General features: G+C 38.3%; 1 pseudogene; it reads left to right on the plus strand.

The window, feature by feature from the left end:
- The first annotated feature begins 36,193 nt into the window (after nucleotides 1-36,193).
- On the plus strand, nucleotides 36,194-36,401 carry LOC123629016 (annotated as a pseudogene).
- The last annotated feature ends 35,688 nt before the right edge of the window (nucleotides 36,402-72,089 follow it).

Here is a 72,089-nt window from a genome sequence, read left to right on the forward strand (position 1 = left end):
GGAATATACCCAAGAAAATTAAAAGCAGGTGTTCTCACAAAAATTGTACACAAATCTTCATAGTATCAATAACAGCTATCATAGTCACAATAAAAGGCCACCTGAGATATGAGCTATTAAAGTATTTGCTAGGGTCTACAAGAGGGTAAAATAAATATCCCCTCTTCCTTTCCACATCCCAGGAAGTTTTGACTATTTGAGAAAAGATATAAAAGAATGGTCGAGAGGCCAAATTACTAACTTTATTACCAATAAAGGCTAAATTGGAGGGTATGGCTGACTAGTTAGGCAGACTGACTCACTCTGTCACAGGCAAAGTGGGTAGAAACTCTGGCACTGAGTTTCAGGCGAGAACTTCTGCTCCCTGAAAGCAAGATTCCTCTCAAGGAAAAAAAAAAAATAAAGAGCTAAGCTGAATATGCCCAGTTTATTTTCCCCAAACTTACCAACCACGAAGACTTCTCTTCCATGAAGAGTAAATCTGGGAGAGAGTCCAGGGAGAAGGGAAAAAAGCAATCCTCTCTAATAGTCCATCAGCAAACTTTTTTGGTAATATAAGGTAAGGAGGGCTTAATTCTGAACAATAAAGATACAGGATATCTTCTTGGAAATGGCATTTTCTCTTTGGCTCAGTTTAAATGTTGGTGGGAATGAAAGAGCTTTCCAAGCAAAAGCTTGGAAACAAAAGCTCACAGATTTCTTTTGCACCTGGTCCATATGTGACCTAGCTAATTGTCAAATCTTAAATGATTACTCATATCAGCTAAGGTTTAGGTAAAAAAAAAAAAATGAACCAATCCCTGGAATCACTCCTTTTCTCAAAATAATATCACAATAATTTGGGGTCAATTACCAGAAAGAGGGTGGTACAAGTCATAAGACAATAAACTTCATATCGACAACATTATATAATTCTGCTAAATTCACTAACAATCCAGAATTAAGAGCTAATTTTCAGAGACTACTAGAAGAAGGACAAAATACAGCACTGGCAACTGCTTTGAGCTTTGTTTGATTTTTCATGGTGAATGATGTTCACACACATCTGAGTATTATTAAATTCTATTCCGAATGACTGAGAATACACCTGGTTATCTAGAAACTCACCAGTATAGATTTGTAACTGAAGAAATTCGATCCACAGTACTGAAGAATACCTGGAAAACTTACCAGGTATCCTTAACTGGACATGAGCATAAATATGCTTTCCCTATTTGTTCATATACTGTTGGGTCCTACAGTACCGCCTCAGCTGAGTTTTGGCTCCATGATCCCATTTAGCTCATGCGAACCCACTCATTCATATAGTACTAAATATATGAAAGGAGAAAGAATGATAGAATGGGAAACTTGTGCTACATTGGACGCACAACACATTAATATCCTAATTAGAGATTAAATTGTATTACCAGGTGGCAGGACTTCCAGAATGCAGTGAAGAGCTCAGTAAATCCTCTCCATCAAAAGCAATGATAAAACTGGATACAATTAACAAAAACAACACTATCAGGGCTTTGGAAACTGACTAAAGCCAGGCATAAAATTGAAAAGCATTTATTCAAGAGAAACAATTGAACCTTGATAAGAACAGCGATAGTCTGTGGCATTTTAGCCTGGGGCTGCTCCTATGTCTTCTCAGCTCCAGGAGGAAATTGTACCTAATTTGAATCAGGGCACAGAAAAACCCATGCTGATGGGCATTTAGACAAAGACAGCAATCTCAGTGGCAAATAATCAGGGAAAGGTAACATCACTGCTATCCTGAGGTCATGATACCAATTGAGACAAGCAACAGAACAGCACAATAGCAAGAAATTTAATGGTGAGATTCAAGGAACAAGACAACCATAGTGGGCCTTGATAAGCTGTCATATCCCTATGGGCTGGGAGACTGTGTGCCTGTATTGCACTGGGCTCATGCTCTGGAGAGACAGGAGAGAGCCATAGTGAGCTACTCATCCCTGGATGAATGCGACACTTTGCAAGTACAGAAAGGCAAGCTGTAACAGAACTGTAAACTGTCTGAATTTTGAATCCTTTCCCACAGCAACACACAGATCCATCAGCAAAGGGTAAAAATCTTACTTCGTCAGTGTGTTTAAGCACAACCTCTGAACAATAATTGGCTGATCACTAAGCTGTGCTGCTATGCTGACACAGGGGTGACTCCTAGGAAGCCAGGCTTAAAAATTAAAAACAAAACAAAACAAAAAAAAACAAGTTTGCAGAGAAATCAATAGCTACACACTGGGGAGAACAGACTTCACAGAACTAGTCCTTGCAAGAGACTAAACAAATAAACAACAGAACAGCAACAGCTACTCCTGAGTGGGAAAAAAAGGAGTCAGAATTCAGATTTGCTACAATATAATATTTAAAAATATGTATTTTTCAACAATAAATTATGAAACATGGAAAGAAACAGGAAAATGTGACCTTTCTTCACTTAACTAATTTATAACACTATTCAAAAACAATATTATAAAACAATATTTTTAGGCTTAGAACTGTTAAGAAAATAAACTTTGGCACATTAAAATTTTAAAGAGTTTATTTGAGTAGACAGTAATTCTACTAAAAATTCTACTAAAAATTTTTAATTTTTTTAATGTCAGCATATTATGGGGGTACAAATGTTTGGGTTATGTATATTGCCTTTGCACCCACCCGAGTCACAGCTTCAAGCATATCCATCCCCCAGATGATGCGCAATTCATATATTGGGCAGATCCGAACCAGAAGTGGTTCAAGGTTCTGTTGAAGAGGCATGAGGGAAAGGCTTGTATAGGGTGAACATGAAAGCAGAGCAAAGAAATTATTTGATTACTTAAAGTTTGAGCCTTATTTAGATAATCCCTGTGGGAAAGTTTAAGACAATTTAACTAATACCCAGTTATCTGCCTGTGATTGGGTTAGCTTAAGTTTTGTTTTCTTTTAAATTTTGAGTTAGGTTTTAGTTTGCTTATGTAGGAACAGAAGGCATTTAATGGCCTCCAAATTATTTTAACAAAGCATATGAAAGTATAATATGTGTATATATGTTGACAAAAGCACAGGGTAGGGGGAGTGAATGGATCTCTATTGGAGCAAAGTTTTTATATCTTATTTGAATTACCATTAATTGAAAGAAAGGCTGAGAAGTTAAGATCTATATTGTAATCGCTAGAGCAACCATTAAGAAAATACCTCAAAAATATAGTAAAAGAACCAACAAAGAAATTAAAATGGTATGCTAGAAAATATCTGCTTAACAACAAAGAAGGCATTAAAGGAAGTAAAAAGAAATCCAAAAACACATGAAACATGTTTTCATTTCTCTAAATACTGAAGAGTGGGATTATTGTGTCATATGGTAAATATATTCTTTAAAAATTAATAGTCTTTGTTTTTTAGAGCTGTTTAGGCTTACAGAAATATTGACCAAAAAATGCAGAGTTCCCATGTACCCCGGCTCCTCCCTTTTCCTCCTTAAAGTTTCCCCTATTATTAACATCTTTCAAAGGACATGAACAGTAACTTTTCAAAAGAAGATAGATTAATGGCCAAAAAACATATGAAAAAATGCTCAACACCTCTAGTCATCAGGGAAATGCAAATCAAAACCACAATGAGATATCACTTAACTCCAGTGAGGATGGCTTTTTATCAAAAAGTCCCAAAACAACAAATGCTGGCATGGATGGGGAGAGACAGGAACACTCATACACTGCTGGGGGGCCACAAACTAGTGCAACCTCTGTGGAAAGCAATATGGAGATACCTCAAAGAGCTACAGATAGAACTACCATTTGATCCAGCAATCCCATTACTGGGCATCTACCCAAAGGAAAAAAAGACATTCTATAAAAAAGACATCTGCACTAGAATGTTTATCACAACACAATTCACAATTGCAAAGATGTGGAAACAATCCAAGTGCCCATCAATACGAGTGGATTAATAAAATGTGCTATATGTATACCATGGAGTTCTACTCAGCCACAAAAAGCAATGGTGATCTAAGACCTCTTGTATTATCCTGGATAGAGCTGGAGCCCATTCTACTAAGTGAAGTATCCCAAGAATGGAAAAACAAGCACCACATGTACTCACCATCAAATTGGTATTAACTGATCAACACTTAAGTGTACATATAGTAATAACATTCATCAGGTGTCTGGCAGATGTGAGGGGGGAGGGGGGTGGTTATATACACACCGTCTGGGGGATGGACACGCTTGAAGCTCTGACTCAGATGGGGCAAAGGCAATATATGTAACATAAACATTTTTACCCCCGTAATATGCTGAAATAAAAATAAATAAACTTAAAAAAAATTTTCCAAAAATTTGGTACATTTGTTAGAATTGAAGAACCAGTACTGATACATTATTAACATAGTTTACACTAAGGTTCACTCCTTGTGTTGTACAGTTCTATGAATTTTGACAAATGCATGCTGTCATGTGTCCACCATTAGAATATCATACATAATAGTTATACTGACCTAAATATCCCTTGTGCTCCAGTTTCTCATCCCTCTTCCAACCCTGACCCCTGACAACCACTGATATATTTTACTGTCTCTATAGTTTTGCCTTTTCCATAATGTCATATAGTCAGGATCATACGGTATGTAGCTTTTCCAGGCTAGATTCTTTTATTTAGCAATATGTGTGTAAGGTTCCTCCATGCCTTTAGTAGCTTGACAGCTCATTTATTTTGATCACTAAATAGTATTCCATTGTACAGGTGTACCACAGTTTGTTTCTGTATTCACCTATTGAAGGACGTCTCAGTTGCTTCCAATTTTGGCAAGTATAAATAAAAATGCTGTAAACATTCATGTACAGGCTTTTGTGTTGACATAAGTTTTCAACTTATTTGGGTAAATAACTAGGAGCACAATTGTTGGATCATATGGTAAGGCTATTTAGCTTTGTAAGAAACTTCCAAACTATTCCAAAGTGACTGTATGATTTCACAAACATAACAGTTACAATGCCCTAACCTTTCCCTGTGCCCCACATACTCATCCCTCCCCACATGCCACTCCCCAAACCCCTGGCAACCACTGATCTTTTAACATCTCCATAATTTTGTCCTTTCCAGGATGTTACATAGGTAGAGTCATACAGTATATAGCCTTTTCAAATTGGCTTCTCTCACTTAGCAAGTGCATTTAAGATTCCTCCATGTCTTTTCATGGCTTGATAGCTCATTTTTTTTTAGTACTAAACAAAATTCCATTGTACCACAGTTTATCCACTCACCTACTGGAGGACATCTTGGTCACTTCCAAGTTCTGGTGATTATGAACAAAAGCTGCTATAAACATCCATATACAGGATTTTATGTGGACATACATTTTTAATTCATTTACGTAAATATCTAAAGAGTATGTTTAGTTTTGTAAGAAACTGCCAAACTGTCTTCCAATGTGGCTGTACCATTTTGCATTCCTACTAGCAATGAATGAGAGTTCCTGTTGCTCCACACCTTCACCAGCATTTAGTATTGTCAGTATTTTGGGTTTTCATCATTTTCATAGATGTGTAGTGGTATCTAATTGTTGTTTTAATTTCCAGTTCTCTAATGACATATGATGTTGAGCATATTTTTATATGGTTTGTTTTCCAGGTATATATCTTCTTTGGTCAGGTGTCTGCTATATACTGTATGATTCCAACTGTAGGACATTCTGGAAAAAGGCAAAACTTTGGGGACAGTAAAAACAGCAGTGTTTGCCAGGGTTTGGAGAGAGGGAGGGATGAATAGGTAGAGCACAGAGGATATTTAGGGTAGTGAAACTATTCTGTGCAATACTATAATGGTGGGCACTTGTCCCTATACCTTTGTCAAAATCCAAAGAATGTACAAAACCAAGAGTTTTGTACAAACCTACAAAGACTGTGGATGATAATGGTATATCAGCGTAGGTTCATCGATTGTAATTCTGGTGAGGGATGTTGATAGTGACAGAAGCTGTGAATGTGTGGTGGCAGGGGAGTATAGGGGAAATCTCTGTACTTTCTGTTCAATTTTCCTGTGAACTAAAAGCTGCTCTAAAAATGAAGTCTGAATTATTAGGAGGAGGGGCAAGATGGCCAACTAGAGATATTGGTTGCTACATTGTCCTAAAAAGAAGAAAAATTTCCAGTGAAAAAGTTAGAGGCCAAGTGAAATACTAGGGGAAAGGTGCCAGCACTTACCCTTATTGGAGATGCCACGGGAAGATGTCAAAGAGCAGAACAAGAAGGAGCAAGATTTTGGTGGAGACCAACCCACAAGGGATTTAGAGTTCAGCAGAAATGGTAGGTGGGGTCTTTACTTTTCCTCCTCTCACATCTGTGGCAGTGCCAGCTCCCTACAAAATCTGTCAGAGAGCCCTTCTACCCTGACAAATCCAGGTGCTGCTACCATCAGTGAACTGAGAGCTTCTTGGGATCAGAGCACCAAGCTGTGGTCCCATACAGGGTCACTTCCCCTCACCACAGACCCAAGCTGAGATGGCGGGTGCCATATTGCTTACACACGTGCTGAGTGCCTCTATCTTGCCAGGGAAGTCACAACCCCTCAGTCTCACTGTCAATGGATCCCACAAGAACATTCCCCAGCATCCCTTTGGACTGTGACAACCACAAAGGAACAGGGAGACACAGGAGAGTGACAGTATTCTCAGAGTTCTGATCTACATGGTAGGCTGCCCCAAGGGGAATGGGAAGTGCCATGAATACTTTTTAGGATAGAGGAAGGAAGAATGCACACTCTCCTGCACCTGAGAGCCCCTGGCTCATGATCCAAAGTGGCCTGCACCCTGCAAGTGGAGATGCCAGTGCAGAGAGGAGTCTGTAGGGTAGGAGAGGGTCCCAAAGCAGAAGTAGCAGTGAACTGGAGCCCAGGATGGGACGTGGAGATGGGGACCTCCCTTCCCTCACCCACCCAATGCTGTGGACATAGCCTCCTCTGCTCCCAAGTCTGAACTTTTGGTATGGGTGTGCTGAGGGATGGCCAGTTCTAGGCTTGCAGGGGGGATACACATCCAATAGTACTCTGTTCACTGCACCCAGGTTTTGTACAGAGGGTGTGGCTCATTTACCTCCCTTTATGGAGGTATTTTTGCAGCATTTATGCATTTTTGCAGCTGTCCTGACCCAGGAATCTCAACCCCTGGGGTTCTATGTCGCGTTGCTGCATCCACAGCCAATGCTCCCAAGCACCCACTTGGACCATAGCAGCCTTGGAGAACCTGTGGGTCCAAGGGGAACTCTGGGTCTCCTGGGGCTTGGGCATTCAGGGTGGGCTGCTTCCAGCTGAGAGGAGAGTATAGCATGCCAGAGGGCTCCTTAGGACAAACAGGATCAGGGCACCAGCTCCCTCCCATTTGGGGCCTTCTCCTCCTACTCCCCTCCCCACCCACTGCTGCCTGGGCAGCCTCAGCTATTTCCACTCAGGATCAATGAAGTTTCCACAGGGAACAATTAAGACAGGGCACTTGGGAATGGCTGTCCAGCCTCTCACAGAGCACCCATCATACCCAAGCTTCCACAGAGCTTGGGGCTCACTCCTTTCCCTTTCAAAAGCTGCACCAAGCACTTTTGTGTGCCCAGACAAAAATTACCACCTCTGTTGATAGAGGATAAGGCTATCTGTCCTCTCCCCAAATTGTCTGTCACTTCTGGAAGGAACCTACCCTTCCTGGAGGCAAATCCCTGGCACAACTGCCCCTCACCCATCAGAGCATTTCAGTGGCAGCCCCCAGCCATTCTGGGAGCCTGGCATACATACAAAGGCTCAAGCATCCTTCACCAAATATGCTGTGGCCAAGCCAGGAAGGCAGGGGGAATTTGGGTGCTTTTGTGTACCTCAAAGACAAAAACTACCACCTCCACTGAGGGAGAACATGGCCAGCAGTCCTCTCCCTGAGTTGCCTGTCTCTTCTGGGAGGAGCCTACTGTTCCTCAAGGCAGGTACTTAGCACAACTACACTTCCCCCACCAGAGCATTTCAGCCACAGCCCACAGCCAGTCTGGTAGCCCTGCACACAGTGGGATCAGCTGCCTCCACCATCTCTGCTGCAGCTGGGCCAGGGTAGAAGCTGGGAATCTGGGTGCTTTTGTGTCCCCAAAGGACAGAGACCACTGTCACTGCCAAGAGAAGGAGGTGTGAGTGGCTTGTGCACCCCACAGCTACCTGCCTCTGGTAATTTTGTCAAGAGAGGCCTGCTGGTCCTATTGCAGGCCGACCGTATATCTGCCCTTCTCCTGCCTGAGCATTCTTCTGGAGCAGGAGATCACCCCACCCCTCACTATCACAGCCAGCACCTGAACTCAGGGGGCCTTGAGGGCAAGTTTGCCAGCCGAGTTTCAATCTGATTGCCCCAGTACTCACACATGCTATCCAGGGGTGTGGGGACTGGGGATTATCTAACCTAATCACCACCACTAGCACCTGAACACTCTCCCGGGGGTCTGAGGTCCAACCAACCCAAATTGCCAGCAACACCACAGCGGGTGCCTACCTGAAAAAGCTGAAAGGCAGTGTACTCTCCGCCTCTACACTGAGCAGCAGAGTTCCTAGCAGAGTAGAACAGGTGAACCACAGAGCCATCTGTTTCGAGCTGAGGTAGGAGGTTCCAGATGAGAAGGAACCAGCACAAGAACTCTGACAATATGAAAAAAACAGGCTGTTTTGTTCTGACACCCCTAAACATTCACACTAGCCCTGTAGCAATGGACTCCAATCAAAGGGAAATTTTTTAAATGTCACATATGGAATTCAAAATATGTATTGCAAGTAAGTTAAATGGGGTTGATGGCAAAGTTGAAAACCAACACAAAGAAACCAAAAAAATAATTCAAGACATGAATGAAAAATTCATAAATAGATAGATTTTTTTAAATAACAGAACTTCTGGAAATGAAAGAGTCATTTAGGCAATTTCAAAATATAGTTGAAAGTTTTAACATCAGACCAGAACAAACAGAAGAAAGAATTTCAGAGCTTAAAGACAAGGCTTGTGAATTAACCCAGTCAGGCAAAAAATAAGTTAAAAAGAATCAAGAGAAATGAACAAAGTCTCTGAGAAATATGGGATTATGTAAAATGCCCCAAAATAAAAATCATAGGTATCACTGAGGGAGAAGATGAAAAAGCAAAAAGCATGGAAAACCCATTTGAGGGAATAATGGAGGAAAACTTCCCTGGCCTTGCTAGAGATTTAGACATCCAGATACAATAAGGTCATCAAACTCCTGGAAGATTCATTGCAAATAAGACATCAAAAAGGCACATGGGCATCAGACTGGCCAAAGTCAAAGTGAAGTAGAAAAACCTACAAGCTGCAAGATGAAAGCATCAAGTAACTTATAAAGGAAAATCCATAAGACAAACCTCAGACTTCTCAACAGAAACTTTACAAGCCAGAAGGGATCTGGGTCCCATCTTTAGTCTTCTTAAACAGTATCTGTCCAGCCAAGAACTTTGTATCCTGCAAAACTAAGTTTCATAAATGAAGGAGAAACAAAATCTTTCCCAGACAAGCAAACATTAAGGGAATTTGTCACTACTAGACTTGCCCTACAGGAAATGCTCAAAAGTGCTCTAAACACCAAAAAGAACAGTTGATACTCGCCAGTGTAAAAACAGTCGAAAGTAAAAACTCACAGCTGGTATAAAACAGTAACACAAGGGAAAATACAAAGCAACTAAGTAACAATCAACATGATGACTGGAACAGTATCTCACTTATCAATATTAACATTGAATATAAACCATCTAAATAACCCACTTAAAAGATATAGATCAAGAATCAACATTATTAAAATGTTTATACTACCGAAAGTGATCCACAGATTCAATGCAATCCCTATTAAAATACCAATATCATTTTTCACAGATCTAGAAAAAATAATTCTGTGCTTGGTATGGGACCAGAGAAGACCTTATATAGCCAAAGCAACCTTAAGCAAAAAGAACAAATCGGGAGGCATCAATTTACCAAACTTCAAGCTATACTACAAGGCTATAATAACCAAAACAGCATGGTACTGGCACAAGAACAGACACATAGACCAATGAAACAGGACTGAGAACCCAGATATAAAACCATCCTCATATAGCCATCTAATCTTTGACAAAGCAGACAAAAACATACACTGGGGAAGAGAATCCCTATTCAATAAATGGTGCTGGGAAAATTGGATAGCCACGTGTAGAAAACTGAAGCAGGATCCCTACTGCTTACCTCTCACATAATTCTACTCACAATGGATAACAGATTTAAACCTAAGGCATGAAACCATAAGAATTCTAGAAGAAAATGCTGAAAAAACTCTTGTAGACATCGGTCTAGGCAAAGAATTTATCAAAAAGATGCCATGGGCAATCACAACAACAACAGAAATAAATAAACGGGACCTGATCAAATTAAAAAGCTTCTGCGCAGCCAAGGAATCTATTGTCAGAGCGAATAGGCAACCTACAAAATGGAAGAATATATTTGCATGCTACACATCCAGTAAAGGGCTGATAACTAGAATCTATATAGAACTCAGGAAAATCAACAAGAAAAAATCAAACAACCCCATTAAGACATGGGCAAAGGGCATGAATAGAAACTTTACAGAAGAAGACACACTAATGGCTAACATACATATAAAAAAATGCTCAACATCTCTAATCATCAGGGAAATCCAAATCAAAACCACAACAAGATATCATTTAACTCCAGTGAGAATGGCTTTTATCAAAAAGTCCCAAAACAACAAAAGTAGGTGCGGATGCGGAGAGATAGGAACACTCATACAGTACTGGTGGGACTGCAAACTAGTGCAACCTCTATGGAAAGTGATATGGATATACCTCTAAGAACTGAAAATAGAACTACCATTTGATCCAGCAATCCCACTACTGGGCATTTACCCAAACGAAAAAAAGACATTCTATAAAAAAGACATTTGACTCGAATGTTTATCGCAGCACAATTCACAATTGCAAAGATGTGGAAACAATCCGAGTGCCCATCAATACATGAGTGGATTAATAAAATGTGATACATGTATACCATGGAGTACTACTAAGCCATAAAAAATGGTGAACTAATACCTCTTGTATTATCCTGGATGGAGCTGTGGCCCATTGTCCTAAGTGAAGTAGCACAAGAATGGAAAACCAAATACCACATGTACTCACCATTAAATTGGTACTAATTGATCAATACTTATGAGCACATATGGAAGCAACAATCATCGGGTGTTGGGTGGTTGGGAGCGGGCAGGAGGGGACAGGTAAACTCACACCTAACGGGTGCAGTGTGCACTGTCTGGGGGATAGACATACTTGTAGCTTTGACTTGAGTGGTGTGGTGCAAAGGCAATTTATGTAACCAAAGCATTTGTTACCCTGTAATATTCTAAAATAAATAAAAAATTCAAAAAAAGATGTCAACAAGTGAAAAAAAAAGATACAGATTGGTGGATAGACTTACCATTTGGCCCAGAAATTCCACTACTGGGTATCTACCCAGAGGAAAAGAAGTTATTTTATCAAAAAGACACATGCACTCATATGTTTATTGCAGCATAATTCACAATTGAAAAGATATGATATCAACCTAAGTGCCCACCAACTGAGTGGATAAAGAAAATGTAGTGGGTGTGCGTATAGGGTGTGTGTGTACATGCGTGCGCACACCATGGAGTACCACTCAGCTATAAAAAGAGGATGAAATAATGTCTTTTGCAGCAACTTGGATAAAACTGGAGGCCATTATCCTAAGTGAAGTATCTCAGGAATGGAAAAACAGATACTGCATGTACTCACTTATAAGTGGGAGCTAAATGATGGGTGTACAAGTCACACAGGGTGGAATGAATCTCCAGGGAACTATGCTAAGTGAAAGAAGCCAAACCCAAAGGCTACATAGTATATGACTTCATTTATATGTTCTTCTGAAATAGAGAAAACTATAAAGATGGAGAACATATCAGTGGTTGCCAGGAGTTAGGGGTGGGAAGGAGGAGGAGATGTGACTATAAAGGAATTGCAGGAGGGAACTGTAAAATTAAAACATTTTATTCCTAGTTCCACTCCTCCTCATCTACCACCTTCTCCTCCACCCTTCCTATGTGTTCCTTAAAGAAGAGCTATTTACCCAGTCTTCTCTAGACCTCCACCCCAGTTTGGCTCGGGAAAAGTATCAATTCTTCCCCAAGCTTATCTCTGGTTTATGGCAGGTAGCAGAAATGTGACATGAGTGTGCAATGCAAGAGGTAATCATTTGTTTTCATTCTATGCTGTGTTGAAAATTACTTTGCGGCCTCAAATATAAATGTGTGCTGGCCGGGCGCGGTGGCTCACGCCTGTAATCCTAGCACTCTGGGACGCCGAGGCGGGTGGATCGTTTGAGCTCTGGAGTTTGAGACCAGCCTGAGCAAGAGCCAGACCCCATCTCTACTAAAAATAGAAAGAAATTATATGGACAACTAAAAATATATATAGAAAAAATTAGCTGGGCGTGGTGGCGCATGCCTGTAGTCCCAGCTACTCGGGAGGCTGAGGCAGGAGGATCGCTTGAGCCCAGGAGTTTGAGGTTGCTGTGAGCTAGGCTGACGCCACAGCACTCTATCCTGGGCAACAGAGCGAGACTCTGTCTAAGAAAGAAAGAAGGAAAGAAAGAAGGAAGGAAGGAAGGAGGGAAGGAAGGAAGGAAGGAAAGAAAGAAAGAAAGAAAATTACTTTGCAATTCTACCTTTCTCTGCCTATTACTTTTGCATTAATACTAGCTTTTGATTTGAGGGTCTATCTTATTTTCTTCATTTGTTTTTGGCACTTGTTTTTACTATAGTGTGACTAGGGTCTTCTCCTGGAAAAGGAGTAAATCTCACAATGCAAACCTATTTCTTGCCTCCCAAATAAAATAGCTTAATTTTAATTCTGAGAACACTCGGTAAAATGACAAGTGGAATGTTTAGATTATTTGCTTGAATGTAAGTCTGATGGAAACTTGCAGTAATCACTGTTTCACAGACTGGAAGCCAAGGAATAAAATTTTAGAGGTATAATAGCACTCTTTTTTATTTTGTTAATGCCAGATGACAATACACCTTTCTTAGATAAAGAACATTTATTTCTGTTCATATTATTTTCAAAGGGAATATATTCATAAAGATATGGGGGGTTAACTAACTAAACAATTTAGTCCATTATAAATGTATGACTATTAAGAAAAAAATTTAAGTATTTTTATGTATCACTGTCTTAAAAAAATCTAAAGAGTGTTTTTCTCCAACTATATACTTTCAGTACAATTTTTATCACTTGAGTAACTACAATAAACAGTCTAATATGGGCTTACTGGGTTTTGTTATATTTGTTATATTTTCACTTACCCTTGAATGTAACACTAAAGAATATAAAAGAGATGCTGAGTATGACCTTTTCTGACCATTCACAGCATGTCAGGTACCACAGAGAAGTTAACAAGTGCACCATTAGCTAATTCAAGGACCCTATCTTTGAGGAGACAAGACTACCAAATAAGTGCATGTTTAATTGCTTTTTTTGGTTGAAAACACACATTTCTTACTTCACTGCCAAACTTGGCTCCCAGACCTCTTTGTCGCTCACTCCACCCTTACCTCTACCAGTCAAAGTGCTACCAGTTGTATTCAGCATAAGGAGAACTTAGTCTTAACCAATATCCAACTTGAGGTGGTAAAAATATATCTAGGTAGATGGTAAGAAATAGGGGGAAAATATTCAGAGAAAAAGGTGATAGATCGTCACCAAATTCCAGTCAATCAATAAAATCTCTCATCTGGTAAATGCACAAAGAATTTATGGCAACATTCTAGGGCATCCCTAAAGTGGAGTGAAGAAGACACAGAGGATTCCCCAAGAATATGCTAAAGCAGTAGTCAGGCATACGGCAGAGACTATAGCCAATCTTTACAGACGGGTTATCTTCTAAGGTGAGATGCTTTAAAATGGTCACAGTGCCGCTATGTGGAGTTAGATATTGCCTTAATTATTAATAAGAATCAGTATGGGAAGCAAACCAAATATCATGTTGGAATTTTAATGACACTCCAAAATCTTGCCAGAGAACTTGCAGGCTTTGACCAGGTCTTGGGGAAGAATAGAGGTCCATATATTTGTTCACATTTGGCATATGAAGAAGAGTCACAGAGACATTGACAAAGGTTCAAGAGAAAACTCCTAGGACATTTTCATTTTAAATACAGAAGTTATAAAGGGAGTTTCTCATAGGACCCAGGGGAGTGGTAATCTTTTTCAGTAAGCATAAAGCAAAGGAAATTTTTTCTTAGATAGGAGGAGAAAGGGAATCTGGAAACCCCATTCTTTTTTATTTTCCCCATTATATATGATACCAAAAGTCTACAACTTTTTTTTCTCTTCTTTTCTTTTTTTTTTTTTTTTTGGAGACAGAGTCTTGCTCTTTTTGCCCTGGCTGGAGTGCCATAGCGTCAGCCTAGCTCACAGCAACCTCAAACTCCTGGGCTTAAGCAATCCTTATGCCTCAGCCTCCCAAGTCGCTGGGACTACAGGCATATGCTACCATTCCCGGCTAATTTTTTTCTATATATATTTTTAGCTGTCCAGATAATTTCTTTCTATTTTTAGTAGAGACGGGGGCCTCACTCTTGCTCAGGCTGATCTCGAACTCCTGACTTCGAGTGATCCTCCTGCCTTGGCCTCCCAGAGTGCTAGGATTACAGGCGTGAGCCACCACACCCAGCTTAAAAGTCTACAACTTTTGAAACTGGAAAGAGGTCCTCAAGTTCAATATAATTAAATCATTAAATGTCCCTGGCATCTGTGATCACATGGTAACTGCTAAAAAGTGATGATGTCCTAACCCTTTTTATAGATTATTTTTCTCATTATTTTCAGCTCATACTCTACAAATATCACAAAAACCTGCAATTACAGTAGTGCCATAAAAATATAAAGTTGACAAAGTCTTCTGTTAGAACAGATGGGCCTCTAGAGTTCCAACCAATGCAGATTAAAAGCTATTATAAAGTATAAAATCAGGCCATTGTGAATTTCAGTCAGGCTTTTAACAAAAAACACTGCTTCGTGTGGTCATGTTGATCTGCAGGCCCTGCAGAATTGCATGGAGATTAAACTTTAGCTTGTTGATGTTTGAGTATTTATATGGTTTAGTACAGAAAGGAAGAAATACATGTGATGCTCAGATAGAGGATATCTCTTCACAGGTTTCCAGAGTATATGTTATAGTAGATAGTTATTTTGTTCGGCAGCCCTAAATCTGAATTCTGTTTCCCAGTTTGGGAAATCAACAAATTATGAGTTTTGGTGGGAAGCAGAGCTATCTATCCTTGTAGGAGCTGAAAATGTCAGATACTTTTTAGGCTCCCTTAAAGCTTTGATACAGGCACATGACCTGGGCTCAGACAATCATATGCAGCCACAATAGATATTAAAACTTTGGTAAATGATGAAAAGTATCAGAGTCACATGGACTTCCAGTTAACATTCCTTAGTGACTCATTGCTTTGAAAATCCTCGTTGATCCAAACACATAGCAATGATGCATAAGATATGAAAAGTAAAAATAAAAAAGATATAGTCGAGCTCAAATACAAGAGATATATATTTATGAACCAGAGATAGGCTGAGGCTTGCTGTTCTCAGGGCCCACAAACAGGCAGTGGTAGCCAGAAATGTAGTGCTTGCATGGCCAAGAAGACTGCAGTGATTCATATACAAGGCAGCAAAACAGAGGGAGATTCACATGTAAAGCCAGAGGCCAGTGGAGCCAGATCCCAACTCATCCCCTCTGAAAGGAGCCTACAGAAATTACCTCAAATGTTGACTGAGGCTAGAAGTAGAATCACGCTGCAGGTCCAGAAAGGTAAAATGACAGACACACATAGCCTTGGAACCTAGGGTTGAACTAAGCCACCTACTGGCTTTGACTGGACCTGTCAAGTGTCCAAGATCACCGTGAGACAATAACTCCAAAATGTCATTATTAGACCTAGTTTTGGACTGGAAGCACAGAGGGACAAGAATAGGCAACCACAAAACTGCCAAAATAAAATAGAGAAGGCAGAGGGAAGCAAGAGAAAGAAAAAAAACCGAGGCTACAAATCAATCCAAAATGCAAGAATAAGTCTAATACTGTGAAATACAACCAGTAAAGTGAACAGTTGAAGCAGAAATTTATCCCATAAGAAATTATTTTATATAATAGTCTGATGAGGATTTAAAAATAAGTGTGTTGAAAATGTTCAAAGACATAAGTGAAAACATAACTTTGACTAAAAGAATTAAGAAATGAAAATAGACATATTTTAAAAGAACTGGTATATTTGAAAATAAACTCATTTAGAATCTTAGAAATTTTATCTCTGGTCAAAAAATTTAAATATAATATAATAATCTAAAGGCTAGACCAAAAGAGCAAATTAATGAATTATGAAATAGTTTTGAGTAATGCAGGATGGATGAGAGAAATAAAAATAGATAAAAATATGAAAGAAGAGATAAAAGATGTAGAAGATAGATTGAGATGCTTGCATATTTGTTGAATAGGATTTTCAGAGGGTGGGAATGGATGGAATGGCAAGACACAATAATTTGAAGATATAATGAGTGAGCATTTTTTTAAATTAAGAAAAGCTTGAAGGTGTAGAATAAAAAGCACTCTAAGCACCCAATATAACAAATTAAAACAAATGCACAGCTATATATTTCATAGCAAAGATGCAGAATTTCAAAGATGAAGAGATCATAGTAAAAGATACAAAAGACAGATTATACACACATTAATAATAATTTGATTGAGAGAAGACTTCTTACCAGCAGCACTCCATGACAAAGAATAACGAATAACATCTTCAGAGGGGAAAAGTAGCTCTCAATGTATCATTTTTACCCAGCTAAACTTATAATTTAGGCTTAGTGCGGGGGTGAAGAAATTTAAGACAGAAAAAGACAAGAGAGCCTTCATATATACAAACACCAGTTACAAGACCTAATGGGAGATAAGAGCTTTTTAGCAATAGTAAAAAAATAAAATACTCAGACATAAACTTAACAAGAAATATACAAAATATGTATGAGCAAAACTGCAACAATCTTAAACACCAAACATAGCCAAACATATTCTTGTATTAAAGAATCAACATAATAAGGTGTCAGATCTCCCTAAATTCATTTAGAAATTTAACACAGTCCCAACCAACTGGAAAAAAAACCAACAGGTATTTTTCTGGAGCTTGACAAGTTGATTATAAATTCATTTAGAATCACAAATAAGTAAGAATAGCCAGGAAAACCTAAAAATGAAAAGTAATGGGGAAAGGTCTAGCAATACCAGACATTAAAACACACACTTTAAAATTACAACATTTTGATACTGGTTCATAGACACATCAATGCAAAAGAATAGAAAATCCAGAAATAGACCCTACTGTATATGAAGTTTAAGTAACAGGCTGGGCATGGTGGCTCACGCCTGTAATCCTAGTACTCTGGGAGGCCGAGGCGAGAGGATTGCTTGCGGTTAGTTCAAGACCAGCCTGAGCAAGAGCGAGACCCCATCTCTACCAAAAATAGAAAGAAAAAATAGCCAGTCAACTAAAAATAGAAACAAAAAATTAGCCGGGCGTGGTGGCTTGCGCCTGTAGTCCAAGCTACTGGGGACGCTGAAGCAGGAGGATCACTTGAGCCCAGGAGTTTGAGGTTGCTGTGAGCTAGGCTAACGCCAGGGCACTCACTCTAGCCCAGGCAACAAAGTGAGACACTGTCTCAAAAAAAAAAAGTAACAATAAAAGTGATATCTCAAGTCAGTGGTGGAAAAGATGGACTTTTATTTAGTCAGTGTGGGATAACTGGATAGCCTTCTTGAAAAAGAGAAAACTTCTCACACCATACAGTAGGTAAGTTTTAAATGGATCAGAGACTGAAATACAGAAAGTAAGCATGTAAGTACCAAAGGAAAACATGGGTGAATTCCTCTATAACCTGAGAGTTGGGTAAACTTTTTTTTTTTTTAGAAGAAGAGTCTCACTCTGTTGCCCAGGCTGGAGTGCAGTGGCCTGATCATAGTGCACTATACTTGAACTCATGCTCAAGTGATCCTCCCACCTCAGCCTCCTGAATAACTGAGATTACAGACATGCTCCACAAGCCTGGCTAATTTATTTTTCTTTTATTTTTTGTAGAGACAGGGTCTTGCTATGTTGCCCAGGCTGGTCTCAAACTCCTGGCCTCAATTGGTCCTCTTGCCTCAGCCTCCCAAAGTGCCACCACACTCATCTGTTTATTTTAAAATCCAGAAGTAATAAGGGAAAAGATTGATACATTTGATTACCTTTTAAAAAGTCATGAGTAAAGTATTAATAAAAAGATAGATAATAAACTGAGAAAGAATATAGGACTTCTAAAAACAGAAAAGAAAAAGACCATCAGTCCTAGAGAAAACTGGAATAGAGATATGAACAGACAGTTTACAGAAAAAATGCAAATGGACCTTAACCCTATGATGGTTAACTTAAGATGAAGAAATGCAAACTGTGTAGAAAGATCATTTCACACTTACCAGGTTGGCTGAGGCTATGAGACAATACTGGTGGTGGGAGTGGAAAATGGAAAGTCCCTATGAAGGGAAATTTGGCAATATCCTGCAAAATTACACATATAATTATCCTATGATCCAGCAATCTCACTTCTAAGTATCTATTTCAAAGATACATTGCCAAAAATGCAAAAAGATATATGTACAAGGTTATTCATTGAAACATTATTTATAACGATAGAAGAAGCAGGAAATAGTCCCAAATGTCTATCAATAGGGAACTGGTTAAATAAATTGTGGTATTGAAGAGTGAAGTGCTATGCAGGTGCAAAAAGAAATGAAAAATATCTGTGTAGTACTATGGAATAATCCTAGGATATTTTGTTTAAAGAAGAAAAGCAAAAAGGAGAAAACAGTACAGATGCTAATTTTTTAAATCTAGACACGGCAGAATATAAATTATAAATGTATATATAATTATGTCCATATGTCATTTAAAATGAAATTATGAATCATAACATTAAAAAATGGTTACTTATAGGGAGAGAAAGTAGTGTCAGAGAGACAGAAATGGAAGCTAGATTTCATTGAATACACCTGGTTTTGTGTATTTGACTTTGGAACTATAAAAATATTTTACACATTTATAGGGCAAAATTAAATTTAAAGAAACAATTCTTAAAATTGAAATTAAGAAGACATAAACGAACCTTTATATGTTTACAGTTGTTGGCATATACCACATAGAGAAGAATTATGCCCATTGACTTTAAAACACAGAAATTTGACCATACATCATTAGTAGGGACAAGACCTAAGGACAAAACAACAGCAACAGCAAAAATAAAATAAATGTAAAACTAGTTAGTAATTATATTGTTAGTGGTAGTGTTAATGGTGTTATTCTGAGACTGTTGCATGTTTATTGTTGGATAAAGCAAATGAGTAATTTGTTGGTATCATCAGGATTTTTGACATGGGAGAAAGGAAATACAGATGTAAATTCAGTGAGGTTAGGTAAAATTGATAACTCTGATTTTGAATTAAGAGTATCATTATGAACTCATGATGTATTTCCTTTAAAAAAAAAACACCCATATTTCTTAGCTTTGTTCATTAAAAAGGCCTAGAGACAAAAATGAACCAGAAATAATAAGCACCATTAAGAGCCCAGATTGTGGCCTCTAATTTCCCATTAGAAGGAACAGGGCAGGACATGTATGAGGTGAGGCTAGCTATCATGTGATATCATAAAGCAAGAAGTTGTCAAAGAATATTAGGATTGTGTCTTTAGGACTCAGGAATCAGTATGAATAGGTTCCCATTGACCAAAGATGGGTCTGTCTGAACATCATGAAAGATAAAAACATACAATGGATGGATTTAAATCCATGAGTTCATGAGGATATTTAAAAAACTATTCTTTGATCATGCTTGGAGGATGCTGGAGAACCAATTCACTATTTTGAACTAACAAATAAAGGGGGAAATCAGGTATTAATTATGCCTTTCCTATATGAACTTTACCTCAGGGTAAACAAATAGTTGATAAGTACAAGTTTCTATCTATAGACGTGTTCCCCTCCAACTAATAAATAAAGAAGGAATAATAGCATCAGATCCCACAGGTTGGGATAAAAATAAAACATCACCATTTTAGAACTATCTATTATAATTAATGGATATAGGTAATGATTGTCAGTGACTGTTAATAGCATAAAAAGAGAGACAGCCAGGTATCATGCTTTCTAATGGAAATACACTGTACCACCTACAATAAAATATATAAGTAACCTTAATTAACTATTACTTTAAAATAATTATAACAACTTTTTGTATTTAAAATGGGTAAAAAATTAAATCATTAAACAAAATCAAGATCATGAAAAGTGGGATAGTAAAAGCAGGCTAAGGACCTTGTCATGATTGAGATAAGGATACAGATATTGGATAACTTTGACCTTTGTTAGAAAATTTAAGAATATATATATTTAAAGTTTGAAAACAGCTATTATAATAAAGGAATAAAAAATATAATGTATAGCCTCTGAATCAACATGGAAAATTTTATCTATTGAACAGAATGCATGAAAAAAGGAACAAAGAATAATTATACAAAATAAGTCCAAATACATTAGTAATCAAAATAAATGAAACAGATTACACTCTTTAAAAAGAATATTTAAAAATTCAACTACATAAACACACATCAAAAAAAAAACCAACAGAAATGTTGAAAATAAAGGAATGAAAAATATGCTATGTAAATAACTATAAAAAAGATGCAAAAAGTATATTAATATAAGTCAAATTAGAATTTGAATCAAAAAAGCATGAACTGTAATAAAGACAGATAAATAGCAATAATATAATAAAATGAAATTTCTACCAGAAAGTTATTAGTTCTCAACTTGTATGCAACTGACAACATTGCCTCAAGGCAAATACAACAAAAATCCATAATCACAATGGGAGATTTCAAAACACCTCTATCATAAATTGATAGACCAAGCAGATAAAAAATACTAAGAATATAGAACCTGTGATATTGCAAAATATATATTTGGTCTTCATCCCAATTTCCTGACATACAGCACCTAAAACCCTTGGGATCTCCAGAGTGATTAGCATGTCTTTTGTATACTAATGAGATGACAGGTGGCTGGGGCCCCTAGATAGCTTCAAGATGGGGGCTGGTCACTGGAAAGACCAGGAAATTATTAGAGGATTGGTACTTTCGGCCCACCCCCTCTGGAGAGGGGAGGGGAGCTGAAGGATGAGTTGGTCACCAATGGCCAATGGTTTAATCAATCATGCCTATGTAATGAAGCCTCCATAAAAACCCAAAAGAACTGAGTTTGGAGAGCTTCCAGATAGCAGCACACCTGGAGATTCGTGGATGGTGGCATGCCTGGAGAGGACATGGAAGGTCCACACCACTTCCCACATGCCTTGCCCTATGCATCTCTACCATCCGGCTGCTTATCTGTGACCTTTGTACTGTCCTTTATAACAAAAGGGTAAACATAAGCAAATTGTTTCACCGAGTTCTATGAGCTACACTAGCAAATTAATAGAATCCAAGGAGGGGGTCTTGGGAACCTCTATTTATTGTTGGTAAGTCAGAAGTACAAGTCACAACCTGGGCCTTGTGACTGGCATCTGAAGTGGGGGACAGTCTTGTAGGACTGAGCCCTCAACCTGTGTGATCTGATGCTGTCTCCAGGCAGATAGTGTCAGAATTGAATTGAATTAGAGGACAACATGCAGCTGGTGTCTGTTGGAGGCTCTGGTTTGAATGTGCTATGTGTCAAATGTGACAGTAGAAAGGAAAAACAGTTTGTTTTTTCCTCTTACAGGAAAGAATTTTGTTCTTCAAAGGAATGACAAAATTAATTAGCATCTAATAAATGTAAAATATAATTTATTTCCAAATATACACGGAATATTTACCAAAACTAGTCACTTAATAGGACTTAAAGGAAGTTAAAAAAAGTGTAAAAGATCTGGCATCATGTTGACCATTAGAAATCAAGCACCAGAAAAATCTGTTTAAAAACACAATGTCTGGAAACTTAAAAATGTTCCTGGAACTAACTCATGGTTAACAAAAAATAATAGAAATCACAACATAGAAATTTAGAACTGAATGACAATGAAAGTAACACATTTCAAAACTTGTAATATACAGCTAAAGCATCATTTAGAGGGAAATTTATACTCTAAAATCTATTTATTTTAAAATGAACAAAGATTAAAAATAAAGAAGTTAAGTGCTCTCTTCCAGAAATTAGAAAAAGAAGGATAGATGTCCAGTTAATATGGAAGAAACAGATACTTTATGGGACTAGAAAACTTTAAAATTTTGTTTCCTTGAAACAAGAACAGGAAACTATAAAAATGCATATTCAGGAAACAACAAGATCAAAGAAATAAAAACATGGAAAAACTTCAATAAAATGGATGGATAATAATGTTGAGAAAAATCTCCCAGAATACAACAAAAAGAAAAATTTAAGAAAATAGGAGCTAAAAGATAATAAATTAGAGAACCTATTGAGCTCTCACATCTAAATAATAGGAATTCATATGGACAAAGAGATAAAGAGAGCAAGGAAAATAGAGAAGATATCATCAATGAAATGATTCAAGAATGTTTCCCATATCTGAAAGACTCAAGTTTCATGATTAAATGGATCCAACAATTGAAGGGCTCAAACCTACGTATGTCTTCATAAAATTTTAGAATACTGAAGACCCTATAGCTTCCAAAGAGGAGAAAAGGAAAAGGTTTAAAATAAATGTAAAAGAATTAGAATAGCATTTGGACTTCTAACCAGCAACAGTAAAAGCCGAAAAACAATGGAGCAGCATCATTCTTAGAAAATAATTACAACTGAGGATTTAACAAGCAGCTAAACTATAAAATAAGTGCAAGGTTAGAATAAAGATATTTTTTCCAGACATGCAGGATCTCAATCCTTTTTACCTCCCAGAAAGTGAGGGAGTAAAGCAAGAAAGAGGAAGACAGGGGATTCAGTCAATAGGGGCTGATATAAGAAAGAAGGAAGGAAAATTCCCAGTATGACTCGTGATGTGAAATATCAGGACAACTGCAGAGCAGGGAGAGAGCAATCACTGGTTTCCAGAAGGGATTTCTTCAAAAAGATAAAATTAATAAACCTTAATATTAAATTAATATATTGTGAGGCTATTTACACAATTTGAGGACCAGAATTTTAGAAGGGAACATTTGCAAACAAAACAAAAAGATATTAACTCCAGGAAAACAAAAGATTCCGCAGGAAAGAATGCTCTAAGTAAGTAGCATTTACATAGTCCGAATAATGATTCATGATTATGTAAGTAACTGTGATTCAACCAAAGTCACCATATAACTGCTCTGGAAGAATAGGACACAGGGAATATAGGTACATATGGTGGCAGTTGAGTAATAGTGAAAGATAACTAAACACAGATACCAATGCTCTGTGTTGGGAAATCAATAGATAATGTTTAAAACTTCATAAGCAAGGAGTAGCAATATAATCTATGTCTTTAAGACACATCAATTCTAAGAATTAGCTAAAAGAGTTGATCTATGTATGTGAAATATGAAACTGGTAAGAGGTAAATGAGTGAGAAAGAATTCAGTAAATGGTATTGTTAACGCCATCCTCCAGCCTTTTGTCTCTTTCTACTTATATGCATTTTTCTTAGAAATATAATCCACTCCTTTGAATTCAGCTGGTGGGTCCCAAATCTGTTCCTCCATCACAGCTCTCATCTTTGAGCTCTAGGCCTATCTATTGAATTGCTTGTTAGAGATATCCTCCTAGACTTAAAAACACGCAAACTAAACTTAATATCTTATCCCACAAATCTGCTCTTACTCATGTATTTGCTCACTCAGTTAGTAGAACCACCCTTTACGCTATTAAACAAGCCAGAACTCCCTGGAAGTCATCCTAGACCAATATTTCCCCAAGTGAGTTCCAGGCAAACCCAACAGAACAGGATATTAATATGTTTTATGCAAAAATTAAAGTTATTTGAAAGAATAAAATTTTGAACTGCTGGATTAAATAAAAATAAACAGATTTCCCATGTCAAATTAGTTAGAAGAGCTCTCTTACTATTCTAGTGTGCACATAAGAGGATGACACTGTTTCCCAAACCTGTGTGATGATAGAACCCTCTTTTTAAATAAAATATATTTCTGGGCTAAGTTTCTAAGGACTTTAGGATATGTTTTCCTCTCTTCACCTCCCCCAACCCCCAATTATTACTAATTTTTAAAATGTATTGCCTAAATACCATGAGATTTAACCATTTAATGGCCACTGGCCTTTGAACATTCAGTCTCACTCCCTTTATCCCAACCCTTTCCCCACACAGCTGCCAGTGACCCTAGTTACAAAAATGACTGTGTTAGCCCCCTGCTTAAGGAACTTCATTAGACCACCATTTCAGCATAACACGCAAAGCTCCTTAGCTTGGCAACACCGCTTACTTATTGGCCTCAATGTTCCTGCTCCTTCCCAGTGCTTCCCACCCTGGTGATAGTGAAGCACCCAGTGGGGTTCATTACCCCCAAATATGGTACCTTGGCATTTGAGAAGAACAGCAGAGCAGGAAGGTCACTCTTACCTTCTCCTGGCCCTTCTCCCCTACAGCAGGTCATAAAACCTCATTCAGTAAGTACCCTCCTGTATTAGTCAGGGTTCTCCAGAGAAACAGAGCCAACAGGAGACAGGTAGGTAGACAGATAGATAGATAATGGATAAATAGATTAGACGGAATTTATTATGGGAACTGGCTCACATAATTATGGAGGCAAGAAGTCCCATGATATGCTGTCTGCAAGCCAGAGAACCAGGGAAGCTGGTGGTATAATTCAGTCTAAGTCCAAAGAGCTGAGAACCAGGGGAGCCAGTGGTGTAATTCCCAGTCCAAGGCTGAAGATCTGAGGATCTGGGGGACCACTTGTGTAAGTCCAGGAGTCCAAAGGCCTGAGAACCTGGAGTTCTGATGACTGGAGGCAGAAGAAGATGGATGTCCCAGCTCCAAAAGAGAGCGAAAGTTTGTACTGTACTCTGCCTTTTTGTTCTATCTGGGCTGTCAATGAATCAGATGATGTCCACCCACATTGGTGAATGTGAATCTCCTTTACTCAGTCTACTGATTCAGATGCTAATCTCTTGTGCAAACACCCTCCCAGACATACCCAGAAATAATGTTTTATCAGCTTTCTGACTATCCGTTAGCCCAGTAAAGCTGACACCTAAAATTAACCATCATACTTTCTTATACCCAGAGGAAAGGAACATCCTTATGTCTGAAGACTTGGGGACACAGAAAAGAATTTGAACTTAGCCTTGCTAAGTTTCCCCTCCTTTATTACCATGAGAACAGATCCTTTTGTCCTCCGACCATATTTCTCCATGACTATTCACTTGTTCATCAAACCTACCATAAAAATATACAAGTTCAACCATTTCTTCAGGTCTTCATTTCCTTATGAAGGCTCCAGTGTTGCATAAAACTTACATTAAATAACTTTGTATACTTTTCTCTTGTTAATCTGTCCTTTATTATAGGGGCCTCGGTTATGAACCTAGAATGGGTAGAGAATAAGATATTTTCCCTCCCCTACACACCTATAGCTCACCAGGCATTATCCAGCATTCATTTTCTTTGTACTGTCCTCTGCCTGCAATTCTACATATTGTATGTTATGTCCAAGGATAATGTGTTCCATTTGCTGGACTGGACTTTAAAATCTAATTGAGAAACCAATAATAATAAGTTTGAAATAATTAGCAAGTAATATAGGGTTATTAGCCTGGTGGGTGAGTTTATTTCCAGATCTTGGTGCCTTGCACATCTGTATAATGAGTTCTGATAGGGGATTTTCATCAGAAATTTGTGTTATTCTCAGATTAAGAAACACATCAACATCATGTGTACTCTCTTTCTCTATAACTAACTACAAATCTGATTCATCTAGTCTTTGGCAAAATATCTCTTTATCTTTATGGCCATCTCCTTATTATAGTGAAGTCATATTGACATTAAAAACTCTAATCACATTAAAATTAAGAATTCTGTTCATTGAAAGATACCATTAAGAGAGTATAAAGGCAAGCCACAGAGTAGTGAGACATTTACTATATATATGTATATATCCAGAACAAAGAACTCCTACAAATCAACAGAAAAATCAACAGACAACTCAATAGAAAAGTGAGCAAAAATTCAAAGTACCACTTAACAAGAGGAAATTCAAATTGCCAACAAAATGAAAAAGCACTCAAAACCATTAGTAATCAGAAAACACAAATTAAAACTGTAATAAGGTGCCATTATATTTAAAATTTAGCCTACCAGAATGCCTAAAGCTAAAAAAGGCTGTCAACATCAAGCTTCAGTAAGAACATGGAACAAAAATAACTCTTAGACATTGCTTGTGGAACTGTAAATTTGTATAACCACTTTGGAAAACTGTTTGGCAGTATATGCTAAAGCTGAACATATAAATAAATGACCCAGTAATAGTACACCTGGGTACAAATCCATTAAAAATGTATATGTAAATACACCAAGACATGCACAAGAATGCTCATAAAAGCCCAAAACTGGAAGCAAGGCAAATGTTTGTCAATAGTAGAATGGCAGCCTGAGCAACAGAAAGACCCCATCTCTACAAAAAAAAAATAGAAAAAAATAGCTGGGCGTGGTGGTGTGTGCCTGTAATTCCGGCGACTCAGGAGGCTGAAGATTACTTGAGCCCAGGAGTTTGAGGTTGCAGTGAGCTATGATGATGCCACTGCACTCTAGCTGGGGTGACAGAGTGAGACCCTGTCTAAAAAAAATAGTAAAACAGATAAATGAACTGTGGAATAGTCATAATTTGGAATACTACACCGCAATGAAAATGAACAACATACAACAAATTAGATCAATCTCACAAACATAATACTGAGTGAAAAATCCAGACACCAAAGAATGCAAAGAATTCTATTTTAAATACATTTTAAAGAGAGACTAAACTGATATTTAATATGTTGGGGTGTGTGTGTGTGTGTGTGTGTGTGTGTGTGTTAAAACTATAAGGAAAAGTGAGGAAATGATGACCATAAAAATCAAGAGAGTAGTTACTCTTGGGAGAGGGAGGATTCTGATTGGGAGAGCACATGGAGTCATGGCAAGGAGACTCACTGAATGTGGCAAATGTTCTATTTCTTCGCCTGGATGCTGGCTACATTGGTACTTATTAAATAATAATTTCTTAAACTGTACATTCTCATCTTATGTACTTTTAAAATTTGTATTTTATTTCATAGTAAAGAAATTTCAAAACACTATTAATAATATCTGGGCTCTACCCCAATCCAATTGTAGCAAAATTTCTGGATTAGGGTAAGGTTTAGGCATCTGTATTTTGAAAAAGCCTCTTATATGACTATAATAAGCTGCCAAGGTTGAGAACTGCTTATCTAGAGGATGATTAAACTTTCTCAAATATTAATTTTTCATCTTTTGATGTGATCTTAACTCAAGATTTAGTTCTCTGGCAAGCTCCAAAATACAGGCATTCTACAATGTTAATGAAAATCCTTGTCATATTTATTACCAATATTTTCATGTTTGCTTACTTCCGTCTGCACATACCTTGAGGGCAGGGGCCAGTTTCATAACTTTTTATACACTCTGCAGTGCCCAGCACAGTGCTTATTGATGAGCTAACCTAATATTTATTTTGGATGTCCCCCAGAGCTGTACACCAAAAGTATGAATCAACTTAGAGAATTCAGCACAATGGGAAATACTGAGGAAGTGAGAAGCAGCATTTCAGGAAGTTGTACCCTCTGTTAGGTCTGGAGCCGAGAGGCAGACACACAAAGCCTCAGGCGTAGCAAAATGCCATTTATTTGGATATCTGGGTGTAGGTGGGTGAAGGCTGAAAAGAGCATCCACCACGAGGAAGGGGAGAACTTCGGGTATTATAGAGGGTTTTTGAGGGGAGTGAGCAACTGGGCCAAAGCAGTCACTGTAATAAATTCTTTTCAAACACCAAACTTCTGGGACCCCCCTGCTCAGTCACATCCTGCAGAGATGCAGAGCTTTGTCCTTATCAAGGGGAATAGGAATGCCGGCAGGCATCATGGCAACGTTTGTGGTCAGAGTTAGACTGACAACCTCCAAACTCTCCAGACTACTGCAGCTATTGTTTCATAGGCCTTATGATCACTATCTAAGTTTTCCATTAACTGCATTTTGTCTTATACATACTTTCTTTCGGGTTCCCACCCTGAGCAAACCTAACACTCTCCTCTGCCAATTCCTTTCTCCCTTTTGAAGAGCCACTTGGCAAAGAGACCCCACCCCTGAGAGGACAGCCTCTGCTAGCTCCTCCTGCTAAGCAGGGTTTCATGCTCCTAGATTTCTCCTTGCCTCTTCTGAGAGCCAATCAAAACAAAAATATGCCAGAGAAACAGAGAAATTCAAACGGACTCACAGAGGTATGATTTCAGGAGAAAGGCCTTAAGCTTCTAGCCAAGTCAGGTTTAATCCTATCCAAAAGATCATCATCAGAACCTTTAGAGCAAAGCTGCCCACCATTCACAGGTCTCTGCATGGGGGATACTTTGAAGAGACTCCTTCCCCATATCCCAAAGTATCTTGTGGCCCAGAACAAAACTGGCCAAAATCCAAAGTGTCATCTTGACTAGCGGGGCTCCCTCTAGGTGGAGTACTTCCTGTTCTGAGGAAACTGATCATCTAATAGGAGCTATGATGTTAATGACCAATCCGGCTATATATTAATAACTTATTCTTGGCCGGGTGCAGTGGCTCACACCTGTAATCCTAGCACTCTGGGAGGCCGAGGTGGGAGGATCGCTTGAGGTCAGGAGTTCGTGATCAGCCTGAGCAAGAGCGAGACCCCATCTCTGCTAAAAATAGAAAGAAATTAGCCAGACAATTAAAAATATATAGAAAAAATCAGCCAGGCATGGTGGCTCATGCCTGTAGTCCCAGCTACTCAGGAGGCTGAGGTAGGGGGATCACCTGATCCCAGGAGTCTGAGGTTTCTGTGAGGTAGGCTGACGCCATGACACTCTAGCCCGGGGAACAGAGTGAGGCTCTGTCTCAAAAAACAAACAAACAAACAAAAAACTATTCTTCCAAGATGAATGCCATTCATATTTGAACAGCTGCCTTCAATACTGTACAACCAGAGGAGTGACTAGAGTTGGGAAGTTCAGATACTAGGGCAGTCTGGTGAATCTATGAAATATTTTGTGGGCAAGGGTTAGGACCCCAGGAACAACACTATTTAACTCTGGGCTCCCATAGACTGATTCCACACTAGAAAAGCAACTGCACACACAGCTAGCTCTTTCTTTGGGAACTTGTATATAAATGACCTACCTCTTAGCCTCTATCACAAAGTCTACCCAACTCTTCACTTCCAACTGTCCTGGACAGTTAACAGGCTGGGTTATCGCATCTCTTCCCATGCGTTTGTCCCTGCCTAGAACTGCCCCTCTTTCTATTCCCTTGAACCCTGACCTTATCCAAATATCTTCATCAAGGCCTCATTCCTGCTCTCCTCTTTCATAAAATCTTACAAATCTTTATCAATTTCCTTATCTGAAGTCCCCAGCTTTTATTGTCTGATTATTTTGTCCATTAATTTTAAAAGTACTTTCCAAGTACTCTAGAGATGATAGGGAAAAAATTGTGCCTCAGTGGAAAACATGCATTAGAGAAGGGGTCAGCAAACTTTTTCTGTAAAAGGACAAGGTAGTAAATATTTTAGGCTTTGAGGGCCATAGTGTCTCTGTCACAACTACTCAACTCTAGCATTATAGTGTGAAAGCAGCCACGTAGAATATGTAAATGAGTAGTCATGGTCATGTTCAAACAAAACTTTATTAGCAAAACCAGGGGCTAGATTTGGCCTGAGAGCCTTAGTTTGCTGACCCTCTGGTCTACCTGACATTACTCCAGATTATCTGATTCTGATTTTATGGGAGCTATTTTACAATTCTCTAAATGGTAGATAACTGATAGCAATGCAAAATAATTCTTATTTATAGACATGCACATTCTGTCTTGTCCAGTAGAGGTCTAATTGACTTCCCTCTCCCATTGTGGAAGAAGCCAGTTTAGCCTCCATTTGCACATTCATTTCAATATTCCTGATCTATATATATGTCTGGTTTTTGTACTCTCCTTTGAATTGGTTATAACATCTGTCTGGTCCCCTCATTATGAGTTAAATAAAATCTTTAATGTGTGTTCATTTTTATATCTGTATGAGAGTCAAAATTTCACTGTTTTTGGAAAATTATCATCTTCAATAGGCCAGATACCATTCTGGAGTGGGAACAGAGGTGGGGTAGCAAACAAAATGTGGCATAGTTTCTGCATTTATTAATTCTCTTTGAGCTCTATCAGAATGCTAACTTCCTTAAGGGCAGAAGCACCTTGTATCTCATTCGATGAGGACTTGCTGGTTAATTGCTTATTGGGCTAATTTCCTTCTATATGTTTTTTCCCTTTCCTGCTGTAAACCAAATAGTTGCCATGTTGCCATGAAAAGGTAAAAGGACTTCATTTTAGAATGCAGTTAGTAAAGCTTGTGGGAGCTCAGAAAAACAGTTCCTCCAATCAGGGGCTTAACATTACTGGAACCATGAACATTTTTGGCCGTGGAGGAAATGAATATCACATTCTTGCCAGCTCAAATGTACAAAATTAAACCCTGTGGTTTTATCTATTTTTTAGGTCTTCCAGAAAGAACAAAAGGCTGACTAAACCTTCCTTTCGGCTTTGCCAACAAAAATTCTTTATGCTTATATAGTGTATTTCTATTTCATATGTGGTGCTTTAAATGCCTGGAAAATGTTTAACCTCATAACCACCTTGAGATCTATATGGAAATCATTTTTCCCCATTTTGAAGACAATGAAACTGAGGAGTGTGGCTCAAAAGATTTTCCTAGGGCAGCAGAGAGGGCTATAGAAAAGGCAGACAGAACTCATGAGTCCCAGACTGGTCCCCTACACTCAGACCAGCAGATGCTCTAACCCTCGCTATTCTTTATAGTCATTGGAAAAAGCTAAGCTTGTTGCCAGCGGACATGGAAAAGGCATGACCTAAAAATTCTCATAAAACCCAAAATTTTCATAAAATCCTTGGGAATTTATATGAATTTTTACATAAATTAGTGTTCTGATTATCAGCACTTTTGTATAACTGCCATTTACTCTGAAAATGTTGCAGCCCCCTCCCCATAGCTCCACTAATAATATGGTGTTCTGTCTGGAGATGAGGATCTAAGCTGAGTTTTAATCTGCTTTCAGTATGTTAAATATAAATTGTTATGTTTACACAAATTTGTACATGTGAATGTTCATGTTAGCATTATTCGTAATAGCCAAAATTTAGAAATAATCCAAATGTCCATAAACTGATGAATAGGTAGACAAAATGTGGTGCTATCCCACAGTGGGATACTATTCAGCAATAAAGAAGAATGAAGTGCTCATATCTGCTACAATATGGATGAACCTTTGAAACATTATACTAAGTGAAAGAAGCAAGACACAAAGGACCACATTTTGCATGATTCCATTTATGTGATATGTTCATAAAAGGCAAATCTATAAGACAGAAATAGTTTGTTGGTTGCTTAGGGTTGGGTGTGGGAAAAGGAAGTGATGGCTAATGGGTGCTGGTTTCTTTTTGGGGTGATGGAAATATTCTAAAATTGGATTGTGGTGGTGATTGGAGAGCTCTGTAAATATGCAAGCAATCATTAAATTGTATACTTAAAATGGATGAATTTTATGGCATGTAAACTATACCTCTATAAAATTTGTAATAAAGGAATAAATTGCTTCACGATGACTCCCCCACATATATCTCTACCCTTGACTGCTCCACCAGAATGCCACAGAAACAAATTGTCTTTGCAAAGATATCAGGAATCATTTTATATCATGTTAGGTTTGACTTTCAGGACAATAATATAGGTGTCATGGGATTCAAAACTTCAATATCGTGATCTGAGGGTAATTTCACCACAGGTGTGCAGCTTAACAGGGTGTTAATTGGGAAGCCCATGAACACCTCCTCCACAGGCAGCCCAGAAAGCTGTGCCAACATTGCTGGTGAATAGAATAATTCAAGAGCCAAACTCATGATCAAAAATAAAGAGAAACTTAACTTGTTTTTATACTGCAGCCATTACCACACAAAATGACTTAATGCCCATTTTAATTGGAGCTGAAGGCTTCTTGACTTCACTGCTAATCAGAACCACTTCAGGTTTTGGAAATTTTTCTGTACTGTGGAAGGAGAATAAAAGAGCCAAATTAAGGTCTGAGGTTTTCTAACAAAAATGACTTCCTCACATTCAGCAGGCTGGTTTATTTAGCATCAGTAGGAAAAGGTTTTGCTGATTCCCTGGGGGATCAGACATCCAAGGTTTCTACAGATTGCAGAAGCATAACTAGCTGATGATATAGTTTACTTCTCTGTTAAGAGCCATTGTTTCTCCCAAACTCCCAGCACCCGCTGCCAGGGTAGGGGATGGTGATGAAGGCGCTCAGGAAATTTCACCCCAAAATATGACTCCTTGGTATAAAGAATATTTTGAATTAAAGGCTCTTTGAGATCAAAGGACATTGGAAGGGGCTTTCCCTCTATCTGCATAAACTGGACTGACACATCAAAAGAACAATCAGTTTATCTTCCCTTCCCTGTTATCTCTCTATATTGCAGGAAAGAAAATCAAGAATGCAACCAGACCTGGCCCAAATCATTTGAAACATAATACCTGTCTCTCAGGTTAATTTACAAGACAATCTGTTTCCCCCATCCATTCATTTTCCCTAGTATCTATTCATCCTCCCTAGCATCCATTTATTGCTCCTAAACAGAATTACCTATACTCCACATCTCCCCCTCCCCTCTAAAAGGCAGGTGTAAAAATATCTGGATCCCACTGGGATACTGGGTAATCACTCAGTGATTCTCCGCGTGTGCATGGTAAATAAACCTCTTTCTCTTATTAATCTGCCTTATGTGAGTTGATCTTTCAGCTAACTTTCAGGGGAAAGGGGAAATTTCCCCCTCACTCTACAGTGACCTACTCTTTGGGAAGGCAGCTAACACTCTGTGGAACCAAGAGAACTATGGACAAGAAATTAGCATTCTAATTGGGGGTCATAGGGTTTTAAGTCGTGTATCTTTAACTTGTCCTGGACATCTCGTTCCTTTCCTCTTGGAGGAAGACACCAAAAAACAAGCAACACGTTACTCTTCAGGGACAAAAGCTGCTGGCTAGGCAATGAGATGATTTTGAAAAGCCTCAATGCCTTTCCCTAGGCATAAAAGTAGAAGAATCTTCTACTTTTATTTTAAAAATTGCTTGAAATAAAAAGCTTCTGAGTGATTGTATTAAATAAAGATAGCTTTCTGCAATATGGAGATACCTCAAGGAGATACAAGTAGATCTACCATTTGATCCAGCAATCCCATTACTGGGCATCTACCCAACAGAACAAAAGATATTCTATAAAAAAGACATCTGCACTAGAATGTTTATACCAGCACAATTCACAATTGCAAAGTTGTGGAAACAACCTAAGCGCCTATCAATACATGAGTGGATTAATAAAATGTGGTATATGTATACCATGGAGTTCTACTCAGCCACAAAAAACAATGGTGATCTAGCACCTCTTATATTATCCTGGATAGAGCTGGAGCCCATTCTACTAAGTGAAGTATCCCAAGAATGGAAAAACAAACATTACATGTACCACATCAAATTGGTATTAACTGATCAAGCCTTAAGTGCACATACAGCGGTAACATTTATCGGGGGTCAGGCAGGTGGGAGGGGGGAGGAGGGGATGGGTATATACACACCTAATGGGTGTGGCACGCACCATCTGGGGGATGGACATGCTTGAAGCTCTGACTCCAGTGGGGCAAGGACAATATATGTAACCTAAACATTTGTATCCCCATAATATGTTGAAATAAAAAAAGAAGTGTATTGTCAAAAGCTCAGTACACTTAAAAAAAAAAAAAAAAAGATAGCTTTCTGAGAGCCCTTGTCCCATCCAAAAAGTAAGGGACAGCAATCTTGTTCTTTTTAAATCCTCTTAATACTTAAGTGTATCATAAGCCTAAGAAAAACAGAAATTTTCTTTCTTGTAGTAGCAATATGTATAGAATAAAAGAAATCTAAAACAAAATACAAAACTAAAAAGGCATGGCTAGACTTCAAAAAGTATCAAACTTGCCCTATGGGAAAGGCAGTGTTTTCCCACAAATATTTCCAATCACTGTATCCCAACATACTACTGCGTAAAAGCACTAAGTCTCAAAACCTTACAACCAACCAACCTTTCTGAAAACACGGGAAAGATTGCCCGGTCTATGGCCTAATGCTGACTATAATTTGACATATTGAAACATGCTAAAACAGGCTCTTAGCATTTGCCATGAGTGACCATATCACTTAATGAGAGCCATAAAAAGAAAATTTCACTTCAAATAGAAAAAATGAAATGCTGTACTATGTTTCCTGATGTTTACTCCAAATCAGAGTAAACTCTTTGCTGTTCAACTTGTTCTGGCTTATCTTGGTCTTACTTTTTTTGTTGTTGTTACTGAGATAGGGTCTCACTATATTGCTCAGGCTGGTCTCAAACTCCTGGGCTCAAGCAGTCCTCCTGCCTCAGCCTCCTGAGTACCTGGGACTACAGGTGCACATGAATGTGCCCTGCAACCTTGGCACTACTTTGGATAGAAGATACGGAATTCAGACCTAGCCCAGTGCAGAAGCAGCACAAATCTAGAGCAATTTTTCCAGTGAGTTTCACAGGACAAACTTAAATATGCTTCCTTAATATAGAACTTCTCAGAACTTTTAATATGATCATGTTCATTGGGAATCTCTAAGAAGTGATTACATATGCATGTCCTTCTGTAACCATTGTTCCCTTTCCTATAGAAAATGTTACATGATACCATTGCGAGGACCACACTTCCAAGAAATATAGTGGAATGATTGTAAAGGACTTGGAATCCAAGTCGGCTAGCTGAGATTGCAAAAATGAGCCACTTGACTTTTTAGTATCTCTATTCCATTCTTTTCAAAGTATTGTCTCCTTTCTATTATATTAACTTCCAGGGATTTTAAAAGAATTAAATGGCAGAGATACAAAAGTATTTTGAAAAGTTAAAAATGCAACCCAAATGGGAGGCATCACTTCAATATCTGTTACCCCATACTGCTAACACCTACTCCCATTATTCCTTCTTAAAAATTTTAATAATTCAAAATGAGATCAAAGTAATGCAGTTTAAATTCAAACCCCAATGTGATTTAAATACAAGGTAAATGTGTTTATAGCAGTTTAAAAAGTTATAGCTCAAGAAGAAAGTCAAGAGACACTGAAGCTCATCTCTTAGTTCAATGTATAAATGCATATTTTGGTATTACTTTCATTGTCACATTAGGTGAATACATATTTAGGAACCGTTGAGACACCAATTACTGGCCTAGACTGAGACCTTTTTGTCTATTGATTGTGAATACTTTGTTTCAAGGTCCCTAAAGCAAAAAGTCAGGTCCATTAAAGTCTGCTATGTTGATTACAGAGGTAAATTGAAAGGTCATACCTTTTCTTTTGTTTTGGAAAACATTACAAGATAGAATCCATGTGTTACTGGAGACTGCTCTCCTCAACAAAAGATATTTATCCTTTATTCACTTTCTATTTCTGCCATCTAAGCTGTCTGAACTGGTCTTGTCATTGGAGGGCGCCTGGTAAGCAAGGGATGGAATAGAGAGAAACTGAGAGGCCTGAATTCTTGGGCTGAAATTCTGATCCACTGAAACAGATTACTGAGAGACAGAGCATCTGTTATGGTTCCCCTTTTTCCCCCCAGTCTTTCCCTTTGCCCATTTCCTTCTTCTGCTTATATTTTCCCTGTTCTTTCCTTGCCTTCTCTTCATCTCCCTCCGAACATATTCCAAGCTTTTTTTTTTCAGTCAATATTTCATGCAGTACAGCAGTCAGAGACCAAACAAAAGACACTAGACCCATCACTTTTTGGCCTTTTGGCTAAGATCAAGTGTAGCATCTGTTCTTATCAGTTTAAAAGACACTAGACCTTATACTTCTACTAACCTCTACACCTCTGGCTACACATATTCCTGCAAAGCCGTGACTCTACCCAAAGCCTGCACAGTTGAGTTACTCAGACCAGAGTGAGGAACCTTACATTTATTCTTGCTGCATTTTGTTCCTTTTGACTCAGCCCTATCACCTCAACCTTTAAAGATCTTTTGCAATTCTTTTTCTGTTACACAAGTTATCGCTCACCCAGCTGGTCACCTGGAAATTTGATAAGTGTAGATAAAAATGTTGGACAAGGCAGGAAACGGGCAGAGTTTGGGGAGACAAAGAGGCTAACGAGACCTGTGGGTGTGGTCTGGTCTGTGAGCTGTAAATCACTGGTCTCCAAAGACATTACTTTGAGGACAAAGAAGTGGAAACGGGGACATGGTTTTCCACAGAGGAGAACCCTAGGGATTAGGTCAGTGGGATTTCCAGCCTCTCTCATAACTGAATTTACTTTGTAATCTCAAAATAATTATATTCTGAGTGCAGAAATGTTGATGAAAGCTTAGGTGATGACCATGAGTCTCCATCTATTAATATTTGTGAATCCTCATCTATTAATATTAACAAAGGTAGTTTGTTTTCTATCAACAAGTGGTTTGAAGGCCGGGCTCGGTGGCTCACGCCTGTATTCCTAGCATGCTGGGAGGCTGAGGTGGGTGGATCGTTTGAGCTCAGGAATTCGAGACCAGCCTGAGCAAGAGTCAGACCCCATTTCTACTTAAAAAATAGAAAGAAATTATATGGACAACTAAAAATATATATAGAAAAAATTAGCTGGGCATGGTGGCACATAACTGTAGTCCCAGCTACTCAGGAGGCTGAGGCAGGAGGATGGCTTGAGCCCTGGAGTTTGAGGTTGCTGTGAGCTAGGCTGATGCCACGGCACTCTAGCCCGGGCAACAGAGCGAGACTCTGTCTCAAAAAAAAAAAAAGTGGTTTGAGCAGAATTTCATTCATGACCCCAACTTTCTTCATCCATTTTCCAACTGATCTCAGAATAATTTAGTGCTCTTCTGTTAGAATGACTGGCTTCAGATAACCTACGCACCAAGTTTAACTTAAGCAACCTGTTTGCCTGATTAGAGAAATGGTAATTAACAATGGAGGGACTAGATGAAGAGCAGAGGTCTTAGTAAAGTCAGAAGGGTCTGGTTTTTTAAAGACTCTGAGATGAAAAGACACTTTTTGGTTAACAAACCATCTGCCTTGACTTAAAATATAAATTTGGGGATTATTCTGACCAGGGAGGTAGATAGGTACAGTTTCTATATAAAAACCTGTTATGCATATCCTCCTTTCCTGATCAATATGAAAATAACGTGAAGAAACCTTTCATTTTCAGATTTCTAGAATCATGAGAACCAGGAGCATGAGAAATGAACAAAAATTCAATTAAAAATTTCCCAAGTTTTTATTATGCTGATGTCTCTTCATTTGGGGGGATACAAGGGAAGTATTGCCATAAATTTATGTCAGTATAAAAGTGGTTTTTAACAAATTTTGTTCCATTTAAACAGTAAGGATGGGATTTCTGTGGATCAGTTAGCTCAGTGTCTCAGACTGTTTTCTTCCAAACCATAATTCATTTGATTGTGATCTCTCAATTCATTTAAAAAATCAATTAAAAAAATAAGCTCATAACTCATACCCTATATATTAGCTTACATATCAAGCACCATGTTTCACAGCAGGCATTCCATAGAACAGACCTTTTTACAGATGGGAGAGTGGGAGAAGCCCCTATAAGTTTTAATCTTTCTTCAAAAAAACACAAAAAACCACCCTTAAACATGGATGGGCTTATAGGGGTGTATTGTGGGAGTTTATTTGGACACCCTCTAACTTATTGTAGGTTGTCAGCAAATGTTTTTGAAATGGTTTGTTATTGTGTTACATAAAGGGTCACTTAGTAATAATAATTTCAAGCTAATTAAAAAGTCTAAGCATAGATGCTGACAATGTACTGTGATGAGATAATCAGCTTTTGTTAGCACTGTTAATTTAGAAAATTCGGTTCTTTAGAAACTGAGAAATGAGAAAATCAGAGAAATGAGTACTCAATTCTACAATTATAGCAGAAAAGAAGGCCAAGGAAAATTGGCCAAAATGAAATGATCATTTCATGTTGCCAGCATATGGGAGGCCAAGGACATGTCCTTCTCATCATGTACCTTTCACAGCACTTAGCACACAGCATGCACAGGTTTGCCTTTGATGGGTTTTCTTTGAATGTCAAATTTTTACAAACCAAGCAGTAGTTTGAAGTCAGATTTTGGTGCTAGAAGAGTTCTTATAATATAATGGAAAGAGCACATGCTTTGAAATGGAAAAGATACACCTTCAAATCCCAACTCCACCACTTAGTAGTTGTGCCCTTAAGCAAGTTACTTGCACATTTTGAGTCTTTGTCTGTTCACCCATAAAATGAGGACATTATTATTGTGAGAATTAGGTGAGATAACATATGTAAATAGTTTTGTACATTTCCTGGCTCAATTCATGCTAGTTGCTTATTATTTCAGTATTATTATTTTCACAAAAGGCAGGACAACCATTTGACAGTTGGGAGATAATAAAAATGATAATGGTTAATGTTTATTGAGTATTTGTTATACACTAGGCATCGTGCTAAGTGGTTTATAAGCCTTATTTCCTCTATTTACTTTTTTATAAATAACAACCCATCATGTAAATAGATCCATCAGGTATTTACTCAGATTTCACAGGTCAGGCAACTAAGGCTAATAGAAGGGAACAAACTGGCCCAAATTCACACAGCTGGTGAGTAGCAGTCATACAAACTGTGTTGAAATACAAGGCATTAATCTGAGTCCCAGTATGTAAACAAAATAGAATATTAATTCAGCATTAAAAAGGAAGAAAATCCTGCCTTTTGCAACAACATGGGTGAACCTGGAGGACATTATGCGAAGTGAAATAAGCCAGCCACAGAACAAATAATGCATAATTCCACTTATATGAGGTATCTATAATATTCAAACTCATAGAAGCAGAGAATAAAATAGTGGTTGCCAGGGCCTTGGGGTATGGGGGAAATGGGGAGTTGTTCAATGAATATAAAGTTTCAGTTATGTTAGATGAATAAGTTCCAGAGATCTGCTGTAGAACACAATGTCTATAGTTAACAATATGGTATTATGCACTTCAAAATTTGTTATGAGAGTAGAACTCATGTTAACTGTTCTTACCACACATACCACATGCACACGCAAAAAAAAAAAAAAAAAGAAAAGAAAAGACAGCAACAGTGAAAAAAAACAAACAAAAACCCAAAGGGACATAAGGAAACTTTGGGAGGCATTGGATATGTTTATTACCTTGATCATGGTGATGGTATCATAGGTGTTTGCACATATCCAAACTCATCAAATTGTACACGTTAAATATGTGCAGTTCTTTGTATATCAATTATACCTCAATAAAGCTGTTAAAAAATGAGTCCCAAGACTGTAGAGAGATGTACAAGGTCATCCTGTTGGAAAAAGTCAGAGCCAAGATTAGCATTCAGAGCTTCTACATGTTTCTCTCTGAGCCTCTATTTTTTCATTTGCATGAAAAACACTACGAGAAAAGATTAGGAAATAATGTGGGAATGGGACATAGGCTAGAATTTATGGGGACATAATGGCACCAAGAGAAGGAGATGAGAGGAAATCAAAGACAAAGCCTTTTGACTCCAGAATTTGCCCTGGAGCCTGCCCTTTAGGCAGGCAGGAGGACTGCATATCCTTGAGAAGGCAGAAGTTTATTTTTATTCATTCATTCATGCATGCATTTGTTCACTGACTCATGCATCCACCCACTGTTATTTTTTAGCCACTTGCAATATGATCTTCTAGGTCTCAGGAGTACAATGATGAGAATGACACAGATAAGGAGCTCTTTCTTGATGCTGGATGGATGCTGGCAAGATTTGGGGAACCTGATGGAGGCTAAGACACCTGTGAGCTACTGGCCCTCTGAGCCAAATATAACAGATTCTTGCTACCCTCTACCGGAATCTTTTGCATTCCAGGCTGAATCCAAAGTAACAGTTTGGAACCACTGGTCAACACTTTGTGGTCTTGTAATGTTTGGGCTGAGGACTAGTAGAAAGAGGTCTGGAAAAGGAAAGCTGCTGATACAATGAAGGAGCAAAAGCCTTATCGAGCCAACATCAGACAGGGATGAACATTCAACAGAGCTGATTGCTCTGCTGTATGTGATGACTAGACTACATAGGCAAATTATGCTAACAATAAACGGCTTAATGAAACAAAGTCAAGTCACTTTGCTAGTGGATGGCTTTGGTTTTACAGTTCTATGAGCATGCTGACTCAAATACTATTGCAATTATTAAGGCCGGGCGCGGTGGCTCATGCCTATAATCCTAGCACTCTGGGAGGCCGAGGCAGGTGGATCGCTCGAGGTCGGGAGTTCGAGACCAGCCTGAGCAAGAGCGAGACCCCATCTCTACTAAAAATAGAAAGAAATTATCTGGCCAACTAAGAATATATAGAAAAAATAACCTGGGCATGGTGGTGCATGCCTGTAGTCCCAGCTACTGGGGAGGCTGAGGCAGTAGGATCGCTTAAGCCCAGGAGTTTGAGGTTGCTGTGAGCTAGGCTGATGCCATGGCACTCACTCTAGCCCGGGCAACAAAGCAAGATTCTGTCTCAAAAAACAAAAACAAACAAACAAACAAAAAACAATATTCTCATGTGATCAATAATTACACTACTAGGTATTTACCTAACTAATTTGAAAGCTTATGTTATGCCAAAACTTGCATGTGAATGCTTATAGCATCTTTATTCATAATCACCCAAAACTGGAAGCAACCAAGATGTCTTTCAATAGGCGAATAAATAAACAAACTGTGGTACATTTATATGATGATATAGTATTCAGTGGTAAAATGAATTGTCAAGCCACAAAAAGACATGGATGAATCTTAAATGCAAATTGTTGAGTGAAAGAAGCCAGTCTGAAAAAGCTACATATTGTATAATTATGATTATATGACATTCTAGGAAATGCAAAACTATATAAAGACAATAAACAGTGGTTGTTAGATTTTTGGGGTGCAAGGAGAGGGTTGTACTTGGTGAAGCACAGGGGGATTAAATCAGTAAAACTATTCTGTGTAATACTATAATGGTGGAACATAAGACAGTAAGAATTTGTCAAACCCCATAGAACTTTACAGTACAAAGAGTAAACCTTAATTATACAAATTTTTAAAAGTCATTTTGGAAGTTGGGGATTCCATGGTGGAATGCAAAATGTGACAAAACAATCTAACTATTACAAATGTATGAAGCAACATCACCTGCAGGGGATAAGGGAATAAGATGCTGACCTAAGTAATTTTGGAAATGAGTAGAGTCTCTAAGACTAAAAGCAAAAGAAACTGTACATAAGCACTGTACTCTAGGTGATAAAATTGTTTCCCAAGGGAGTATGGGGTAATAATCCTGAAACTACTATACCTGTATACTGGAATTTAACAATTAAGTACATGGATAGTGGATGATGAGAGCCAGGTTTCTCACTGTTGGAGTGGCAGGTTACAGATAGGCAGGGAGGGGCTGGGCGCAGTGGCTCATGCCTGTAATCCTAGCACTCTGAGAGGCTGAGGCAAGCGGATTGTTTGAGCTCAAGAGTTCGAGACCAGCCTGAGCACAAGCGAGACCCCGCCTCTACTAAAAATAGAAATAGTATGGACAACTAAAAATATATATAGAAAAATTAGCCAGGCATGGTGGCGCATGCCTGTAGTCCCAGGTACTTGGGAGGCTGAGGCAGGAGGATCGCTTGAGCCCAGGAGTTTGAGGTTGCTGTGAGCTAGGCTGATGCCACGGCACTCTAGTCTGGGCAACAGAGCCAGACTCTGACTCAAAAAAAAAAAAAAAAGATAGGCAGGGAGAAGAGGCTAGAATGATCCACGTGGTAATAAATTAGAGTTGGAGACATCAGTATAAACTCATGTTTAGTTTAATATAAATATAGAGAGTTGCACATAAAAATATTTATAGATATGTGTATATACACAGGTTTGTATACACATATATCTCCTTGCTCTGTTAACTGAGAAGGCCTAGGAGCAAAGACATCCCAGTAGCAATAAGTACATCTAGCACCCAGATCTTGATTTCTAATACCATTTTCCAATAAAAAGGAACCAGGAATCCTTGGAGAAATGGCAGATTTTAGGACTGGGGCAGGAAATATAGAAGATGAGCCTGGAGCATCTTGTAGCACAAGAAAGGTAATGAAGTGCTAACAAACAAAGCACAATGATGAGTGTATGTCAAAGAGATACAGGAGGTAGCTGACAGAAAGAGCTAGAAACGGCCAAAACTGGAGCAACTTGAGCAATAAAATAAAGTAGTATTGAATCATAAACCAAAGTACAAAATAAATATCTATAGGTCCACACTGATATAAATGATTGAATAAATAAGGGAGAATAGACAAATTTCCTGAACTGAAGAATTACAAATAGTTTATCTAGATACTCCCCTCAAAGAGGTGGAGCTTAACTCTTTAACCCTTGAATGTGGGTTGAACCTGGTAACTTACTTCCAAAGAGTATAGTATGGAGAGGGAGGAATAAACAAGTAGTTTTATAGTGGAGAAACCTGACAAAACTACCTCAGTCAGGTGATCAAGGTCAGCATCAACAGTGATAAGTCATGTTGATAGTATGGACTCTTGACATGATGCAATGAGAAGGGCACTTTATCTCTGTGGTTATCCTCCCCAAATCTCATAACCCCAGACTGATCATGAGAAAAACATCAGCCAAATCCCAACTGATGAATATTCTACAAAAGATGCCCAACCAGTACTCCTCAAAACTGTCAAGGTCATCAAAAACAAGGCAAGTCTGAAAAACTGTCACAGCCAAGAGCCTAAGCAGACATGATGACTATATGTAGTATGATGTCCTGGATGGATACTGGAATAGGAAAAGGACATTAGGGAAAAGCTAAAAATAGTCTAAATATAGCATGCCTTTAGTTAATAATAATCACCAATATTGGTTCAATAGTTGTGACAAATGTACCATACTAATGTAAGATATTAATAGGGGAAACTGGGTGTGGGGTGTATGGGAACTTTCTGTACTATCTTTGCAATAAAACTATCCTAAAGTAAAAAGTCTATTTTTAAAAATGTGTATTAATCCTACCTATTTTCATAGCAGCTATTTCTAGGAAGGAGGGAATGAAGGATGGGAGGGAGGGAAGAACTAGAACAAGACTTCATTATCTTGAGTAAGTACTAATTGCTGTAATGCTAAGCATCTTTGATATACTTAACTGTGGTTTATGGATTAAAATTATACTGCTCTATTTCTCTAGTAAGCATGGTGTTACTAATAAGGTTCACAGAGTTTGTGTTGTTCTCTTCGGAAGTAAAAGGAACACAAAGCTCATTAACTAGTTAGATCTTTTAGCCATAGTGCTCAGAGGAGGTAAATGTGGGGAGAACAGCAGTAGGGATTTGGGGAGACGTTTACAATTTACAGTTCAATGAGATGCAAAAATATTCATTGTTAATAGCTTCTGCTGGGAGTTTGGCAACCCCAAGAAGAAAAGGAGTACTGACTTGTTGTCTGTGGATGCCACCTGCCTGCTTTGTAATTGTTTTGAAGGGGCCAGTAAGTGTCCCGTGAATCCATCTTGCACGGTAATGTCTTGGGTGAGCTATGCTAAATAGGATGTGAAAGTGGTCAAACCTATATATAGTTTTTAAAAAGTTGCAAATGATGGGTAAATGAAAGGGAAATCTGAGTCAAAGAAAAAAGTGTGAAGACTTTATTTGCACAGAGTTTAAGTCAAAATAAGGTTCATATGCGACTAGGTCTTCAAAACTCAATTTAGCTCTGTGCCTCCCACCACCCTCCCTCTCTACCTTTTCCCTGCTAACATTCACCACCAACATCACGAATGTTCTAAACTTATCAAGAAGCCGGAAGCTTCCTTAATTTGGAGCAAAGTAATGAAGTCATTGTGTGTTATATGGTCCTAGAACCTTGCTCTTTCACCGCCCTGCTACTGGATGACCCTCTTGTCCTCCAAAAATGCCACTGGACTTGCCCTTAGAAGGTGCACATTACAATTAAAACAAAGTTAGTGGCAGAATAATAATAGCAAACACACACGGCATTTTTACTACGTGCCAGGCTCTCTTCTGAGCAGTTTCCATAGATTGCCTCATTGTAATTATCTTTATAACTCCATAAGATATGTGTAGACTTTTTTAAATCTCCATTGTAGAGATGAGGAAATTGAGGCGCAAAGGCTGTCTTTGAGATTTTTACAGGTTGACTCCTCACCTGTGCCACAGATATTTAACAGGCCCCCAGTAAGTCTTGGGCTTGTCCTTAAAAGTTAATTTAGTTGGTTATTGGTGTTTGCCTCATTCTCCACTGCTTCTTTCCCTAAAGCTGGCATTTCTGACCTGCAAATCCTGTGTATACCCATCTCCTGAAACCAGTTCCCTTTCCACGTGAAAACAGGTGGGGTCCTTTCGGATATCAGCCCCGCAGGCACGGCCTCCCATCTGCGCATGCCTACATCCTCCGTGCTCACAAAGCTGCTGGCTGTTCAGTCTCTTTCCCTTTAGCATCACTTGCCTTAGCCCTCCCGGCAGACCCGCCCCACCTTCACCCTCCTTCAGTCTATTTCCCAGGTGACCAAGATCACCAGGCTCAGCGCCTCTACGACAGGACTCCAGGGCTTTGGAATTAACTTTACTCTTAGCACATTAGGTTCCTTCCCCTCTCCTTCCCTGGTCTTTTTTATGTCTTTAATCGTGTTTCTTTCTGGCCTTGGAGACCTTGATATTTGGCCTCTGTAGCCAGTTCCGAACTGTGCTGAAATATCACTTAAATTGCCTTTATTTATTGATTACTCTTCTTCCTATCTAGGAATCCTGCACTGTAGTTTTGTTTGGGCTCAATAACACATTTGGATAACACAGACCCAAACGAGCTGGAATTACAGACATTAAAAATAAGAATGTGCCACTAAAGCACTCCTTTTGTTTCATTATAGATTGCAAACAAAAATGCATTCCAACATAGTATTTATTAACAAAATATGCTCTGACTAGCACATATTGTGCACAGAAACTTTACTGGTCTTGGGAGAAGAAACATAGGAGGCATGACGATGTGTTTAACAGTATCAGGTGAGGCCTGTAATTCATATTGAAGTGAAATAAATCATAAATGGTGCATATGTGAGTCAATATCAGTTAATACTATGTAAAGCATTCTGGAAAACATAAAATATTGGTCCAGGGTGGTGGAGGGGCAAAATCACCCTAGTCTGATATTCCTTTAATGGAGAACAGTTTTTTCATTCTACATCAAAGATAAAACATTTACTTGATAATGCTGTGTGCAATCAGCTACTTAATCAAGAGTTGTAAATAATTTCCTGTTTTGATAGCAGGAAGGGGTTTTAAATAAGGAAAGGAGAAGAAATGAAGGGCAAAAAATGTATCTATTGAGTATTGGGAGTTATTGAGGAGGAAGTAAGGGAGTCACCAAGAGGGAAGAAAGGGAGGAAAAAACTTGCTTAGACTTCACAGTGTTACCTAGGGTTGTCTTAATTATGCTGAATTGCTGTAGTAACTATACTTTACCAAGATTCTTGCTATGTGCTAAATATTGAGTTGCTTATTTTTTTTTCTAGCTTCACCATTCCCATATTATACGTGAGAATACCGAAGTCTACAGAGATTAAGTCATTTGTCCAGAGACACAAAGCTAGCAGGTGGCAGAGGTGGGATTAGAACTCAGGCCAAGCTCATTCAGTAGAGCTGCTGTGTCCACTATTTAGCAACACAGCCAAGCTATAGAGGAGGGTATTTTTTGGTGACTTGTGGCTATGCATGCATGCATATTTTCTATGATTTATGAAGATGAATTTTTATTGAAAAATAACATTTATCTTATGAAAAGAAATTCATGTTTGATATTTAAAAATCTTAAACATGCAAATAAACAGAAAACAAGAAACTGTAAAACCTCCACACAAACCCTTCTACCTAAAGCTAGTCAATCTTGGAATCTTCATATATATTCTTAAAGCCTATAAGCATACATGTATAAATCAAAGGGCATGTGCATTTTTAAGTTTTTATTTATAGAATGCCAAAGTGCCAGGGAAATTGATTTAGCATAATATACTATATTAAAATGAAGCTTTATTATCAGGACATTTGTTAATTGGGGTATCAATGAATGACAGTCAAGCTCCTACAATATCTCTGAAATTTCCATGTGGAGAAAGCTACATGAATTGAGCATATAAAAATTTTTATAAAAATTTTAAAATAACAACTAGTTAGAATTTATAATGGAGAGGACCACCTTTATAATAGCAATAATAACACTGAAAAAGCACAGTATTATATTTACCAAGAAATATCAAAAATTTATGTGAAGAATAATTTGTCACTTTTGAAGTACACAAAAGAAATGATGGGAAAAGCAACTCATATTCTTGGGTGGGAAGATTCAATTTACAAAAGATGTAAATTCTCCCTATGTTTATTCGTAAGTTTGATATGATAGCAGTATATTTGCAGCAGATTTTATTTACTTATTTATTTTTGGTGATGTGGGTAGAAATAAGACAAGGTCACTCTAAAGCTCATATGGAAAAAAAACTAGAGTAACTAGGAAAATTTAGTACAGAGGGTAAAGTAGGGAAGACCATCTCTACCATCATAAAAACATTTTATTGGACCTCAATGATTAAAATGATGTGATATTAAGGCATAAATATTAAGACAAACAAATGGAACAGAAGAGAAAATACAGAAGTATACCAAACTACATACAACAATTTAATATATAATACAGGTAGCCTCTCAGATCAGTGCTGAAAAATAGATATTCAACAAGTTGTTTTGGAAAAACTTGGGAACCATCTGGAAAACAATAACCTCTGATCTATTACCTCACACCATCCATCAGCATAACTTCTAAATAGATCAAAGATGTAAATGAAGCCCTGTGAGTGCTAGAACAAAACCTGGAGAAATTATTTGATCTCCTCAGAGAAGGAAGGGTCTTTTAAATTTCAAATTTAAATAATTAAATATTAACAATTAATATACTCGACTACCTAAAAGATAAAAGTTTCTACTTGAAAAAATAATAAACTCCAAAGACATATGAAAAACTAAGACAAAAGTGCAATTTATGTCACCAACAAAGGTGACTCTTCATTTTAGTTATTCATATAAATCTTTGAAACAACCCTACTCCACTAAGGATCAGGTATATAAAGCAAATACAGAAGCAGCGAAACAAAACTTTCTGGCATTTTGGAAGGCAAAATAGCATATGATTAGGCAATCATTTGGCAGATAAACCCAGTATTTCATCCAAATAAAGAAAGCATATTAACCAAACCAGCACCTTTAAAGACCACTTAACAGGGACAGAAAATAATCTTGCTCTTTCTAAAAACATTAAATATTTCAATTCTAAACAACCCTGTTTCCACTGTGGTTGTGACTCTCCTTTATTCTGGCTCTCTCACCTAGAATTATGTTGAACATGAAAGGCACTCCAGACATGCTCAGAACTTGGCTAAAATTCTAGGTTGCAATTTAGTTTTGTGGACAGAGCCTGCAACTGACCATACATCCTCACTCTGCTACCTTCAGGCCACTTTATGTACCTCAAGTAGTCTTGGAAGTGTGGGAATGACCTGTGTGGGCCTGGAGCTAGGCTTGGGCTGGCCTGTGGGCAACAACAGCCACAGTCTTCCCAGGGGACCCCGGGTCTTCACACTGCTGCAGCCTGGTTAAATCCTGCAAAATCATTTGGAAAATGGTCACAAAGCAGGAATGTTTAACTGGTCCCAAGTGGTAAAGGACCACAGGCTTCTGGCTATGCTTTGAAAAACCTTACCACAGCTAGGATTGTAAGTCAGTGCAGCTGCCAATTGAGGAAAATTCCATTAAATTGTGTTCACCAGAATATATACCAGAATATATTATTTGACTTCTTATCATTTGCTTTGCTTTCCAGTACATTTAAATTCATTTACCAGAGGATGTATAGCTCTTGCCTAAATACATTTTGGTTAAATTTATAGTTTTTTTTTTTCTTTTGAGACAGAGTCTCACTCTGTTGCCTAGGCTAGAGTGCCATGGTGTCAGCCTCGCTCACAGCAACCTCAAGTTGCTCCTGGGCTCAAGCAATCCTTCTGCCTAGCCTCCCGAGTAGCTGGGACTACAGGCATGCCCCACCATGCCCGGCTAATTTTTTCTATATATTTTTAGCTGTCCAGATCATTTCTTTCTATTTTTAGTAGAGACGGGGTCTCACTCTTGCTCAGGCTGGTCTCGAACTCCTGTGATTTGAATCCCCTTGAATCCCCTGTGATTTGAATTGGTGTTCTCATGTAGGTAATGTGTCATTTTTCTCTGGCTACCTTTAAAATTTTTTTCTTTGTCTTTAGTTTTCAAATATTTAAATATAATGTGTCAGAGCATGTATTTAGTTTGAATTATCGTATTTTGGATTCATTCAAGTTGTTTTGAATTATCCTATTTTGGATTCATTCAACTTGGTAGTGTCTTTTGCCAAATTTGTGGAGTTTTCAGCCATTATTTCATAATCTGTTATATCTAAGAATGCTTTGACTTCTGGTTTATCTTTGAACCTTGCCTGGTACATAGTTGATGCTCTCTATATACTTATCAAATGAATGGATGGATGAATCTAAGAATCAATGAGTGAATTAAGGGATTTTTGAGTATGTATGATGAATGGTTAGCTATATTGGGGTTTTACGTCTCTTGATCCAAATAGTTCTTTCCTGTAAGGAGCTAACCTAGTTTTGTTTAATTATAGATTGCAATCCTAGGTGAAAGGTAGGTCTTCAAGGATCTAGCAATCTCTTTTTTCCTTGGTTATTTGTATGTTCACATTCCTGAAGCATCTAATCTCATGTACTGATTGAGGAGAAGGATGAAAGTGATAGGAGATGTCATGAGGACTCTTGAAACTTTGGGGATCAAAGGAGGGTCCCAAGGGGGCTAGGGAGCAGTTCTGGGAGATTGAAATTACTAAGGTCCTACTTTGCCATCTATCCTGATTTGTCCCCATCATTTATATCCTTTAAAATATCAATATATCCATTAAAAATCGTCACTGAGATAAACCTGGATGAATTCTTAGACATGTCTTTGGATAGAAAATTAAATATGTTCCCAGATGCCCAGAAGGACAGCATTCTTAGCACTGTGTCCCAGCAGTCACTCTTAGCTATAGCTTGCAGGACTGAGAAGTAGTGCTTTGAGCATCCATTTCAGCTTAGGCTGGAAGCAGCAAAACACTTGCATTTGCTTTCCAAACCAGCAATGAACCAACAGTTTGATCAATAGACTTTGCTAGAGGCAGAAGCAAGTTTACTGTGATAGTTTATTGGAAAATCTCCTTTTCGTGTTGAATGTATCACTTGGTTGTGTGTTTCTCCTGTTTTTTTATTTCCTTTTCTTCCTTTCTCTCTCTATTTCTTTTTTCTTCTTGTCAAATAAAGGATACTTTCATACATAGAATACATTAAAAAATTAAAACTTTTAATATTTGTTGAATTATTATCAATTTGACTATAAATTTGGCCAGGTGTGGTGGCTCACGCCTGTAATCCTAGCACTCTGGGAGGCTGAGGCGGGAGGATCTGTTCAGTTCAAGACCAACCTGGGCAACATAGTGAGACCTCATCTCCAGAAAGAAAAAAAATTAGCTGGGCATGGTGGTGCATACCTGTAGTCCTGGCTACTCAGGAGACTGAGCCAGGAGGGTCACTAGAGCCCAGGAGTTTGAGGTTGCAGTGAGCTATGATCTTGCCAATGCACTCTAGCCTGGGCAATAGAGCAAGACTCTGCCTCAAAAAAAATAGACTGTGCTTTCCCTCATAAGATTTATAAATCACTTTTAATGATTGAAACAAAAATTATAGCACCATGTGATACTCAAGGCAATGACATTTAAAAGTGGTGAAGGTAAAAGGACTTGAATTGAAGTGAGATTTCCACACTTAAAGTGGTAAAATGTTGATACAAACAGACTATTACAAATCACTTATGTATATATTAATGCTTAGAGAAATTACTACGAAAACGTTTATACAAAAAAATAAACATACACCCCAAAATAGTATAAATAAATCTAGACAGAATCCTAAAATTGTTCAAGCAACACATATATGAAAAAAAAAGGAATGAGACCCAATGGAAACAAATAATAGAATGGCAAACTTAATTAAGCACTAACATTATCAATAATTACCTTAAGTATAAATTATGGAACTATAACAATCAAAGAACAGAGGGGACAGAGGCTATTAAAAAGAAACACAGGCCAGGCATGATGGCTCACACCTGTAATCCCAGTACTCTGGAAGGCAGAAGCAGGTTCACTTGAGGTCAGGAGTTCGAGACCAGCCTGAGCAAGAACGAGACCCTGTCACTACCAAAAAAAAAAAAAATAGAAAAATTAGCTGGGCATGGTGACACATGCCTGTAGTCCCAACTACTCGGGATGCTGAGGCAGAAGGATCGCTTGAGCTTGTAGTGAGCTATGATGATGCCACCACACTCTAGCTGAGGCAACAGAGCAAGACATTGTCTCAAAAAAAAAAAAAAAAAACAGAAAAATGATATGTGGCCAAAGATATGGAGTGGCAATAGTGGAGAACAAGTATTTAATTTGAGGAAGACTTCTTAGCTATAAGATCTTTATCATTAATGTTGATTTCATACCTGCTAACACAACATTCCTTCTGCAATCTATGGATCAAGAAGCAATTTTGACTTTCAGGTCTTATTATTTAAAAACCACATTTCATAAGGTTATACCTGGCATGGATACTAATTTCTCTGGTGGATCTAGGCAAAGTAAACTGAAAATATTCTGGAAAGGATTCAGCATTCTAAATGCCATTAAGAACATTCATGACTCATGGGAGGAGGTCAAAATAGCAATATTAATATGAATTTGGAAGAAGTTGATTCCAACCCTCATGGATGACTTTGAGGGATTCAAGACTTCTGTGGAAGACGTAACTAGAGACGTGGTGAAAATAGGAAGAGAACTAGACTTAGAAGTGGAGCCTGATGATGTGACTGAATTGCTGCAATCTCATGATAAAACTTGAATGGATGAAAAGTTGCTTCTTATGAATGAGCAAATAAAGTGGTTTCTTGATATGGAATCTACTCCTGGTCAAGATGCTGTGACCATTGTTGAAATGACAACAAGGGATTTAGAATATGCCATAAACTTAGTTGAAAAAAGCAGTCACAGAGTTTAAGAGGATGGACTCCAATTTTGAAAGAAGTTCTCCTGTGGATAAAATGCTGTCAAACAGCACTGCATGCTCCAGAGAAATTTTTCATGAAAAGAAGAGTCAATCACTGTGACAAATTTAGTTGTTGTCTTATTTTGAGAACTTGCCACAGACAACCCAACCTTCAGCAACAACCACCCTGATCAGTCAGCAGCCATCAACATCAAGGCAAGAACCTGAACCAGCAAAAGGATTATGACTCACTGAAGGCTCAAATAGTTGTTAGCATTTTAAAACAACATAGTATTTTTAAATTAAGCTATATCCATTGTTTTTTAGACATAATGCTATTGCATACCTAATAGATTACAGTATAGTGTGAATGTAACTTGTATATGCACTGGGAAACCAAAAAGTTTGTGTGACTCATTTTATTGTGATATTTGCTTTATCTTTATTGTGGTGGTCTGGAACTGAACCCGCAATATCTCTGTGGTATGCTTCTACCATTAATCTTTGTGTAAAAGAACATTAAATACTTAGATGTGACTCTGAAAAAACATACACAGGACTTACATGCTGACAAATGAAAAATGCTGATGAAATAAATCTAAGAAGACCTAAATAAATGGAGAGACATATCATGTTCATGGGTTGGAAGGCTTAATAAAAATGTCAGTTCTGCTCAAATTGATATGCAGGTTTAATGGAATTCCTATCAAAGTCTCAGCAAGATGTTTTCTAGATACAGGCAATATTATTCTAAAATATTGTATATGGAAGTGTAAGGAACTAGAATGGCTAAAAATTTTGGAAAAGAAGAATAAAGTTGGGGGAACCAGTCTACCTGATTTTAAGGCTTACTGTATAGTGACAGTAATCAAGACTGTGTGGTACTGTCTCATGCATGTACAGTAGAGTATTCCAGAGCCTTCATGACAAGTGATGATGCCCTTGCTCTGACCGATAATGGAATGTGTGCTTGTATATCTCTGTGTTTTCCAGAATTTTCTAAGATAATAGGTTTAGGGTACAAATATGTTCATTTTCAGAGATTAACTCAGTTGGATCTCACTTCTGTGCTCTTACTGGCTACTGTCCGTTACTCCTGCTCTAATTTCTGTAACCTGAATACTGTGTGACATATCATTAATTTCAAATTCTGAAGTTTTGCTTATGCCTACACAGAAACACAAGGAGTACACTTTGTTGTTTTATGATAATATTTTTAAATTTAAAAAAATTTAAATTTTTAAATTTTATAACTGTTACTTTAGAATTTAACATTTTATTCTAAAATAAAAGAAAAGAAAACTGGCTGGGCACAGTGGTTCACAGTTATAATCCCAGCGCTTTGCAAGGCCAAGGGAGGAGGATCACTTGAGATAGGAGTTCCAGATCAGCCTGGGCAACATAGCAAGACCCCATCTCTACAAAAAAATTTTAAAATTAGCCAATTGTGGTGGCCACATGCCTATAGTCCTAGCTGCTCAGGAGGCTAAAGCAGGAGGATCACTTAAGCCCAGGAGTTTGAGGTTACAATGAGCTATGATTGCAACACTGCACTCTAACCTGGGCAATAGAGTGAGACTCTGTCTCTAAAAATAATATAAAATAAAAAAAATGTAAAAAAAAATAGGCTGTGGTGTTTGCAGAGAGACAGACATACAAAGCAGCAGAACAGAGTAGAGAACACATGAATGGAGCCACACAGATATGTCCAATTGACTTTTGTGAAAGATACCAAAGTACTTCAATGCAGAAATGACAGACTTTTCAACAAATGGTGCTGGAGCAATTGGAGATCCATGGGCAAAAAAAAAAATGAAAATAAAAAATAAAAATTGATCTAAGTCACACAGATGATACAAAAATTAACTCAAAATGGATGGTGGACTTAATGTAGAATGTAAAAGTATATGCATTTTAGAACAAAATATAGGAGAAAATCTTTGGAATCTGGGGCTACAAACTATAGAGTGAGAGAAAATATGTACAAACTGCACGTGTAATAGAGGACTTGTATCTCAAATATTTAAAGAACTCTCAAAACTCAACAGTTAAAAAAACAACAATCCAATTAAAAACTGGGCAAAGGACATGAACAGACATTTCACCAAAGAGTATATATAGATGGCTAATGAGCAAATGAAAAACTATTCAACATCATTAGCCACTAGAGAAACGTAAATTAAAACTATAACAAGATATCCCCGCACACCTATCAAAGTGGCAAAAATAAGATATAGTGACAACACCAGATGTTGATAAGAACGTGGTGGTCAGGCACAGTGGCTCATGCCTGTAATCCCAGCACTTTGGAAGGCCAAGGGAGGAGGATTGTCTGAGGCTAGGAGTTTGAGACCAGCCTGGGCAACATAGTGAGACCCCATCTCTACAAAAAATAACAAGGAGGATGCTGAGGCAGGAGGAGGATCACTTGAGCTCAGGAGTTTGAGGTTGCAGTGAGCTATGATCATACCACTGCACTCCAGCCTGAGAAACAGAGGGAGACTCTGTCTCTGGAAAAAAAATGTGGAGAATTTTAACTCATACATTGCTCATGGGAATGTAAAATGGTACAGTTCTTCTGAAAATAGTTTGTCTGTTTCTTTAAAAAGAAACTATACATGTAGTTACTATTTTACCTAACAATTACACTCTTGGGCATTTATCCCAGAAAAGTGGCAACTTATATTCACACAAAAACCTGTACACAAATGTTCATAGCAGCTTTATTCATAGCAGCAAAAAACTGGAATCATCTCATATGTCCTCCAACAGATGAATGGTTAAACAAACTGTGGTACATCCATACTGTGGACTACTAGTCACCAATAAAAAGGAAAGAACTATTGACATATATCACTACATTAATGAATCTCCAGGAAATTAAACTGAGTAAAAAAAGCCAATCCCAAAAGATAATATACTGTATGATTCCATTTATATAACTTTTGGAAATGTCAACATTTGAGAAATGAAAGACAGATTAGCGATTACCAGAGGTTAGAGACACTGGGGGAAAGGAGAGTGTGTGTGGTTATAAAAGGGCAACATGAGAGGTCCTTACAGTGTTGGAACTGTTCAGTATCTTGACTTTGATGGTTGGATACATGAAACTACATAGATGGTATAATTGTATAGGACTTAATGCATAGAAACAAACACATACACGTACATATATAAGTACAGGTAAAACTGGGGAAATCTAAATGAGATTATTGCATCGTATCAATGTCAATATCCTGGTTGTCATATTATTCTTTGTTTTGCAAAATATTACCATTGGATGAAACTGAGTGAAGTGCACAAAGAATCTTTCTGTATTTTTTTCTTACAACTGCATGTGAATCAGTTGTAAGAAAAAATTTTAATCTGACTCGGGGGGTGGGGGAGGGCAAGGGCAATATCTGTAACCTAAACTTTTGTACCCCCATGATATGCTGAAATAAAATAAATAAATAAATAAATAAAAACCAAAAAAAAGGAAAAAAAAGAAAAAATTTTAAAATTAAAATAAAATTTTCAATTAAAAATAACATTGGCCGGGCACGGTGGCTCACGCCTGTAATCCTAGCACTCTGGGAGGCCGAGGCGGGTGGATCGCTCAAGGTCAGGAGTTCGAGACCAGCCTGAGCAAGAGCGAGACCTCGTCTCTGCTAAAAATAGAAACAAATTAGCTGGCCAACTAAAATATATATATAAAAAAAAAAATTAGCCGGGCATGGTGGCGCATGCCTGTAGTCCCAGCTACTTGGGAGGCTGAGGCAGGATTGCTTAAGCCCAGGAGTGTGAGGTTGCTGTGAGCTAGGCTGACGCCACGGCACTTACTCTAGCCAGGGCAACAAAGCGACACTCTATCTCAAAAATAAATAAATAAATAAATAACATTGACAATAGGAGCCCAATTTTATTTTTAAAATACATAGAAAAAAACCTGGAGGACTATTTGATGATCTGCTAACGAGGATTAGTTTGGAATTGTAGAATTATAGATGATATTGATTTTTTCTTTATATTATTCTGGTTTTTCAAAATTATTCATGATGAACATCCAAAGATAGTAGTCAGAAAAATAAGTTATTTGACCTGAGCATCAATGTAACAATATTTTTGAGGAATGTGCAAAAAGAAAGATTGAGGCTAGGGAGAAAAATTGATTCTTGTAATATTTACATTTCAGGAAAGATGGAAAAAAGAGAATTTTGGACTTCCAATGTCATTTCTGTCACCCTTGTAGGTCTTTGTTCTTTCTTGGTTTCTCAATTTCTAAAGATACTTTCTCTACTGAGTAGAAAACACAATTCACTAGGTCATAATGTTAAGTGGCTTAGTTTATAAAACACGATTACAATGAACCCTTGAACAACACAAGGTTGAACTGTGTGGGTCCACTTACATGAGAATTTTCTTCTGCCTCTGCCACCCCTGAAAGAGCAAGACCAACCCCTCCCATTCTTCCTCCTCCTCAGCCTACTCAGTGTGAAGACAATAACGATGAAGACCTTTGTGATGATTCACTTCCACTTAATCAATAGCAAATATATTTTCTCTTCCTTGTGATTTTCTTAAGAACATTTTCTTTTCTCTATCTTACTTTATTGTAAGAATACAGTGTATAGTACATATAACATACAAAATATGTGTTAATTTGCTGTTTGTTATTTGTAAGGCTTCTGGTCAACAGTGGGCCATTATTAGTTAAGCTTTTGGGGAGTCAAAAGTTATATGTGGATTTTTCAACTGTATGGTGGTGGGCACCATAGCTCCCATGTTGTTCAAGGGTCAAATGTATTTCAGGAACTACATTTCTGAAAGTTTTTCTTATTTGAAGTACAGGAGAAGGAACACCAAAGAGATAGAGCCTACATGTGTTAATTAAGGAGGAGGAGGAGTGGTGGAATGGAGTCTGAAAAATGTGACCAGTAGCCCAGGTAAAAGGTAGTGAGAGCCTGATATAGGTAATGCAGTAGCTGTAAGGGGTGGACAGGAGGGAACAGCCATAAGACATGTTAAAGAACAGGAATTTGATTATATCAGTTGGGAGATTTAATGCATAGAGTTGATTACACAAGTGAGAGAGCAGCTGAGAGTGAAACAGCTCACTGAAGGACCCCAGAGACTGGCAACGGTAAGAAGCTTCCACCACCCTTCAGCTGGAGAGACAAGGGCTTCAGCCATGTTACTGAAGCCAGAATTGCCCAGAGGAAGCTGGAAATACAGTAGCTTGTCTGGAATGAGCTAAAGCCATAGATGTAGCCACAGCTGGCAAATCTGTCGATATCAGAGAGAAAGGGTGAAAGCAGCCTCGATTTTTTCTCCTTCCAACGCTGCAATCTCCTACTCATGCCAAGTCCAGTTTCAGGCTAGATGACTTGAGAGCCTGGGGAATGTAGCCCTAAGGATACAGAACAGAGCTGGAGGAGGGCATGAAACAGATCTGAGGGTAAACAGGCCCAGGACTAACGTCATCAACCTTTTTAGCTACTCAGCATCCATTCTCACTTCATACCCATATTTAACAAATTTATGCATCTGCTGGACATGAGACAACTATCCATGATACAACTCACCAATTCCCACCAACAAGGAGAGGGAAAAAATCTGATTTGTCATTTTTCTATCTCAAGTCCAAGATCTCCAGGCATTTTAAAATCCCTCCTATAAATACCAGATGTGGCTCCTTGTAGTCTGATGACCTATAAATTAAATTGCCAAGTGCTTACTACCAACACTCCTCATACAAAATAGTAGGGAGGAGATTGTTGGTTAATATATCCATAACAAAGTACGAATGCTTGTTTGCTATGATTCTTGTTCTGTAACTGGTCATGTGGTCATAGTTGATATTTATCACTTTCTTCTTTCACCATGTATTTTGTTCTTCTTGCCCTTTTAGCCAGAATATTGGTTGCAGTTCTTTACCAATATTCTGTTAGTGGGGTAGTCCAATTGTTTATTTCTACAAAATCTGAACCTTTGATGGTCTTATACTTATTCAGTTGCTGTAAACTTTGATTGACTTTTACTATCAGATACAGAAGTACTAAAAGATGCTCCCATGAATCTCCTGGGTTTTAGACATAGTACCCCTGTTCTCATTATGTAGCAGCAAACCAATTTCCCATCGTTAATCATGATAAATTGCTTCAGCCAATATAGTCACCCTTCCTCTGCTTGTTGGTTCAGTGGTATGAGCTCCAAATGCCAAGTGACAGTCTCAACTTCTAGTTTATAATAAGATAAGGTGGAATAATTTCTTCCTTGGGCAGAAAGACCTCTAGGCTCGTAGAGCTGAAGGCTGTGGACAGGAAGCAGAAAATCTGTGAGTAGATTATTAAATATAATAGTGAGAAAAGCCATTCCCACTTCTGCCCCTTAATTCCTGGACCCCTGCATTCTACATAAGGGAGAAACGTAGCATATGTTGGTCAGTAGTTCAAAGCATATGCTACGTCCTGAGGGACAACATTCCAACCCACAGAATGTGACTTGCAAGTTGGTACCATAACTAAATCTTAATTAAGCCATTCCACCATTTTATCAGGCCAGCAGCTCCTGAGAGATGGGGTGCATGCTAAGATCAGTAAATTTTAATGGCTTGATTTATTATCGTACTTTTTTGGTAATGAAATATGTCCCTTCAGAAGCATTGTTGTATATGACAGCATGATGGCAAATTAGGCCCGTAAGCCTATTGATGGTGGTGTTGAGAAAGCATATCCTTATTCATGGTAGTAAGAACAGAGTGTGACTCCTTCATGATAGGAAAGGGTCAGATGTAATCAACTTGTTACCAAGTGGCTGGCTGGGCCCCCAGGAGAATGGTGCCAAGTTAAGAGCTCAATGTTGGCCTCTGATTTGGTGGCCTCTGCTAGGCACTCAGCAGCAGCAGTGGCAGAACATCCTTGGTAAGGAAAAGTCTACATGCTTGAGTCTTGCTAATGTCTAAAAGCAGGGCCTCACATTGGATAAACCCAGCCAGACTCTGGCCAAGATAAGAGCCTAGAGGATGCAGGCTGAAGGGGTCAATCTTTCTGAGTAGAGCAGAGGAATGGCAGGGAGCGGTTCCAAGGAAAAATAGGTCTGGCTTTCGGAATGGAGAGTAAGGGAGAGAAAGCGGCTTCCCAGTTTTCTAGCTTGGGTGAGTAGGCGGATAGTAATTCACTGACCTGAGAACACAGGAGTCTGGGAACATGTTGAGTTTAAGGCACTTGTGAGATGTCACAGTAAAGCTGCCCAGGATGCAGACCAAGATTCAGGAGAGAAGTCTGTGACAGAGATATATATCTAGGGGTCAACAGAACATGAAGGGTCATTGACATCATGGGAGTGAGTGAGTTTACTCAGGGTGGATGTAGGATAATCAGAGACCAGAGACAAATGTTAGCCATCACCAATATTCAAGTGACTGGCCATGGAAGAGAAGGCTGTGGGGAAGAAGCCAAAGTGATGTGTTAGAAGGCAAGGGAGGAAGGACCATCAAGGAAAAAGGAGAAGCTTAAAAGGTCAAACTCACCTGACAGATCAAGTAAGATAAGCCTGAAAAGATCCAAGAGAATTGAGCTATTAGAGGCCACTGATGAACACTGCCTGGCTGAAAGTAGAAATGGATGACCCTTCACCAAATCCTTCCTTCCTCTTTTCTTTACTTCTCAGAGCATCTGTCCTGAAAGCTTGATCAATTTGAGGGAAAATAACTTCCAATCCAGTTTAAGTGTACATGGCTGAGCAAGAAACGTGATGTTCTTGGTGAGGAGTCTGGGCAGGGTGTGTGACAGGGAGAGAAGGGCAAGAGTGTCTCTGACCATTCTCTCTACTGCCTACCAGAGAATAGAAAAGGCCAAACAAGAAATTAATTTCTTGTTGCTCCTGGGAGCTGTGAGAGTTGTGGTTTTGTTGATCTGGCAACAATTTTGTTCTTACAAAGAGTGCATGGAAAGTATGTATTCCTCTTTATTGAAGAGTCAAGATAGTAATGAAAATTTTTAAATTTGTTAAAATAATTTTTAAAGCCCCAAATCCTTCCATCCTGCCATTAACTTTTAAATATTTCCTTTCATAAGCATACTTTGTACATGGTTGTAATCATAACATATGATTTTTCCAAAATTTTTAATAGAGTAATAAAGTAAAAAAGAAATTAGAATTTTGCACCATCTCCTTGAGATCCTTAGAACTGGAAATCTTGCCTTTGAAAACTGAGAGTATATTAAATTCTTAGAGTCCTTAGAAATCTGGAAGAAACTTCAGAGATCATTTTATCCAATCCCTTGTTTTAGAGATGATTAAATTGAGGCCCAGAGAGATAGAATGGATTTATTTAAGGTCAGGAAGTAATTCATGGCAGGACCTTTTCTAAGACCATGGTCTTTGGAGTTTAGTTTCTAGCACTCTTGCCACCATCACACCTCTGTCTCCAGCATTGGGTTTGCTTGGCACAATTTTGATTAGAGTGCCATGTGTTGTTTGTACACCTCATCTGGGAGATTGCAAAAATAGCCACAATAGTCTGTAGCTCCTACCTTCAAGAAGTAGAATCTACTTACCCACCCTTTGGATCTTGTGATTTGCTTGGACCAAAGAATGCAATGCAAGTGATGTTTTGTAACTGTCAGCCTATGCTTCAAGAAGCCTTGCAGCTTCTGCTGTCACACTCTTAGAACCCTGGGACTAGTCCAGGGCTAGCCTGCTGAATGATGAAACAGGTGGCTCAGTCACCATCATTGCCCTGCCTAACACCAACTATGTGAATGAGGCTGTCATAAATTTTCCAGCCTCTTGCTAACCTTCTGTCAGAGATTAGTATACCCTCCCCAGATCAGAAGTTTTCTACCAACCCACAGAATCAAGAGTGAAATGATTGATCGTTTTAAGGCACTAAGTTTTGGGGTGTTTTTACACTGTAAAAGCCAACTGATGCATATATTTCTTCAATGTACTGATAACCCATTCCATTAGAGTAAATCATACTTCACGTCTCATGGTTTCTTGAATCAGGAGGCAAGGAAGTATATTTTTACTGTCAATTTTTGTTTTATTATTTTCATTTAGGTATCTAAGTTTCAAAAGGCAATTTATAGAATAAAATCTTTGGACATGCAAGTCTATGTACAGCTCTTTGCAGGCCATCTGCTTTGAAAAGAACCATTGGTAGAGTCCTTTATTTTTACCAACAATCTCCTCTTCTCCTGCCCACATCTCAAGGCATTCTACAAAGATCTGTACATATGGACCAAGGTGGGACTAAAGGGGGAAGGAGGAGGAAGGCAGCTCCACTGCGAGTTAGGACACAGCAGTTATTTTTTTCTTAGTTTGAATCCAGCCTGGGGCTTTCTAAATAAACACTGCAGAAGCATCTCCCCAAGTGGTGCACTGAGGAAAACAAAGCAGAATGAATATATGTTCCTGATCTGGAGCGTGGCAGATGAACAGGCTGGAAACTCCTACTCCTGTCAAAGGCTCTAGGGGTTTATTACTCATAGCTATTCATTTCCATGAAATCTTTAATTTGATATAAAATAACACTTAACAAAAATGAGCTTATAGAAAATGTCCACATTTGGCTGGTTAGATAATGAAGTCACATGGACTTTTAACATCCAGTGGTCCAGTCTTGTGATCGAGTTTGATATTTAGTTCAATGAGATTGTACCGAGAACTGAGCGTGAGCTCTGCAGCACAGCAAAACATTGAGCTGGATGATATTTGAGTGTTGCAATTACATGCCTACACTCTTTCCCAGAAAGGAGAGGGGGCAGGGGATTATTGTTTTTTTATAGAATATATCTCTGTAATCACATCCTGGTTAGTCCAGACATTTTCTTTTTATCATTTAAACACACTTCAAAGATAAGTCAAAAGTCTTTAGACTACAAAGTTTGCACTGAGCTGTTTCACCCTCTTTCTTGGTTTCTGGTTCTACTTATCTTCTCTTTTTCTCCATCAACATCCTCTAACAAGAGATAGGAAATGAAAAATCATAAGTATTTGAGGTGATAGATATGCTAATGAGCTTGACTTAATCATTTCACGATGTATTCGTATCTCAAAACATCATAAATATATATAATTTTTATTTGTCAAGTATACCTTAATAAAGCCTGGGATGAGGGGAAGACCAAAAAAATAAATATTGTTGCTATATCAAAAAAAGAAAGAAAGAAAATAGTTATACTCAATGACACAGAATCTAATTAACCAAAGTCAATTAAAGAGCATTCTTGTCCCATTCAAACTCTAAGCAGAAGTTCCAAAGACAAGAAAAATCTTAATAATCAATAAGTAAGAACCATCATTTATTCAACAGCTTATTGAGCACATAATCATGTGCTGGGCCAGGCACCATGCAAAATTCTGAAGATTCAGAGGTGAATAGAAAAGATCCTGATCTCCTCCTTGGGGAATAATCAGGTTTTCCTGGCCTCAGCCAGATTTCCATACTTTTCTAGTTGCATTTTTAGCTATAGGTCTGTACAAAGAGAAAAGTTGCCTAGTGATGTGATTTCTTTACAAATAATAATAATAATAAAAATGATACTAAAGCAGCTAACACTTATATAATATACACTGTGCCAAAATTATGCAACTTTTGTATATTAATTAATTTAAGCTTCAACAATTTTTTTAGTTACTAACAAAGGTTGTTGATATGCTGATTTGTGTATTAAATCAGGTAGGCAGTTGTTGCCTACAGTTCAGAATGCTCTTGGCTCCAGGCATCAGATGGAGGGTTGGAGTTATCTCCAGGAGACCAGAGTAAGTTTAGGCAAAGCATTCTTCAGTGTCTACTCACTTGGCCCAGGTACACACATGTGTGTATGTGCACGACACATGACATAAAGGTTCATCTGGTACATGCTCTGGAAAATACAGTAAATCATTGGAACTGGGCCTCTTCAGAAAACCCCAAACAGGGGACCTTCACATATTTGGAACAAGATGGCTACAAGGAAATCCTAGTCTACTTGACCAAATTCCCCTGGTTTCCTCTGGGAGTATGAGAGGCCTGACATTCTACTTTAATATAGAAGCAGATGTACTGCAGAAGTTTTTAAGAAAATTCAACACATCCTACAATTTATTTTTCTTTGGATGTGGCTTTTATGGGCATCTGTTTAAGTGGAAAACATTCAGTCTAGATTATTAAATCTCAATTAGGCTGAATGCTCAGAGAATGAGCTGCTTTGACATTGAAACTTATTAATTAACTTCGGGTTAATAACATCCCATTTTCTTTCAACCCTTTTTTTTTTTTTTTTTTTTGAGACAGAGTGTCACTTTGTTGCCCTGGCTAGAGTGAGTGCCGTGGCGTCAGCCTAGCTCACAGCAACCTCAAACTCCTGGGCTTAAGTGATCCTACTGCCTCAGCCTCCCGAATAGCTGGGACTACAGGCATGTGCCACCATGCCCGGCTAATTTTTTCTATATATATTTTAGTTGGCCAGATAATTTCTTTCTATTTTTTAGTAGACACGGGGTCTCGCTCTTGCTCAGGCTGGTCTCGAACTCCTGACCTCGAGCGATCCACCCGCCTCGGCCTCCCAGAGTGCTAGGATTACAGGCGTGAGCCACCGCGCCCGGCCTTTCAACACTTTTTATTTAAAAATAACAACTCTCTACAGTGCTATGTCTTAATGAAAGTACTAAATAGTCTGAATCTGTGTGAGTTACTTAACCTCTCTGAGCCTCAGTTTTCTCATCTATTTTTTAAAAACCAAAATTAATAAGCAAATCATCATGCCAATAACCCTTGCTTATCCCCAATGATGCATGAGTATATCTCCCAAACTTGAAGGTAACCTTTAAAAGTAACAATGATGATGTCGCTGATGATAGAAATAGCTGACATTTATTGACCACTTATAATATCCCAGGCTCCACACTAAATGCTTTATAGCATTTATAGTCTTTTTAAATTTAAATTTCATAACCTATGACAAGGTTTTCAAACTTTGATATGTATAAAAATTACCTGCGAATCTTATTAAAAATATAGTTTCCCGGGCCCCACTCTAGAACATCTAAGTCAGTAGGTCTGGGGAGTGGGCCGAACACCCGTTATTAAAAATAATAGAAAATTGGTTTAAATAACTAAAATCAGTCCAATCCAATTAAATAAGATTTACTGTGCTTCTGCTCAGTCCACACAGAAATTAACAAGATAGAGTCCTTGTTGTTCATCATCTTATAAAAATAACAACAATATTGAGCATATCCTTTCCCAAGAAGTAGAAAGTATGTGTTGATTTTGAGACAGATTTGGAGAAAAGCAAGAGAAACTAAAAGGGAAGGAAAGGAGAGGAAGAAGAGGGTTCAAAGAAGGGGGATGTTCTGGCTATCTCTTGCTGCATACCAAATCACTGAGACTCAATGGCTTTAAAGGTAACAAGCCTTTCTTTTGTTTATTAATCTGAAATTTGGGCAGGGTTCACTGGGGACTGTTTGTCTCTTTGCTCCATGTGGTGCCATCTGGGGTGGCTTGACCTGAGCCAGTGAATGTACTTCCAAGATGAATCACTCATATAGCTGGCAAGTTGGTACTGGCTATTGGTTCCTCTCCATGGGGTGGCTTGGGCTTCCTTACAGTATGGTGGCTGGGTTGAGAGATATCATCTCAAGGGACAAGAAGTGGAAGCTTCCAGTTTCTTAAGGCCTGGGCTCAGAAACCAGCACAACATCTCTGCTGTCATATTCAACTGGCCAACCAGTCATAGAGCCCAGATTCAAGTGGAAGGGACATAGATTTCACCTTTCAATTGCAGGAATGTCAGAAAACAGTGGGGCCATGCTTTAAAATTGCACAGGGACAGAGAAAGGAAAGATTGAGAAAATGAAAGATAAAATTCACCTGTTTTGCTAAGGCCAGTTTAACCAGGAAGAGAGTAAACAATCCTCCCTTGGCTATTTCAGAAAACCATGCCAGGTAGTGCCAGCACCCTTTCTGGGAGCTTGTCACAGAAATGGGGGATTTTCCCTACATACCGAAATGGAAAGAAAGCTCTTTCAAATGTCGCTCATGTTTCCCAAAATACTTTATTCTTTTTGTTTAACAAACATTGAGTGTGCTTACATATCAAGCACTTGCTAGATATATGGGATATCAGGGTGAATACGGCACCATCTTTGTCCTCAAATATGCACAGCTAGAGGGAGAAATAGTGAAGTAAATAATCATTAGAGTCATGCTACACACACATCCATCTATCTTGGATGCCCACAGGGGAGACACACTGGTGGGTGTGATCAGCTCAAATCTCACTTTCCTTGGGCCATGGATCCCTCATACCAGTTTAGGTATCCTGATCTATGCCATCAGAACTCCCTGTATCACAGTATTTTATTATACATTTGTGGGACTCTTTGATTAGCTTCTTTATCCCACGCAGGATCATAGAATCCATAGAATCCTCTTGAATGTTGGGCCAGTCTTAGTGATTGACTTCTAGCAAAAGGTATGCAGCAGAAACTGGCTCTTTGTGACTTTAGATGTTAGGTTACCAAAGTTTCTGTCTCTCTAGGTATACACACTATGGGAGCTCTGGGGCTGCCATGCTGGAGATACCACATCCAGAGATGAGAGAGAGAAAGAGGCTTGAGGAGCCCCAGATGTTTTAGCTCCAGCTGTTGGAGTCTTCCCAGCATCAACAACCAGATGTGTGAGTGAACAAACCTTAGACGATCAGCCCCCAGCTGTTTTAGCTCCAGCTGTTGGAGTCTTCCCAGCATCAACAACCAGATGTGTGAGTGAACAAACCTTAGATGATCAGCCCCCAGCTTTCAAGCTGCCTTAGCTGATGCTGAGTGGAGCAGAGACAAGCTTGCTTCTCTGTGTTCTGTCTGAATTCCTGACCCAAAGATTCCATAAGCATAATGAATGGTTGTTTTATGACAGTAAGTTTTGGAGCAATTTGTTATATGTAGTTAGAACAGATAATGAGGCAGGACCTAGATTTTGATGAATGACAGGAAGTTTGTACTTTCCCCAAGGGCTATGGAAAGACATGGAAAGATTTTAGGCAGAAGACGGGAACAGTCAGATTTGAGTTTTAGAAAATAACTTTGGTCACATACACTGAGGCTCTCATAGGATATAGCACAGGGCACGGATAAAGAGCAGCACTTGGAGTCAGAATGATGAGGGTCAAGTCCCACTTTGCTACTGTGTGATCAATGGCCAAGTCACTTAACCTCTTTAAGCCTCAGTCTTATCATCTATAAATTAGGAATAACAATACTTCCCTCTCAGTAAAGATAGTGAAGACAACCCAACTGTCGTCACTGAACATGTATCATTTCAAGCCTACTTTTCCATTTTGAAGTAAGCTGACTGTCAGGGGAAGTTGGTTACACAAGAACTTGAAGTGATGGTTGAGATAACAATATCTCTTCATCACAAATAATGCCAATAAAGATGGTTTCTCTAATTCTAAGTGGCTTGCTCAAGTTGAATTACTTAGAAATATACTCAACAATTATATCCTGTCACTTCAGGACCAAAGGTCATGGTTTTCTGTTGAGAATAAGGTGGATGCCTTATGAGGACTAAACTGTGATGCAAAATTCTCAGTACCAAGAGTTGACTCTTTTCCATCGCTGGATGATTTTCTTTGCTCATTAAAAACAGTCATTAATGTGTCATGGAGCATATTTTAAAATCACCTCCAAGTACTGTATTAGAATATGAGGAAATATTGTCAGAAAGGAATACAACCAAAGGATAGATCGACAATCTATTTGATGCTATTTCCCAAGCTAAAACATTCATCCCTCTATTTTTTCTGCAAAATGTGCTATTCATCTTAGCATCTGACAAAACATTAATTTTTAGTTGAAATTCCCTTCATAATTTCTGGTCTATGCTTAATCCAATGTCCAAAACTTATCTGGTAAATACAGTGAACATTTGATATCATTCCTACTTCTCAAAATTGTGGGTTAGAACCTAGAAAGAAGTGGATAAATATAGAACTTTACCTAAAACTCAACCTATTCAACATTGAGCCAGATAGAGACATGGAGAAGAAAGGTTACAAATGATATCATCACTTTCTCTATCATGAAACTATTGTCCTATTTCATTAGTTACAATTTTGCATTTTTTTATTTTACAAATAGAAATGAATCTTTTAATTAAAAAATTGTTGGTCCTACTTGAAATGTACCCAACACATAGAAATGATAAATATTCCAGTAATGGATACTCTAAATACCCTGACTTGATCATTACACATTCTATGCATGTAACAGAATTTCACATGTACCCCATAAATATGTACAAATAGGATGTATCAAAAAATATAATTGGTCCTAGTGTGTCATTATCCCATTAGGTTCCAAATGTTTGAGAAAAACAGATGGTGATGACATAGGCAGTGGGTTAGATTGTTCCAAAATAGTGTAAATGAGAAGCAAAGAGAACCAAGGAAAGATCCCAGGGAACACCCACATGAAAGAAACAAAGAAAAGTCAGAGAAGGAGACTGATAAAGGAGAGGCCAGAGATGTAGAAGGAAATATAGGAGAAAGTGTTCTCATGGGATCAAGGAGAAGAAAGAGTTTGAGGAAGCTTTGCTGGTCATGGAGAGGGATCAACAACGTCAAATGCTTCACAAGTCACACAAGAAATGAGTTGAGAAGACTTACCCAAAAGAGTTAACATCACTGAACTCAATGAGAGCTGTTTCAGCAGAGTGATGTGGCCAGAAACCCTTTTGCTTAGATTGAGGTGTAGGAGGGAATAAGACAATTGAAACAGTGAGTGTGGAATACCTTTTATAGATTCTTGGATAAAAATGAAAGGTGAAAGTGGGATGGTAGCTAAACGGATATATAGTGTCAAGTGTGTGTGTGTGTGTGTGTGTGTGTGTGTAGCATTCCCAATACAGAAAAAAATTAATCATGTTTAAATACTGACTGAAATCCATTAATATACAGAGTGTTATAAATAGAGCAAAGGTTTGAAGAGACTGGAAGGGAGAGGATCTTGATGCAGAGAATAACCTCAGATAGAAAGGAAATGTCTTTTAAAGTGATGCTATGATTTGGACATGGTTTGTTGTCCCCATCTAAACTCAGGTTGAAATTTAATCCCCAGTGTGGCAGTGTTGAGAGGCGGTGCCTAGTGGGAGGTATTTGGGTCATGGGGGCGGATCCCTCATGAAGGGTTTGGAGCTGTTCTCACAGTAAGGAGTGAGTTCTCACTCTCACAAGAATAGACTAGTTCTCCTGAGAATGGATTAGTCCTTGGGAGAGCAGGTTTTTATAAAGCAAGGTTTTTCTTCTTGTTTGACCCTCTTCTCACATGTCTCCTTCCCCTTTGACCTTCTCTGCCATGTTCTGACACAGCATAAAAGTCCTCACCAGAAGCCAGGGCCATGCCCTTGAACCTCTCAGCCTGAAGAACTGTGAGCTAAATGAACCTCTTTTCTTTATAAATTACCTAGTCTCAGGTATTCCTTTATAGCAACACAAAACAGTCTTAACAAGTGATGTGAGGAACTTAAGAAAGAAGGATTAGAAATGCAGTGAGTCTTGGCCAGGCGCAGTGGCTCACGCCTGTAATCCTAACACCCTGGGAGGCTCAGGCGGGAGGATCACTTGAGCTCAGGAGTTTGAGACCAGCCTGAGCAAGAGCGAGACCCTGTCTCTACTAAAAATAGAAAGAAATCAACTGGACAACTAAAAATATATAGAAAAAATTAACCGGGCATGGTGATGCACACCTGTAGTTCCAGCTACTCGGGAGGCCGAGGCAGGAGGATCACTTGAGCCCAGGAGTTTGAAGTTGCTGTGAGCTAGGCTGATGCCACAGCACTCTAGCCTGGGCAACAGAATGAAACTCTGTCTCAAAAAATAAAAATGCAGTCTTAAAAAGGTGTGGTCAATGAAACAATATTGGTCATGAGTTGGTAATTATTGGAGCAGAATGCTAGGTACATAAAGGTTCATTATTTCATCTTTTCTAGTTTTATATATGTTTTAAAATTTCTATAATAAAATAGTTGGAAAAATATTGGCAAAAAGTTTGGGTAAAAAATTTCTATATTATTCAGGGCATGGCTTAAGTTTCCTCTGTGAAGTAGGTGGAAAAGGTATCTGCTGAGAGTTAAGGTCGTGGGTTGAAGACTTATGAAGAGTGGTTAAAGTTTGAAATTGCTGCTGTGAGTGAAAGAGTTGATGATCCAGTTGAAGTTGGAGGTCTTGCTGTTCCAGTGGCAAATGTTTGTATGTTGTAAGATTTTCTCTAGGAGCTGTTGGGGAGATCCATAATTGATTTTTGATGGGCTGATGCAGCTAAAGATTAAGGGAAGCATCAATAAGAAAGATTTAATGTGATGAAGCATGTTGCTTCCCCCTTCATGAAAAAGAGATTTTTTTTTTAATGTGGGAAAATACTTCACTATAATAGTTGGAGTTTTGAGTTAGATTCTGAGGGGAAAGAGAGAAAAACAAACTTGGAAAGTATGATAGTTTTTCTTTAAAAAAATATTCTCATGTATTATTATATAATACTGATCATAAGTATTTACAAGAAAATTGAATGATAGTAAAACAAAATAATCCAAAAGCTCTTGCAGAAATATTTTTAGATTTTAAACTAAATGTGGTTTTAAGTGCTTGCAAATTATTTATACTAAAAAACTAATATCTGTCTAGAGGCAAAGCCATTTCAGATATTGACCTCCAAATTTAGCAGTCTCTCTGCTATTACATTGATGACTTTATTTCCTATTTCAGACATCCAACTGTTACTCTAACTCAGATTTAAATGTACTTTTAATGAAGATTAATTGTTGTATATCTTCCACATTCTACCAATATACTCATAGCCTAAGAATCCCTTGAAGCCGAATGACCTACAGTCCATTTGGGACTAGTGACCACTGACAAAATCTCAATTTGCTATATATCCACTCCCCAAATATTTTTATGTTTTGCAAACTGGACCCTGGGGGTTAAATATTATGGACAGTTGGTTATCAGTAACCAACACTGCAAAACACTAATTCACTAATCAAAGCTGTAAGATGAAGGTTAATATAACTAGGGAAAAAGAAGCTAGTGTTATGAGCAAGATGGAGGTCAGTGGAAATCATGGTGCACTGTAACTAGTTTGCTTATATGCAAATTGATTTATATACATTGTTTAGATATGGCTTAATTGTATCCTTTAAACGATAGAGCTGTTAGCAGTTTGTAGTTTACACTATAGATTTTTAAAGGGTGAAATACATCTGTGAAGTTCTCCATAAATGAAAGCCAGAAGCTCATGAAATTATATGAGATCATTGTCAGTTCAGGTAACCAGAGACAAGAGAAGTGCAACCAGCCCTCCCATTGCTGACAACTGTCAAATCTGAACAAAATATAAAAACCACATTCACAAAGGCATCAGAAAACTAGAAAAGAGTGAAAAATTAGAGTGCCAGGATGGGATGAGGGCAGAGGTCCCAGAAAGTAAGACCATTACTTTGGCCTTGTTTTCTCTGGGGGTGTTTTCCAATTTCAGAGGAGGAGACTAAGTAGTTGAGATGTTGAGTAGCATTTTTAACAGCTTCACAGGGCTGAGTAAACAGGGGTTGGAATCTTGGGACTACTGAAGGTAGGATACAGGGTGGGCAGGGGCTAGAGATTCTCAGTTAGGGACGGTACTATGAAAGTATGTACTCTAGTAGAAGAGAGGACCTGAACAAGATGTCCATCATTGAGATGCTAGTTCAGCTTTGAATCATCATCTCAATCACTAGACTTGGATTGAAGTGATCCCTGATTGCTAGTGCCGACAAGCACTTGATAGAATCAAACATAAATTCTCTCTGGAAAAAGATAACATTAACTTTGACCTCAAATTACTTCTTGCAACAGTTTTGCAAATACAATCTACTGCATACAATAGGAAAATAACCAGGAACCAAAGGAGAAAAGACATGTGGTTAAAACCAGGAGAAACAATAGACAGTCCAAATATGCCTACAAAGATTCCAGATATTGAAATTATCATACAACAACTTTAATTGCATTTACTACAAACAAGATAAAACACATGATTAAGAATGCAAATTCTAGAATTGAGAAGTAAAATAAAAACTAAGAACTTGGTGGCTAGGTTTAACAGCAGATTGGACACAGATGAAGAGAGATTTAGTAAACTAGAAAATAGGTCAGAAAAATATCCAGACTGAAACATGGAGACAAAAAAAGGAGAGACAATACAGAAGGGAGAATAAATGACATAGAAGACTCAGTGATAGGATCTTCTTTACATTTAATTTGAGTCTCGGAAGAAGAAAAAATAAATAACTGTATAGAAGCAATATTTAAAAATATAATGGCTGAGAATTTTCCAAAATTGATTTTTTAAAAAGGATTATAAACCCTAAGGAAGAAGCAGGAGGTAAGGCTGGAAAACTCATTTGGAGTCAGTGTCAAAAACTCTGTGAATCTAAGGAGCTGAATTTTGGCATATGGGCACATTGGGACGTTGGTCAAACAAGCGTCAGGGAGAGATCTCAGAAGCCCAAGGAAGGATGAGGCTTAAAGAAACCAAGAGCAGAAAATGGCAACACATGAACACTTAGAGGAAGTGAAGAGTCAAATCTAGGAAAGCTGAGCTTAATCATCAAGTTCAAGCAGATAGGAGAGAGAAAAAGTAGAAGAAAAACATACCCCATGTTGGGACCTAGGCAGAACTGAAACAATAAGAAACTAGACCCAAGCAAGGTTGTGAAATCCCATCCATTTCATATAAACAGAGTCTGAGTATCTGAGGCAAATGGTTTAATTTGATTTAAAGGCCTAGTACTGGGGTGGATGACTGAAGACTTTGAGGTGAATAACATGGTACTAAATGTATTTTACAAAGATCGTTCTGTAGTCAGTGTGAGTGGGGAACTAGAGAACTTGTAATGGTTATGATTTCAGGATCAGGGATCAGGCAGTCATGAGTGCAAACCCTGATTCCACCTCAACTAGCTCTGTCTTCTGGGGCGTGTTGCATAAGATTGCTGACCCTCAGTTTTCCCATCTGTAAATTGGGCATCTTCACATGGTTGTTTTGAAGTTAATGGGATAATGCATGTGAAGCACTTCACCCAATGCCTGGCATGCAGTGAGCATATACTGAACAGTGATAGGGCTCTTCTAAGGGGAAACCAAAGGCAGCCAGATCAACCAGGATGGTACCGAGATCATCTAAGAGAGCCTGGAAAGTCCAGGAATGGCCCTGATTTGAGGCCAGAGACTGAGTGTGTATGAAGGACTGTGTGTGGGCAGGGGAGGATAGGGACAGTGAAATAAGGCAGAGAAAGAACACAAGAGCCCCCGCCTCAACTCTGCTTGGGCTATGTGTTCAGTTGTGTGCAGCCAACTGAGTCCCGTGCTCAGATAACATTGACAGCCACAGGACTGATTAAACAAATGCACGCATACTCCAATGAATGCACAAAAGATCCTTTTGATTTTCAGAACTGAAGAT

The sequence above is a fragment of the Lemur catta genome, chromosome X, assembly GCF_020740605.2.
Source record: "Lemur catta isolate mLemCat1 chromosome X, mLemCat1.pri, whole genome shotgun sequence".
Classification (NCBI taxonomy): domain Eukaryota; kingdom Metazoa; phylum Chordata; class Mammalia; order Primates; family Lemuridae; genus Lemur; species Lemur catta.